Source organism: Eptesicus fuscus, chromosome 1 (assembly GCF_027574615.1).
Source record: "Eptesicus fuscus isolate TK198812 chromosome 1, DD_ASM_mEF_20220401, whole genome shotgun sequence".
Lineage (NCBI taxonomy): Eukaryota > Metazoa > Chordata > Mammalia > Chiroptera > Vespertilionidae > Eptesicus > Eptesicus fuscus.
The window spans coordinates 86,898,913-86,969,596 of NC_072473.1; the positions used below are offsets into that span (position 1 = coordinate 86,898,913).

Sequence of the window (70,684 nt, forward strand, 5' to 3'; positions counted from 1 at the left end):
AATATAAGATGGGAAACCATAAAAATACTAGAGGAATCCATAGGCAGCAATATCTCAGACATGTGTCAAAGCAATTTCTTCACTGATACTGCTCCTAGGGCAATGGAAACTAAAGAGAAAATAAACAAATGGGACTACATCAAAAGAAAAAGCTTTTTTACAGCAAAAGAAACCATCAACAAAACAACAAGAAAGCCCACTGCATGGGAGAACATATTTGCCAATGTTATCACCTATAAGGGTTTAATCTCCAACATTTACAGGGAACTCATACAACTTAACAAAAGGAAGATAAACAACCCAATCAAAAAATGGGCAATGGACCTAAATAGATACTTTTCAAAAGAAGACAGAAGGAAGGCCAAGAGACATATGACAACATGCTCAAAGTCACTAATTATCCAAGAGATGCAAATCAAAATGACAATGCAGTACCATGTCACAGCTGTCAGAATGGCTATCATCAATAAATCGACAGACGACAAGTTCTGGAATGATGTGGAGAAAAAGGAACCCTCGTGCACTGCTGGTGGGAATGCAGACCGGTGCAGCCACTGTGGAGAACAGTATGGAGTTTCCTCAAAAATCTAAAAATGGAACTCCCATTTGACCCAGTAATCCCACTTCTAGGAATATATCCCAAGAAACTTGAAACACCAATCAGAAAGGATATATGGACCCCTATGTTCATTAGCAACACAATTCACCATAGTTAAGATTTGGAAACAGCCTAAATGCCCATCAGCAGATGAGTGGATTAAAGAGCTGTGGTACATCTACACAATGGAATACTATGCTGCGGTAAAAAAGGAGTTCTTACCATTTGCAACAGCATGGATGGAACTGGAAAGCATTATGCTAAGTGAAATAAGCCAGTCAGAGAAAGATAAATACCACATGATCTCATTCATTTGTGGAATATAATGAACAACATAAACTGATGAACAAAAACAGATCCAGAGACAGAGAAACATCGATCAGATCATTAAACCTCAGAGGGAAGGTTGGGGAGGGTGGGGGTAAGGGATAGAGATTAACCAAAGGATTTGTATGCATGCATATAGGCCTAACCAATGGACACAGACAACAGGGGGGTGAGAGCATGAGTGGGAGGGGATGGGGGGTAATGAGGGGATAAGGACACATATGTAATAACTTAATCAATAAAGAAATTTTTAAAAAAAGAAATATGTGATATAAGTCAGCAGTCACTAACCAGTGGTCCAAAAGGTTGGCGACCGATGGTTTAAGGAAACCTTTGGAGCTAAGGTTGCCAACCAGTGGTCCACGGACTGGTAGTCCATGAGGTCTGGAAGGTTGGTGACCGCTGATAAAAATGACAGAGGTTTCAAGATTACAGTACTCAAAGTACTCAATGAGATGTGAGAAAAAAACAGATAAGCAATTCAATGCACTTAAAAAACAAATCAATGAACAAAATGAGTACTTTATCAAAGGTATTGAAACTTTAAAAAAGAACCAATCAGAAATCCTGGAAATGAAGCATACAATTGAGGCGATTAAGAGTAAAGTACTGTACTAGAGAACCAATTTGTCACATATCCAAATCAGCTGCCAGAGTGATTAGAGGGTGAAAAGGAATAACCTGAGAGAGTTCAGAATAAATTTTTGAAAACAAAAGAAAGGAGGAAGGAAGGAAGGAAGGAAGGAAGGAAGGAAGGAAGGAAGGAAGGAAGGAAGGAAGGAAGGAAGGAAGGAAGGAAGGAAGAAGGAAAGGAAAATAGAAGAATAGAGATTCAAGGAATAGCAAATTTGCTAGTCATCACTTCATCATACATACGTCAGAAGTTCTGAATGAAAAGACATTGAGAATGAGATATATCAAGGAAGGACAGAAAACAGCTGGAGACCAGTAGGTAGGGCAAGGTCACAAAAGGAGCTGAGCCATCTACCAGGGGCAGCAAGCTGAGAGTGAGGAGGGAGCTCCCGGCTATGGGAGGGTCCGTTCCCTCGGAAGATAGAGGCCCAAAACCCGGGCTGGGCTCCACAGCCAGGAGCACCAGAGCCGAGACCAGCTGCCCACAAAATATCCAGCCATGAAAGGCTGCAGGACAGCTGGTCGCAGGAGAGCCTGGAGCCTGTAGACACAAGGCTATAGGAAAGAAAGCCACAGTTTTGTTTTTTAGTTTTGTTTTTAAACCCAGAACACAGTTTTCATTTGCAGCTACTCACCCAAGGCTTTGGTGCAGGGAGGGAGATGCGGACTTGAGGTGCCTAAGGAGAGTCTGAGGTGGGCAGCATGTGGGAAGATGTGGAACAGCAGCAGCCAAGAGTATTAGGTCATAGGATCCCAAACCGAACCAGCCATTTTTCCTGAGAGGAGCTAGCCACTCCCAGTAGCCACAGACAGGAAAAAAAAATCCTGCCTTAGTTGACACAGCCTGTCCCACCCTCAGGAGCCCTGCATGCCACACCCTGCATTTTGACCTTTTCAGAAGTAACAAAAGCAGAGACAACTCCTGGTGGGGGTGCATCTTGAGGTCCCCCGTCAAGCCCTGCCAGGCAGGCAGGGGGCGAAACCTCAGGTCCCCCACCCTGGCCCGGCACCACACAGCCTCAGGTCCCTGCTGATCACTCATTACGGCTCATTACAGGAACCCTGCCTCCGCTGTGGGTGAAGCCATCTTGTATTAGAGGAACCCACCATCTTGTAACGACGTTACAGCGTGAGGGTCAATTTGCATATTACCTCTTTATTATTAGGATGCTTATACACAGCTATACATTTTTCACACATTTATGACCAATGGCCAGAAGATGCCAAAATCTCTATTCAAAGTTTTCCTTTAGATGAGTTGATTCTCTTAAAGGAGAATCAAGTCATGCAATTCAAGAATCAATACATGGAATTCAGGCTTATACATTTATTTCTACTTCATTCCATAAGCAGCACAGGCGGTAATCCTAGAGGAAAAGGTGCTTGAACAAAAGTAATGGTGGTGGTATGGTTTACCACTTATTCCAGGTAAAAAAGTTGGAGCAGAAGGAACAACTCTTCTGGGTAGAGGTGGCGCTGGTTGAGGTGGTGGTGGGGATGGCCCTAAATATGCCTGTGGGTGCAGTGGAAGATGTCCTGAAATTTAAAAGGAATCTGAGGGGTCATGTTCCTGTAACATAAGTAAATCTAATGTTTAAATGCTTGTAATAAAATAAATATGCAGCAAATAATTCATAACAGTAGACATTTGTGTTTTCCATAGATTACACACTGCTTATATATCAACATTTAAAAACTTAACAGTACATGAAAAAGACTTGTACAGATATTTGATAAGCATTTTAAACACTACACAATGACTACTTCATTTTTTAAAATATATTTTTATTGATTTCAGAGAGGAAGGGAGAGAAAGAGAGAGAAAGAAACATCAATGCTGAGAATCACTGATAGCTGCCCGCTGCATGCCCCACATTGGGGATCGAGCCTGCAACCTTGGCATGTGCCCTGACTGGGAATCAAACCATGACCTCCTGGTTCAAAGGTCAACACTTAACCATTGAGCCATGCCAGCTGGGCAACAATGACTACTTCTGATAACACTCTAATCCTAGGAGAATTGATAACTTCATAAAAACTATTTCATGATAAACATGTACAGTACAGAGAAGAATTACTCTAAATTCATGCAGTTAGTGTGAAACATGGTAAGATTTTAATGCAGCTCTTATTCAAAATTAGTTTCCTTACTACAGCTACCTCCTCATGAATGCATGTCATTTGTTATGAGCTGAAGACAGAACCTTGAGGAATGCCCCATGGTGGGAGTGGGGGTGAAAAGGGAGAGTACCTGACTTCTCAGGGATATGAAAAGAGAAGCTTAAGGATAGGGAAAAATGAAATTAAAAGAAATGATCAAATATAGTGAAACAGAATGAGGCTAGGAAAAGGCCACTAGATTGGGTCATTTGGAGTTCACTGGTAACTTTTGACCTAAATTTTAGTAGAATGGTGGAAACAGAGCAATTTAAGAAACAAACATCAGTGAACATCTACTATGTTAAGTAATACAATCTTCACTTTCTGCATATTCCTTCTAAACATGAGCTTTCTTGTGAACAGTACTTAATCAGTTGTAAAGTTTAGACACTCTGATGAAGATTTTAAGTATGCACTACAGGCCCGGTACATGAAATTCGTGCATGGGGGTGGGTGTCCCTCAGCCCAGCCTGCACCCTCTCCAATCTAGGACCCCTCAAGGGATGTCCAACTGCCCGTTTAGGCCCGATCCTAAATGGGCAGTCGGACATCCCTCTCACAATCCAGGATTGCTGGCTCCGAACTGCTTGCCTGCCTGCCAGCCTGATCACCCCTAACCACTCTCCTGCCAGCCTGATCAATGCCTAACTGCTCCCCTGCCGGCCCAGTCATCCCCAACTGCCTTCCCCTGACAGCCCGGTCACCTCCAAATGCTCTCCCTTCCATATTACCTCTTTAGTAGATAGGGTTTTTTTCTTTAACATATTGGACAGTGTATCTGCCGTGGTCTTCACAAACCAGTAAAAATGTAAACCCAAACTAAAAGTGTCATAAAATAAACTTAAACAGGAATTTCATGAGACCTTAGAAAGGTGATATGATGTGGTTGTTTCTTCCTTTTTTCCTTCTTTCTTTTTCTTGATGTTTCAACTTTTGTTCTTTCTTTCTTTTTTCCTTTTATTCCTTTTCTGTCCTCTCTTTCTCTTAACTTTTCCGTTGGTAGAATTAGTACTTGAATCTGTCTTGCTTCCAGGAGACAAAGAAGAGGGAAACACACAGTCATCTGAAGAAAAAGATGATCTATGATGGGATCGGTGGTGTTTCTGGTTTTGCTCTTTTCATTTCTTCTGGCCCCAGCATCTTCAGGACTTGTGCGTGGGCACTTCTTATTCATGTCTACAAAACCTCCCTGCCTTGGTGAAAACTGTAGGGGAAAAGGCCTTCCTGGGTGGGCTCAAGCCCTGCCCAAGGTGCTGAGGAACCAGGGTGGGGAGCACTCTGCACCGCCGCTGCAGAGCCAACCTCCGGACCTCGGGGTACTCTCCAGTATGTAACTGCAATGTCCAGGTTTGCCTTCAGAAATTAGTTGTAAGTTACTTCCAAGGTGAAACCCTACCTCAGACATTTCCATGTGGTTTCTAAAGATTTTAAACAAAACCCATTTACCTCCCTAACCTGGTCAGAAGTTTCTACCCAATGGGAGAGGTTTGCTGGGCAGCATCACCCACATATCACCACCCATCTCCAATCACTCGGCTGGCGGCAAGGGACATTCCAAAGCTATAGTGTGTGTGTGTGGGGGGGGGGATATCACTCCATGGGGGTGCAGCCTGACACCCCAGGCTGCTTCTTGGAGGGAATAGCTTTGGGGGGCACGGCTGCCTCCCAGGCCTACAACCCCCAGCTGCAAATGGAAGCTGATCTCAGAGTGGAGGGAGGTGTATAGGCAGCTCCTGGGTCTCGCAGGTCCACAGCCCAGGCTGGGACAGGCAGCAGATGGCACCGGCCCTGCACGGGCACCTCACAGGCCCAAGGCCCAGGCTGCTGTGGGCAGCTGATCGCGCCGGCCGTGCGCAGTTGCCTCCCAGACCCAGGGCCAGGGCCTCCACGGGCAGCTGATCATGCCTGCGTATGTGGGCGCCTCCCAGACCCACAGCCCTGGCCTCCGTGGGCAGCTGATTGTACCAGCCCAGTGCGGGCGCCTCCCAGACCCAGGGCCAGGGCCTCCGAGGGCAGCTGATCGCACAGGCCATGTGCAGGCGCCTCCCAGACCCACGTCCGGGGTTGGGGCGGGCAGCTGATCGTGCCGGCCGTGCACACGTCTCCCAGACCCATGGCCCGGGTTGCGGGTGGGCAGCTGATCTCACCGGCCATGCACGGGTGCCTCCCAGACCCATGGCCCGGGTCACGGAGGGCAGCTGATCGCGGTGGCCCAGTACTGGTGCCTCCCAGACACACGGCCCAGGTTGCGGTGGGCAGCTGATCATGCGGGCACCTCCCAGACCCATGGCCCGGGCCTCTGTGGGCAGCTAATCACGCCAGCCCAGTGCGGGCGCCTCCCAGACCCAGGGCCAGGGCCTCCGCGGGCAGCTGATCATGGCAGCCATGCACAGGTGCCTCCCAGACCCATGGCCAGGTTCAGGGCGAGGTGAGGATCTGGCTGGGGGGGGAAAAGCCACCTCCCAGGCCAACAGGCTGGGCTGCTCGCTGCCTGCTCTCAGCTGTAGCCTTCCCTGGGACTGGGGGACTCCTGCAGGCCTAAGAGGACTGGGCGCCGCCATCTTGTGTCTATGGGCACCGCCATTTTGTCACGGAGTGATGGTTAATTTGCATATTACTCTTTTATTATTACTCTTTTATTAGATAGGATGAGAGCTTTTGTCAAAGGTGCATATATAAAGTTTATAGGTTATTACATGAAAGTAGTTGAGATTCACAGAGGTCTACAGAGGACTTTGGGGAACCATTAAAATGAGGATTTTCGCCGAAACCGGTTTGGCTCAGTGGATAGAGCGTCGGCCTGAGGACTCAAGGGTCCCGGGTTCGATTCTGGTCAAGGGCATGTACCTTGGTTGCGGGCACATCCCCGGTAGGGGGTGTGCAGGAGGCAGCTGATCGATGTTTCTCTCTCATCGATGTTTCTAGCTCTCTATCCCTCTCTCTTCCTCTCTGTAAAAAAATCAATAAAATATATTTAAAAAAAAAATAAATAAAATGAGGATTTTCTTTTTTGAAAGGAAATAATGTAAATTCAATTATTCACATCATAAAGATTTCCTCTCAAAAATGGTTTTGCAGGTGTAATATATTCTGTCACAAAACTTTCAAGAAAGTTTAAGAAACTAATGCCTGAGTCTTTTCCAGACATGAAAATTGTTTATTGTCTTGGAAAATCAAATCTGCAGAGCCATTTAAATGAAAATGACAATTTGCCAGGAAGTCTGCTTCTGTTCACATTTTCCTTCCATCTAACAAAATAATTTTCTACCATAGAACTAGCTGTGATAAGACAATATATACCTACTTTATTACCTGAATTCAACATTGCTGGAATTCTGTTCCAAGCTCTTTGATCTTTTCTCCTTTTTATGCATTTTGGCTTGAGCTTAATATCAAGTTCTGAATTTTTCCTTTTCTTGCAATGATCACCACCATTAATGTACACCTAAAAATATAGTTTTACAAAAGTTTCAAACAGTATTATATATATAAATCTCAGCCCCTCAGTCATGATTATTTTCATGACAATTAAGTATCCATGTGGGAATGAAGCTAGTGGTGGTGGTGATAATGGTTGTAATGAAGAACTATGTCCCCAACCAAAGGCAAACAAACCCATTTTTCACTCCTGAAAAAGAAAAAAAAAATGGGTGAACCAAGCAGTTTTTCTTGGTTTATCATAGACATCTTTACTGTTTTTCTGTTGAAATATATATCTTAAAAATTTGTATAAATTTTAATGTTTCATGCTATATATTTAAGTTTAATGAATTAGAAAATTAGACCTAAAATAAGATGTCCTCCAATAAGTGCACGGATAAATAAACTGGTACTAGTATATCCACACAATGGATTAAAAGAAATCAGTATTAAAAGAAATGAGCTAGCATGTCAAGACATGGGGAAACCTTAAATGCATATTGCCAAGTATAAGAAACTATATAATATTCTGGAAAAGGCAAACCTGTGTAGATAGTTTAAAAGTCAGTGGTTGTGAGGGGTTCAAGGTAAGGGAGAGACATGAATAAGTTAGTAGAGCACAGAAGATTTTTAGGAAAGTAAAACTACTGTATATGATACTATAATGGTAGGCACATGTCATCATATATTTGTTAAACACAGAATTTACAACACAAAGGTTGCTAATGTGAACTAGGACTTCAGTTCATTTAATATATTAAATGAGCTCATTAATTGTAAAAAATATATCATACTAATTCAATATGTTAGTAATAAGAGAAACAGAGTGGGGTGAGGAGTATATCAGAAATTTCTGTACTTATTTCTAAAATGTCTACTAATTTTTTAAAAAGCTGTCAAGCAGTTCAACTTCACTATATTTAACCTTGATAAAAGATTGCACTTCTAGACTACTCAAAGTGATGCACATTAACACAAATGAGAGTCTTTCTACTGCATCATGAATTGTCTGCCATGCAAAAAGAGGTGTTCTGCAAAATCAGACATCAAAATGACATATTTGTCATAAATGCATTGTCCTTGAGATGACTAACCAAAACACTCAAATAAAATGTTAAAAGTGGGACTGTGAGCAGTTAAGATGCAGTGTTAAGGGAACATCTGGATGGTAGACATTCTTCTGTTATGACCGGTTTAACCTCAACTTCAGTCAAGCAGACAGGACTCTAAACAAGTCCAAAAGGCATCTTGGAATGAACACTATCCAGTCCAGCCACAGAAAGATGACATTCATATATTGTTTGACCTTTGTTATCAGTATTTTCAAGTCATTTTAGAATGTTATACACCCATCTGGATGATGCTAATTCTGTTCCTATCTAGAATTGTATTTATTTTATTTTATTTTATTTTATTTTTATTTTATTTTTATAGAAGAAAGGGAGAGAGAGATAGAAACATCAATGAAATAGAATCATTGCTTGGCTGCCTCCTGCATGCCCCACACTAGGGATCAAGCACGCAACCCGGTCATGTGCCCTGCCTGGTTCATAGGTGACACTCAACCCCTGAGCCAGCTGGGCTAGAATTGTCTTTAGAGTTTTCAGAACAACCAAATCTACTTTCACTGTCAATATACACTGAGTAGCCAGATTATTACGATCTCTGAAAGCATAATAATCTGGTCACTCAGTATATATATATATATATTAGATATATATTAGAGGAGGCCCGGTGCATGAATTCATGCATGGGTGGAGTCTGGCCAGCCTGGCCAGGGGGAGGGGGCATGGGCGGTTGGCCGGCCTGCCTGCTAGTCGAACTCCTGGTCGAGGGGACAATTTGCATATTAGCCTTTTATTATATAGGATATACACTGAGTGGCCAGATTATTATGCGTTCAGAGATCGTGATAATCTGGCCACTCAGTGTATATTAATCCACAGAGTAGATTTGACCTTTAGAATTATTAAATGTCATTCATATCCAAGTTTGAAGAAAAGACATGTGAACGATCTGGATAATGATAGTGTTTGGGGTCAAACCTGAAATACTACTTTCTTATTCATTTATTCATCCCTACTTGAGTCCTGGAAAATATCCCACAGCGGCTGATCCAAAACTTTTCTAATCTATTTAAGTGTCCAACACACCCAAAAGCCTTCAGTTGCTAGCTCACTGAAAAGATGGGGATCCTCCAATGTGAGATTGTTCTGACTGACTGTTATCTACACGAAGATTTCTCTACTCCATACTCTTACCTCACTTCCTAAAGTGATCTCCATGTGTTTTGTTTTTGTTTTTTTAAATTTTTTAACTTAGTGCCTATTCAAGCACACTCTCCACAGTTTCCCTCTGAAAATGGTTCATTGGTACATTTGTAGAGAGGCACTTAAAACTTTCTACCTCTAATTTAAATTAGCTAAATAATCTATAACCACATATAGAATCAGAATGACCCAAATCTGAAATGTGTGAACTAGAAGAGTCCATCTCAGAAGACCACTAATCTTATCCTATTAATGATGAAGAGACTGAGATCCAAGAAGTGTAAGTAACTTCCTTAAAGCCACAGCAAATTACTGACAATGCTGAGACTTCTTTTTATGACTTATTTTAACTACTTTATATTGGCAGGGAGCCACTGGAAAAACATATATCCTTTTGTTTTCATTTTAATTTGTGATGAGAAAAAAAATCATCACACACGGAAATTTCTTTGTTATTATTTTTCAGTGTTCCTATTCACAAAAGATATGTTTACAGAAAGCTGTGAAGGATAGTCATCATTTGCTCCATTCTTGTATCTGGTGACAGGGACAGCCCCAGATTAAGTGAATTCGAAGATTCTCAAAGGGAAATTTGAATATGCTCCTTAGAAAAAGAATATTAAATGCATAAAAGTCTATTAATCAAAAAGAATGTAATTTATTTCACCAACAAAACTGACAACTTCATGCAAACATTTTATACTCAAAATATTAGAATTTATTCTAGCAATGGAAAAAGTAAGGAAATCCTGAAGCAACTTCAATGGTACTCTTTAATTTCTGGAATGATAGAAACCTTGATTACCTCCAAGATAAGTCATACTCTAAAGAGACAAAGTATGCAAGCACTTTATCTTGGTATCAGAGGCTGAAAACAGAGCTTTCAGACTTGTGCTTCCCTCTTCCACCACCAGAAGAGAATTATTGTACTAAAGTTTCATAGGAACAAAACAGTTGGTAGAACCTAATGTGATTGCAGTTATGCTTTCATGAAAGAAAATCTAGATATAGTAAAATTCCATGTTTATTTAATATCCATTACATACAGTTTATTGAAACCAGATTTTGTAAAGACAAATAGCATTTCTTTTTTTTCAGTTTTTTTTATTTCAAGAAAAATGATTTTAAATATAATAATGTTACATGCAATAAAGCTTAATATTTCAAGAAAAATGATCTTAAATATAATAATGTTACATGAATAAACATTACTATGTCAAGAAAAATGATTTTAAATATGATATGTTACATGCAATAAACACCAAATATTCAAGAAAAATGATCTTACATATAATAATGTTACATGCAATAAACATTAATATTTCAAGAATAAAAGGATTTTAAGTATAATAATATTACCAAAACTGTACTAACATAGTATGATATCACAAAAGTTGTAGGAAATATTAAAAATCTGCAAGTAACAGGATTACTTCTATTATATTCTAGTATATTTTTTCCACTCTGGCTCTGTTTTTGTTCATCAGTTTATATTGTTCATTATATTCCACAAATGAGTGAGATCGTATGATATTTATCTTTCTCTGACTGGGTTATTTCACTTAGTATGATACTTTTAAAGTATATTTTGTCGCCCCTGGGTCCGGGTGAGGCCATGTGTCCCTGGATCCGGGTGAGGCCTCGCACACCTAGGTCCGGGTGGGGCCACGCACCCCTGGGTCTGGGAGAGGCCACGCGCCCCTGGGTCCGGGTGAGGCCATGTGTCCCTGGATCCGGGTGAGGCCTCGCGCACCTAGGTCCGGGTGAGGCCACGTGCCCCTGGGTCTGGCCGAGACCAAACCAGAGGGAGTCGGACCTACGTTACCACCATTTGTCCACCATTCAGAGCTGAGGGGTCAGTGCTGACATGTACACATAAGGAACTGGTGGACATTGAAATTGGGTCTCTAAAGAACTGTTGGTCCAGAAAGAAACTCACTACAGACTGATTCATTTGCCTGTCAGCATAACTATTATTGCTCGTCTCACATTCAGTTCTTATAAGTATATCTCTAGGGACACATGATCTCGCTCATCTAGGTGAAATGATGAACAACATAGACTGATGAACAAGAACAGAACCAGAAACAAGGAGGCATCGATCGGACTAGCGGGCCTCAGAGGGAGGATAGGGGAGGTTGTGGGGAGGGGGGAGAGATCAACCAAAGGACTTGTGTGCATGCATATGAGCCTATCCAATGGTTAAGTTCAACAGGGGGTTGGGGCATCCGTGGGGAGGGGTGTGGGATGGGAATGGGGGGATGAGGACAAATATGTGACACCTTAATCAATAAAGAAATTTTAAAAATATAAAATAAAATAAAATAAAAAAATAAAAAAAATAAAGTATATTTTGTCGGATATGTGTATTGTTACTCCAGCTTTTTTTCTTTTCTTTTCCATTTGCTTGGAAAATTTTTTTCCATCCCTTCACTTTCATCCTGTGTGTGTCTTTTGTTTTGAGGGGGGTCTCTTGTAGACAGCATATAGTTGGGTCATGTTTTTGTATCCATTCAGCTACCCTATACCTTTTGATTGGAGCACTTAATCCATTTACATTTAGGGTTATTATTGAGAGGTACTTATTTATACCCATTTTAATTCTGTATGGCTAGGTTTCTCTCAGCAATCCCTTACAGCAATCCCTTTAGCATTTCTTGTAATGCTGGCTTGGTGGTGATGAACTCCTGTAGCTTTTTTTTTTTGGTCTGGGAAGCTCTTTATTTGACTGTCTATTTTGAATGATAGCCTTGCTGTATATAGTAATCTTGGTCTCAGATCCTTGCTTTCCATTACCTTGAGTACTTCATGCCACTCCCTTCTGGCCTATAGAGTTTCTGATGAGAAATCAGGTGTCAGCCTTATGGGAACTCTTTTGTAGGTAACAGTTTTCTTTTCTCTTGCTGCCTTTAAGATTCTCTCTTTGTCTTTAATTTTTGGCATTTTAATTATGATGTGTCTGGGCGTGGGTCTGTTTGGGTTCTTCTTGTTTGGGGTTCTCTGTGCCTCCTGAACTTGTATAAATTTTTCCTTTACCAGGTTAGGGAAGTTTTCTACCATTATTTCTTCAAACACCTTCTCTATTCCTTTCTCCCTTTCTGCCTCTTCTGGCACACCTGCTATTCTAATATTTTTACGTTTTACACTGTCCCACAGCTCCCTTAAGCTGTCCTCCTGCTTTTTGAATATTTTTTCTTTTTGGTTTTCTGATGGAGTGATATTTTCAACTCTGTATTATAATTCACTGATTCGATCCTCAGCTTCTCCTCATCTGCTGTGTATTCTTTCCAATGTGTTATTTGTGTTATGTCATTCTTTATCTCAGACTGTTCTTTTTTCATAGTTACTATATCTTTTTTCATACTGTTGAGCAACAAATAGCATTTCTGATGAACATAAACAATACCATATAGTTGACATTTATTTTGTATTTTCACATGAATAAAGATGTCATTATGCAAAAAAGAAAGAAAATCTAGATACAAATAACATTAAGATATTAATAAAGCAATCATGTGTACAGAGGCATTTATGTAAGTCATTCATATGGAAAGAAAAGCCAAACTCAAATTTCAGCCACTGTACATGAAGTAGCACTATCATTTGAATTTTTAATTAGAAAGTTCAAGGAAGCCAAGTGGGTTCACTCTAAGCAGAAAAAGGAGGAGAGACTGCACCATTTTGTTGTTATCAAGAAAAATGACTTTACAATAATATTGCAGTAACTATGTATGGTGCTAGGGGGAACACTTTGTAAAGTATATGATTGCCTAACCACTATGCTGTATACCTGAAACTAACAGAAAATAATATTGAATGTAAAATAATAGTGACTTTAGAGACCATAGCAGATAGAACTAGGTAACTATATCAATTCTATCAGAAACTACCTATAGTAATCATAAGGAGCTGACATACAGCATACCAAGCTAATGTCTTCTAAATGCTGACCTGCTTACCATGTCAACAGGGAGAGTGTGACAACAATATGGTTCATAAGCCAGTACAACTATTGGAGAAAAGTACCTTTGACACTCTCATCAAACTTGTATAACGTTCTAAATCACCTACATGTGTATTACTATTAAAATCACAACAGAATCATGCGTCATAAACGGTATACACTATTGATCTTTGAATATTATTCTGAGCCCCCATTTGATCTAGACCAAAAGAATAATATAAAATTGGCATTTGATAGCTGTGCTTTTCTTCCTGTAAAGAAATGACAAGTGAGGTCATGCTGTCTCCTTCCCAGCGGAGGTTTCAATGAGGAATAAATAAAACCACTTAACTAGAAGGCCCTATAGCAAAGTACCTTTGACAAGGGAAGTTTCACATGATCCTGTAAAGATTCCAATGTGGGATGATAGAAGGTCCTCTCCTCAGTCATCAGGGGGACAAACCAGACCTCCTTGAATGCTTTCCTAGCTCTAGGGTTTGTGAAAATATCAGGCTAGTCTGATAGCTTCAAAAGGCCTCAGGCTACTGAAATAACCCTGTCTGTCTTCCTTTGCTCAATCTTGGGCACTAAGAACATAGCAATGTAATACTTGTTGGAGCCTAATGTACACATGATTTCTACCAAGCCTCCCTGGCACCAGTATAAAGTGGATGCAAACATTGCAGAAAGTCATGCTTGTAAAACTAAAGGTGTACAACACAGAGTACAACTGAGAGATGGAATCCATACCTCTTAGATGTGTGAAGTCAGTTCTAGCAAAATAATGGCCTCTCTGGGCTTTGAGTTTCTGGGACCTGTAAAGGAAATAAAGTATTGTGAATACCTTTGCCACAAATACAAATCAACATCTCTAAGTAAAGATGGTCATTTAAAAAATAAAACAAGCCTGGCTGGTGATGCTCAATGGTTGAGCATCAACCAATGAACCAAGAGGTCACTGGTTTGATTTCTGGTCAGGGCACATGCCCCGGTTGTGGGCTTGATCCCCAGTAGGAGGCGTGCAGGAGGCAGCTGATTCAATGTTTCTCTATCATTGATGTTACTTTCTATTCCTCTCCCTTCCGCTCTCCCTAAAATCAATAAAAACATATTTAAAAGAGAAAACAAGCACCAGTTTTTTCCTAGGTCTGTAAAATAAACCTTTCCAGCCACTGCACATGCTTAGGAGAAATAAGCCTAGGTCTAAAGATGGTCTGGACTTGATCCTGCAGACCCATTGTGATGTAATCAACTGTGACCATGTAGTGACATCACACAGTACATTGCTGGGGTTCTGGCTTGTGGCCAATATACTACTCAGCCTTTCTACTTACTTTAGCTACTGTCCATGAGGTTAATGAAATAAGGAACCTGTTAGTCCTACATCCAGGGATACAGAAATGTTCTCGGAACTCATTGATTCCAGAGATAGATGAGTGTGCTGGCACTGGGTGCCAAGTGGCTGTTGGGTTTTGTACACTGCTGGCGCTCAAGTAGCTATGAACAGCTTACCAAACTAGACATGCCAGGCAAAGACCAATTTCTACACTTAACATGCCAGGCAAAGACCAATTTCTACACATATTCCAAAAAGATCCATTTTACAGAGGCACACAGTATGTGTGGCTAGAGCCTCAATTTATTCAAAGTGGCAAAGGTCTTATACCATATCCTAAGTATGTAAACTATCAAAGTAATTGTAGCCTTAAACCTGACTGATTCCGTACCACCAAAATACAACAATGGCACAGAACCTCTTGCATCAAACAAACCTGGCAGGGAAATGACTATTTCTCAGTGGCTCAAAAATGTAACAGAGCAACAATGTCAGTAAAAAGCACAGGATATTCCCTTTCATTACAACTTTCATCCCCAGATCTCCACAGGGCTATCCCATCCCCTCCCTTCTTTTTGGATTTTATTTCACCTTCTCAGTAAGACCTTTGCTGCACAACACACCTGAAGGTGCAAATCCCCACACCTTCCCCGTGCCCTGTTCCGCCCCCCTTTTGATTTGCTGCATAGCATGTGTCATTACCTATCATGATGTTTGTGTCTTTTTTAAAAAGATGTTTTAATTTTATTTTTAGGGAGACAGGAAGGGAGAGGGATGGAAACATCGGTGAGAGAGAAACATCAACTGGCTGCCTCCTGCACGCCCCCACTGGGGATCGAGGCCACAACCTGGGCATGTGCCCCGGAATCAAACTGGTAACCTCTTGGTCCATGAGTTGACGCTCAACCGCTGAAGCACACCAGCAGGGCAATGTTTGTGTCATATTGATCTTATTTTTTAGCTCCCCCACTGGAATGTGAGCCCATCTGAGCAGGTACTTTTTTTGTCTCTTTCATGGCTGTATTTCCAGCATTAAGAACAGTGTCTGACACATATTCGGTAATCAGCAAATTAATGGAATCACCTTTTTCCACCAGCCATATGTTCATGCCATTTCCAGAGGTCACCATGTTAAGTGTACAGTGTACATCTTCCAGAGTTTTATACCACATATTAACATTTTTGTAAAAGGGATCACTAAAAATAGATATGCTACACTTTAATTAAGCAGTTAAATATTGTTACAATACTTCAAACAAATATCGCCTGACTCCAGCCCTAAGTGGAGACACAACCAAATACAGCTCTGTAAATGTAATTGTAATCAACTCTCTTAGGTAGTATTTTCACCCACAATCTCAGTAACACGCTCAAAATAGATTTACTTTATCAGTTTTGGTTGGCATAGTTGTTTTTGTTCATCTTTTAAGCTCTTTAAAATAGATAATTTTAAACAAAGCAGATAAAACAATATATAAATCTAAGTAAGTATCAATTGTCTTCTTCAATAATAATTAACATTTTCCCAATGATTTATCTTTGTATTTCTTGCTGGCATATTTCATAGCATATGCCAGATATCATATAACTTCATGCATAAATAAATACACAGAAGTTATTTCCTCTGCATTCTCTACTGTACCAGAAATGCTAATAAATAGGGCTTTGAAAAAACATCACCAAAGTACCATCATTACATCTAACAGAAATTACAATTATTCCCTAGTGCCCCATGAAAACATCAATGTCCAATGAATGTGCTTCATCTATAGATGTCTCTTAAATTTGATTTGTTCTTACTAGGATCCAAACACATACCATACACAGAATTGGCTGAAATATTACTTCATCCTTGATAGATCACCCCTTCCCTGAAGTGGCAGGTGGAGTAACAGTAATCATGACATGGCCTGCAGTCCAGAAATACCAGAAGTGGCGGTGATCATGATGTGGCCGGCAGCCTGCAGCCCAGAAATACCAGGAGGTCCAATTCTGTACCTTATATGGACTATACGTTGAATCACCTATCAGCGCCAGCCAAGTACCCTAAGCCCCCATTCTTTCCTCATTCCTCCCCTCTACCAGGGCCACTGCTCTCCCCTTGCGAGACAGCCCAGCAGGTCTTTCTCCTAATAAAGCCTGTAATACCGGGTTTTCGGTTCCTGACTGATCTTTCATTCTGGTGCCGAAATCTGGGAGGGGCACACGGGAACGCGGACAATCCCGGGACCTCATCCCGAGCATTTCAAGGAAGCAGTGGGCTGTGGAAGTTCGACACCAGCTTACTCCCTGACTTTGCTTGGTGGTGTGGTTCTGGGTAGATTGGCCCATCCTGGTCCCCTCTCGAACCCTGACGGACCTGGACACATGGGGATCTTGTCACTTTCTGCCCGCCAGTAGGCTTCAGGGACTTCCCTCCCCACCCCTACCCACTGTTCCCTTGACCTGGAGGGGCATTAGGGCCTCAGAGTTTCCCGTCTACTCGGCTTCTCACACTCAAAAGCCCAGGTGCCTGGCCGGGAATACTCTTTTCTACTCCACGGGAAAAGTGTCTCTGAGGTGACGACCTCAGAACCTTTTCTCAGCTCTCTCTCTCAGGTTGGGTGGGGAAACAAGAGGACACTCTTTGCTCTCTCCTCCAACCTCTGATAGCCCTTCCCTCCAATCATGGGGACCTCTCAATCCAACCCCCCTCGAAACACACCCTTAGGGTGTCTCCTCGCCAATCTCTCACCCTTGGTCTTTCTGGCTACATCAAACCAAAGAAGCTCATTTTTTCTACTCGAATCCTCTCTTGGTCTTCTCAGGCCTCGCCACAAAAGGGCGGCCCTTGTTCCCCTCTTAGTGGGTACGGGAGTCCTCATGGCAGTAGGGACAGGAGCAGGAGGAATTTCCTCCTCTGTTCATTTCTACCACAAATTGTCTGCTGAATTTTCAGAAGATATCTCCATCATTAGCAATTCCCTTGAATCCCTTCAAAGGCAGGTAGACTCCTTAGCAGCGGCAGCCCTACAGAACCGGCGTGCTTTAGATTTCTTGACAGCAGAAAAAGGGGGTACCTATGTCTTTCTTGGGGAAGAATGCTGCTACTTTGTTAGTGAATCAGGAATTGTCAAAGATCACATTAAATCCCTCCGAGACAGGATTGACCAAAGATGACATAACCAGCAAGAAGGGGGGTATGCCATTTTTGGCTCACTTGCCTCATGGCTCCTCTCATTATTAGGCCCACTGGTATCTATGCTTTTAATTTTGCTCTTTGGCCCCTGTCTCATGCGCTGTTTCACTAGCTTCTTACAGAACAAAATGCAGGCGTTTGCCAACCAGAAAGTGAGAGAGATCTATCTGGCCTTGAACTCTGAACAAGGACATCTATATCACCAGAATCTTTGAGACCCCAGGTAAATGCCTCTGACGACACTCCCTATCAGCAGGAAGTAGCTGCGGAAGATGGACCTTTGCCCCCTGACCCTGCCCAGACTCTCAATTTTTTTACTATTACCAAAAGCCTGGAATGATAGATCACCCCTTCACCGAAGTGGCGGGTGGAGTAATGGTAATCATGACATGGCCTGCAGCCCGGAAATACCAGGAGGCCCAATTCTGTACCTTATATGGACTATACATTGAATCACCTATCAGTGCCAGCCAAGTATCCTAAGCCCCCATTCTTTCCTCATTCCTCCCTTCAAAAGGAGCACTCACCTCTGCCGGGGCCACTGCTCTCCCCTTGCGAGACAACCCAGCAGGTCTTTCTCCTAATAAAGCCTGTAATACCTGGTTTTCGGCTCCCGACTGATCTTTCAATCCTCTTTTAATCTATAACTGTTCCTCTCCTATTTTTCTTAGCCATTCCTTTGACAAAAAGACTGGATTATTTGCCCCGTAGAATCATTCACATACTGGATGGCCCCATAGGCATCCTTGTGCTGACCATGTGCCATTAGAAACAGAATGTCCTATAGTGAGATCTATGGACTTGGGTAGATACAGGCTCAATTGCTTTATTGAGAACATGTCATAGTTGATGCTTTGCACTTTTATTGCATCATATCAAAAGCACATGATAGCTGTTGCTCACATTTTTCATGATGTAAAGATAGAACAAATGGTTACAGAATTCTTACCTCGATTCACCCACGCTATAAAATTTCCCACTTGTCTTTTACCTGAATTGTATTGAAGTCATGTGCTGGTTTACATTTTTATTATTGATATGCTACCCACTTATCCTATAAGTCACCATATTAAAGTATACAAGTCACAGTGCAAAATAATATGGAATGTAAACTGTAATAGAAAAAAATAAAATTTTTAAATGAAATGTACAAGTTACTATACTTGTAAATCCATAAAAGTGTGGGCCCATTACCACAGGAAATTGTAGGACATTTTCACCCCCAAAAGAAAGTCCATACTTATTATCAGTCATTCCCCATTCTCCTAATGGGACTGCTCACACACCTGAAGAGTATAAAGACACTTCAAAGTGAACACCTCTGAGCTACAACAGAGGCAATAATAAGCCTTTACTGAGCTCCCCTTATCTGACTAAAGCAGAGCTTTATAAGAGACAGCTGCCAACCCACCTCCCAAATTTGGGAGGCATGCTTAGGAGGGCTTGAGCTCGAATATTACAACATTCCAAAAGAATGTATAAACAGGCTCATTGGATCCTTCCATCCTTTGAAGTCCTAATCCACCAAACCCCTTGTGAAGCTGGGATATGAACCACTATATCTAGCTGTTTAGGGAGCCCTCTATCTGAAAACTCCCATATAATAAATAAACTTTTCTCCTCCTAATTCACTTTAATTAATTTGCAGGACCCTAGCCCCTTGTACCTGAGAAAGAGGTAACATTTTCCTCCCAGCATTCCCCTCTCACTAGCCCCTGGCAAACACTAATTGACTTTCTCTCTGTAGATTTCACTGCTCCAGACATTTCATGTCAATGAAATCTCATGGTGTTCTTTGGTGTCTAGCTTATTGCATGTATCATCATGTTTTCAAGGTTCATCCATGTTTTAGTATATGTCAGTACTTTATTCCATATTTTACCTAAATCAAAGTCCATGGTATGGATATAGCACATTTTGCTTACACATTCATCAGTTGATGGGCATTTGGGTTGTTTTTCCCTTTTGGCTTTTGAATAATGTTGCCATAAACATTCATGTACAAGTTTTTGTTTGAATATTTTCAGTTCTCTGTGCTACATGCCTAGTAGTGGAATTGCTGATCATGTGGTCACATTATGTTTAACTTTTTGTGAAAATGCCAAACTGCTTTTCACATTGTCCATGCACCATAAAATCCTTGCCAGCAGTGTAGGAGGGTTCCAATTTCTCCACATCCTTATCACACTTGTTATTTTGCATTTTTTAATGTTAGCAGTCCCGTGATTTTGATTTCCCAATGACTACGGATTTGAGCATCTTTTTGACGTGCTTATTGGCTAGTTGCAAGGAGAGAGCAATGGATTTGTAGCACAAGCACCCCTGTGTGTGCCACCCTGCTTCACAATGCCTAAGCCATTTAGACCTCGGTGTCCTGGCACAATGAGTAGTTATTACATCTGTGTCAGTCCAGGGAATGGGGACAGAAAAAGGGCTTTGACTTGGATCTCTGCATGGGGAAGTGGCCACTACTCCCTAAAGTGAAGGATAAGAAACACTGGGAGGAATCCAGCAGGGCAGCTGAGATCCAGGGCCAGGGATTGGTCAGGTAATTCCACCTGGAAGGAGGTGGAGACTCTTTCAGGCCCCACTTTAAAGGTAGGGAAGTTGTGGCAGAGCATTAAGCTGTCCCTTCACCTCCTGGGAGTTGAAGGCAGCTGGGTTTTGTGCGATTTCCTGTGTTGACCTGAAATGCAAAAAGGCAGCCTGTCTGTCCAGGAGCCTGGCCCGGACAAAGCACCTCAGGGTCCTCACTGTCCTCCTCCCTCCTGCCCTGAATAGTCCCACCCACCGCTGCCCAAACTGCAAGGGAATGAGTGGCTAAAGAGCCCGAGCCCAAGGCTGGGAGCAGCCCACAGCAGTAGTCTGGGGAAGCCTGGGCTCGTGCAGGTCCTTTGTGGCCAGTAGAGGAGCAGCAGGAAATTCCAAAGTCGGGGGTCAGCAGGCCCGTGGTGCTGCTGTCTTCCTCTCCCTCTCTGCACCACACGCGGCTCCCTCACCTGAACATGATTTTGCGAGAGGAGTGTGTTCTTTTTTTCAATAGGAAGGAAGAAGTAAATAGAGGCACCAGTCCGGCGGGAGAAACCTGCCAGTGGCTCTGACTTCGGGCCCAGCACCTCCCCGCCCCCCACCAGGGCTGCAGGCCCGGGAAAACCAAGGACGGGGCGCGGGCTCCCCAGCAGGTCCTTGGGAAAGAGCACGAGGTGGCGGAGCGCAGGGAGTGCCGCTCTAGGGAACCTGCCTCTCACCTGAGGAGGGAACAGGGAAAGTCTGTTGACCTCGGACAAATGAAAGGTGTAAATTTGCAACATCAACGTCGTCGTCTCAAAGCGTTCTTCTCTTAGCCTCTGCTTTCCTCCTCAGGTGTAAATTTGCAACATCAAGTTTCAATTATAGAAGATAAATAAATTACGTGTTTAAACAATTTTCCCTCCAGCTTTGCGACTGTTGAATGATAAACTTTCCGTTTCGTTGTTCCTTCTATCACATTCACTGCCTTCTTGCCCGCAGGGAACCTGCAAGGGGGACAAATAGGTTCTCCTGAGGAAATGGCAGAGGACTAGAAGTTTCCCCTCCGACTTTCCCAAGCCCACCTCTCCCCGCCCCTTCTCGCACTGAGGACGGTCTGAGGACCTCCCACCCCTCCCGGGGGCGGGGCCAACGCCAAGGGAACCGACCCCCCCCCTCCCCGTATCTGTAGTCCCTCCCCCCCCACCCCAGGAACTGGAGGTCTTGGGGGGAGGGGTGACGGCATCCGCTTTAGGGCGGTGCTGGGTGGGGGTCGCAGTGGAGTCCCGGCGGCCCCGCGCGAGGAGCAGAGCTGGCCAGGTCTTTCCATGCAGCGTGGCCTCAGCCAGGTGGGTCCGCTCCGCCCTCTTCCCTTTTGCCTTTCCCAGCCTTTCCGCGATGCGGCGTGCACGCGGGGTGGACGCAGGTTGGACGTGGGGGTTGGGCATGGACGAGACCTTGCCGGTCCTGCAGCGAGTGGGCAGCCCATTAATCTGGGCCTGTGGTGGTTCGGGGGCCCGGTGGGGGTCCGGAGGTTCAGTGAGGCTGGCTGAGTTCTGGGGCTGTTGCAGAGCCTCCAAGTAGATCCCCTCGGACGTCCCGTCCCGCGCCCTGGGCCTGGAAGCAGTTCCCTGTGGCCCCAGCTCTCGGCGCAGCGGGCAGGAGGATCCGGTTGGCCCGCGGATCCCATCCCCCCCCCCCGCCGCCCCATTTAAGGGGCTGTCCGAGGGTCTCCCTAGTATGTTCGATGGAAAGCGTTGCCCACAGGGACTGGGCTCCCCGGAATATATCCCTAGAGAAGGAACCTTTCCTTGAATAAATTTTTGAACTGAAACATCATAGCTCCATTTCCTTGCATGCATTTAACCACGTGGAAGAACTAGCCCCAAATCTTCAGGGGCTTCCCCACGTGATGGGAGTACTGGTGGATTAACCTTTCATCTATTTACAGTTCGGTGCAATAGGAGGGATCTGAAAGAAGGTTGATTATTAATGAAAGGAATTATGAAGCTTTTTAGAGAAATAATTTCTAGTTATTGAAGATAATAAAAGGTGGTGGTAATAATACAAAAAATATGTATAAGGAAAACCCCAAAAGTTCAGAAGAAAACAATTGTAATTATCAAAGGCGTTAAAGGCGTGGGGGGAGGGGTAGCACACACGTGCCCCCAGGTTTCCAGTTACTAATAGTGAGAAAGAAGTTTGGTCTTATTTCCAAAATTTAGAAACTCAACTTCTGCAGAGAAGATTTGATGGCGTGAGAGAGCAATCGAGATCTAAGGGTCGGGGATTTTCATATAAAGGGCCGCACTTGGTTTACAGTGGGGTTATAATCATTTCATGGGTAAAGCAATCTGGGACCACTTGACACAAGCCAGATCCAAGAGAGGTCAGGAAATGGCAGGTAGGTAATTCAGGCCTCTCAGATGAGCAGGTTTTGGTTGGGAACTCATAATATGTAAGAAATTATACAAGAGTGTGATTTTTTTTTTTGCATTTCCCTTATATGAGTGGCTGGGGAATCTTTTCCTATATTTAAGAGCTGTGTGTGTGTGTGTGTGTGTGTGTGTGTGTATTTTCTGTGAATTGTTAATGTCTTTTTGGTCGCTGCTCTTTCCCTTAAATGATATCAAGAACCTTGCTATATATGAGGAAGACTGGTGATGTGAATTGAAAATATTTTTTTCCATTTATCGTTGTTTTTCTAAGTCCTGTTGTTTTTTTAACATGGTGAACTTTATGTTCATACTAGTAGGGTCCCTAGGCCTGGCCGGCCATCAGGGCTGATCAGGTTCCCCGCCTCCCACCTCCTTGCTTCCTCCTTCCCTGGCTCCCTCAGGCCCTTCCTCCATTGCTGGTCGCCCGCCATGTTCCGCACTGCCCCCTGGTGGTCAGTGCACATCATAGCAAGCGATCAAACTCCTCGTCTCCCTTGGGAACTTCTGAGTGGACAATTTGCATATTAGCCTTTTATTACATAGGATTTACCCATTTTTAATGGCTTTTTGAGTCACATATACAAAAGACTTTATAACCATGGATCTGCCTAGTATTTCTTCTACAAGTTAAATGGTTCTCATCACTGTACATTTTTTTTACTCTTTCAAGCTTTTATTTAATGACAATAATCTGTGATGGATTTTAAACCTTGTTGAAAGCAGCCACATGCATGGACTGCACGAAATCCTCCAAAGCAGTGATTTGCGCCTCTAGCATATCTGTTCCAATTTTATTGTCTTCTATTACACACTGTATCTGAATTTGATTCCATATCACACCTGATCCTGTTTAGAAGCGCCCCAGACCAAGCCGTCTGCTTAAATGGTCCCGTGGAGCTCCCCTAATTTTGCCATGTCTGTGTCTCATCCCAAGGTTACACATCTAATAAGATGGAAGACTTGGCAACAAGTGCAGGTTTTTTTGGATTTCTTTGACTCATGCTGTGCAAGGCGTTCTTCTCTTAGCCTCTGCTTTCCTCCTCCTCATCTCCAAAGAGATCAGTGTCATCTACATCTTTACTATCTGTAGCTGCACTTCATGTGGCATCTTCCACATGAGCAAGGGCCACACTTGCCCAAAGCTTTTCTCACTCCTGGCAGGCTGACCTTCCCTTTTCATAAGACTTGATGTGATGGTTATACCAACGTGGGGGATGGTACGATTCGGCAAGTGGTGGGTCGAGGACTGCTTCAAATACTGCCACATCTGCTGGTAATGCACATACCCCTCTATGAAGCACCTGGTAGTCGCCAGGCATCTGGAAGCCGATGGGTCTTTTCAGGTCTCCAAAACCCATGGTGGCCATTGATGTGGGAGCTGGGTGGCAGCAGAGCAAAGAGCAGTGCAGGCAGTTGGTGCCTAGTGCTGATGGGATGTTCGTTGTACATTTACTTCTATCTATATAGAGTTTCTCCTGGTTTATTGTGAGAGGTGTAGAACTAAGAACATAATGTTGATGGCTACCCCTTTGTCACAAGGGCATGTTTACTCTCACTGATATGGGAGTGTGCCACATTGTATAGGAAATTTTTGTAGATATTCAGATCTATTCTTGGACTTTGTGTTCTGCTGTATAGTGGGGTGAGCAAAAGTAGGTTTACAGTTTTGAGTTTAGTCTTCTATTATTATTAATTTATTAGTAATAATCATAACCTGCATGTAAACCTACTTTTGCCCCCACACACCGTATTTTCATGTAGTAAGACTGGTTTTCTCACAACATGGCTATTTATTCATTGTGATAATTCTGTATATTCCTGCCTGTTTGTTTTTCCCTATGAACAATGGAAAATAGGGTCCCATATTAAACTCGGGTTGGAAGAGGCAAGTCCAGTCTCAAAATGGAGGTAAAACCACTTCCCGGTTGCCCCCAGCCTGACTCCAACCGCTGAGGTACTGGGGAGGGGGGCGGGGAAGTAGGGCCATGATCGATCCTAAGGAACCAGAGCCGTTGAGAAAACTTTATTGGTGGTCTGAGCTTTTTTTTTTAAATTTCTTTATTGATTAAGGTATCACATAATTGTCCTCATCCCCCCATCCCCATCCAAAATCCCTCCCCACATATGTCCCCACCCCCCTGTTGTCCGTGACCACTAGTTAGGCTTATATGCATGCATACAAGTCCTTTGGTTGATCTCTCCCCCTTTCCCCCACCCTCCCCTACCTTCCCTCTGAGGTTTGACAGCCTGATCGATGCTTCCCTGTCTCTGGGTCTGTTTGGTGGTCTAAGCTTTGAAACTACATATGACAGTTTAAGAGAACAATTTGAGAAATGGGGCACACCCACTAATTACGTGGTGATGAGAGACCCCCAAACAAAATGTTCCCGGGGCTTTGGTTTTGTGACTTACTCTTGTGTTGAAGAGGTGGATGCAACATTGTGTGCCTGACCACACAAGGTTGATGGGCTTGTAGTGGAATCAGAGAGAGCTGTTTCTAGAGAGGATTCTGTAAAGCCTGGTGCCCATCTAACAGTGAAGAAAATTGGTGGTGGTATTAAAGAAGATACAGAAGAATATAATTTGAGAGACTACTTTGAAAAGTATGGCAAGATTGAAACCATCGTAGTTATGGAAGACAGGCAGAGTGGGGGGAAAAAGAGGATTTGCTTTTGTAATTTTTGATGATCATGATATAGTTAATAAAATTGTTGTTCAGAAATACCCCAGTATTAATGGGCATAATTGTGAAGTGAAAAGGGCCCTTTAAAATTTTTTTTATTGATTTCAGAGAGGAAGGGAGAGGGAGAGAGAGATAGAAACATGAATGATGAGAGAGAATCATGGATTGGCTGCCTCCTGTACACCCCACAGGGGATCAAGCCCGCAACCAGGACATGTGCCCTGACCAGGAATCGAACCATGACTGCCTGGTTCACAGGTCGATGCTCAACCACTGAGCCACGCCAGCCAGGCAAAAAGGCCCTTTCTAAACAAGAAATGCAGTCTGCTTGATCGCAGAGGCAGTGGAGGTGGATCTAGCAACTTCATGGGTGGTGGAGGAAACTTTGGAGATGGTGGAGATAACTTTGGCCATGGTGGAAACTTTGGTGGAAGAGGAGGCTATGGTGGTGGAGGTGGCAGCAGAGGTAGTTATGGAGGAGATGATTGTGGATATAATGGATTTGGAGGTGATGGTGGCGACTAATGGCAGTGGTGCTGATTATAGTAGAGAAAGCTATGGAAGTGCTGGTGAACCAGGATATGGAAACCAAGGTGCTGGATATGGTGGCAGTGGTGGAGGATATGATGGTTACAATGAAGGGGGAAATTTTGGTGGTAACTATGGTGGTGTTGGGAGCTATAATGATTTTAGAAATTACAGTGGACAACAGCAATCAAATTATGGACCCATGAAGGGGGCAGTTTTGGTGGAAGAAACTCTGGCAGCCCCTGTGGTGGTAGTTATGGATCTGGTGGTAGATATGGTAGCAGAAGGTTCTAAAAACTCAGCAGAAAAGAGCTACAGTTCTTAGTAGGAGAGTGGCAGGTTACTTTGAGACAGTCATCCCAAATGCATTGGAGGAACTATAAAAATCTGCCACAGAAGGAACAATTATCCGTAGTTGGAAAAGTGACTGTAGCTTAAACAGGAAACTAGCCACAGTTTGCAAATAGTGCACATCTTTACTCTTGTTTAAATCTACTTTTCTGTCCTTCGGGAATGTAAAAGTTCTCCTCATGATGGTTTTCATGTGTTTTTCACATTACTCCTGAGCACATAATCTGTGATTAGTGATAATAAAAAAAAAATCCTGTGCATTTTATTTTTAACAGGATATTTATTTGTGGAATTGGCTTGTAAAAATATTGTTAAAGCCCTTGATTGTCAAGAATTTCTCAGTATCAGTCAATGTTATATTTTCCATATTATAATCAACCCTGGGAAAGGTTAAAGCATTTTGAAGCATACCACTCTGAGTGTTGGATATTTGAGAACTGGGTGGATAAAAAGAAGTTGTATATCTCAGAAATATTTCCCCTCTTAAGTGCACTGTTGCAAGCATAGTTCAAATGTCACTAATTATTTTAATGCTTTGTTGGAATGATAGTGAAACCCTTGAGTTGCCCTTTTTAAAATAACTTTTTTTTTTCGTTATTGATTTCAGAGAGGAAGGGAGAGGGAGAGCGAGATGGAAACATCAATGATGAGAGAGAATCATTGATTGTCTGCCTCCTCCACATTCCCTACTGGGGATCGAGCCTGGAACCCAGGCATGTGCCCTTGACCAGAATCGAACCTGGGACCCTTCAATCCGCAGGCCAACACTTTATCCACTGAGCAAAACCAGACAGGGCTAAAAAAACAAACTTCTAAGATTTTAAACTTTTAAAAGTTAATATTAAAGGGGAAAGAGTCTGTCTGTGACTTTATTTATTAAGCCAGCAAGTAGGTCCTGATCCACACAAACACGTGGTCCCTACCCATGGCTGTGAGCCAGGTGGTCTCAATGTGTTCTTTTGCCTGAAGCTAACTCTGGTCCATAATTAAGATAGAAAATACAAACCACCTGCTTGAGCTCCCAGGTGTCTTTCCAAACAGGAAAAACTTGATGTCAACTGGAAGCCAGGGAAGTAGGGGATCAATTGAGCATTATGGACAAGAAGTTTGGACAATACACTTTGATGCAGTGGACTCCAAAAGATAATGGATATCTCAATGAATTCATAATGAAAGGGTATAAACACACTTATTAATATGTAAGTAGAATTAGGCCCAGCTGGCGTGGCTCAGTGGTTGAGCTTCGACCTATGTACCAGGAGGTCACAGTTCAATTCCAGGTCAGGGCATATGTCCGGGTTGTGGGCTCAATCCCCAGGGTGAGGTGTGCAGGAGGCGGCCGATCAATAATTCTCTCTCATCATTGATGTTTCTATCTCTCTCTCCCTCTCCCTTCTTCTCTGAAATTAATTTTTAAAATATATTTAAAAAACAACTGTGGAGCTTATAACCCAGACATTAAAGAGGATTAAAAGAAGAAACTATAATACACTTGCATTATCCTTCCTTTTCATAGGCTGCTAAAATGGATAAACATCTCTGCTGAAACAAAAGGTTGCCAAATGCTGATCATTTTCTTCTTGAAAGCCTTCCATTGATATTATTGGTGCTCTTATGATGCACTGACTAACCTTTCACTAGCAATTAAAAATAAAAAAATGATACAAATGTAAAATGTTTTTAAAAGGGAAAAGCTTGTTCTAACATTGCATAAAGGGTAGGGCTTTTTATACTTATTTGGAGCTATTTATACTTAATAGTCTTGTGTTAAAAGTGAAAGAAATCGTGAACCTTCCCCAATGCTAGTTCCTTTCTGTGTCTCCCGTAGGGAACCCAAACCCCTCCACCTAAGCCAGTGGTCGGCAAACCGCGGCTCGCGAGCCACATGCGGCTCTTTGGCCCCTTGAGTGTGGCTCTTCCACAAAATACCACGGCCTGGGCGAGTCTCTTTTGAAGAAGTGGCGTTAGAAGAAGTTTAAGTTTAAAAAATTTGGCTCTCAAAAGAAATTTCAATCGTTGTACTGTTGATATTTGGCTCTGTTGACTAATGAGTTTGCCGACAACTGACCTAAGCCATCTGTAAAACCTTCATTCTGGCCTCTCAGTGACTTTTGAGCATGCCTCCTTGAGAATGTGGCCCCCCAGCACGGGCTGGGAGTAGCTTGGACTCTGCCCAAGTCAGTGGGTTTCCTGAAGTCTCATACAAACCTCTTCTTTTAAAGATATAGCCACCGTTGGCTGAGGAGCCAATGGGGCAAAGCTACCATCTGTGGGATTATGACTGAATGCCTCTAAGTCAGAATCCACCCCCCCCCCGCCCCACCCCTGGCAGAACGATAGGGCAGTGCCACGGAGCCTCGCTTGACCCCGTTGACCTCGGTTGGCCTCCGTTGACCTGGGATATTTGGTCCCCCACCGTTCTGATTCCGGGTATGGGGAGCAGAGAGCCCTTCGTCCTGGGAACCTAGTGCGTTGAGGCTGGAAAGGGGCCGCCCCCTCACCCTTAAGGCAACCTGCGTTCCTGGGGAACCTGGTACTAAGCCACTCAGTAGATGACCTGCTTCTGGGTCATAGCAGAGCAGCTCCCTTGCTGCAATCTATTGAAAGTCAGCCATCCACACAAGGGTTTGTTTAAAAAAAATAAAAAATCTAGCCACCCATAAGATCAGGTTCACTTCTAGTTGCCTCCATGAAGAGCTATTGGTTTTTGGTCACCAAGGCAGGCTAAACGGACCCACCAGGAATGAGTTTCTGCTCCATGGAGCCCCTCAAACTGGCCAACAAGTTGAGCTGCCACATTGGAGAGGTTGGTCAAGGGTTGGCGTTTTTTCTTCAGCGAAGGGTGTAGGGAAAGGACTTGAGGAGGGCAGGTTAGTGTTTCTGGTGCAATACTGTCATCAAGCAGAACTTGTTTCTGAACCCATGAGTTTTGCACCCTTATTTTGATTCAGAGCCACAAGGCTGTGAACTCAGAGAAGCAGATAAGACTTTTGACCCTCCTTTACTCCACACCTCCTCCCCCAAGCTCCAAAGCTCTGCGAGCCTTGTGCTATGTGTGGCTAAGTTGCAAGGGCCTGGTAACTGGCAGGTCCAGCACAGGAAGCTGAGCCTTGGGAACCTGGTGGCCGCCATGTCTGGGCTGCACTGGCAGAGACAGCCCTGTCAGAAGGAGCCCAGGAGCTACACCCAGGGGCTGTGGGCATTTGGTCCCTTGCACTCAGAGCAAGAGGACACTCGGCACCAGGCAGGCTTTGGGCCCTGGAAGCCTCTTTTGCATTCCATGCTGCCCAGGCACAGGCCATTGGCAGCTTGGGTGGAGGCGGGACCCATGATGTCCTATCTGGCTCTGGGGATCCAGTATAGAGCCCGACTCCCCGGTGGCAGGGGGCGCTTGAAGAGGTTGCTGGAGGTGTGGGTTTTTTGTTTTGTTTTGGTGCGGGGTGGGAGGCGCTTCAGGGCAATGTATCCTTGAGTGGGGGGAGGGGGTGTGTGAGCGGTGTTTTCCTTAGCAGAGTCCAGAAGGCACAGGCCCTAAATGGAAAGAGTCAATGTGGAAGAAGCAGCAGCCCCTTCCTTCCAGGCCTGAGTTGACAAAGCAGTGCCATCTCAAGGAGTTTCACTCCTCTATTCAGACTCAACTCCAGGTGGACCAGTCCCCCAGGTCAGTGCCATGGAAGACTTCAACTTTCTGGACCACCTTCTCCAAGATCCAGTGAGTCTTCAGAGCGTGGAGAAAGAATGACCCTTGCTTTATGTCTCAATCCCATGCTTGCTTCAGAGCTGGTGGTCATTGGACCAGGGTTGAGAGCCCATCAAAAGGGCTCAGTGCTGTTGGATGTGGCCCTGGGCAGCAGGCCCACCCTCTTTTCCCCAGATCTACTAATGATCGGGCGTGCCTGGCAGCTCCATGAAGGAGGCTCACACTCCTGGGCACACAGACCTTACTTGGATCACTGGCCATCCTAATCATCCACTTATGAAGCTCTGGGGCCAGTACTGCCTTTCCTGTACATAAACACACACACACACTCACACACACACACACACTGTCAGAGGTACGTAGGCACAAGTGGGCACATACAAACAGGCAGGCACTCCTACCCCCATCTCTATTTCAGTCTAGGCCAGGCGTCCTCAAACTACGGCCCGTGGGCCACATGCGGGTGTTTTTGCCATTTTGTTTTTTTACTTCAAAATAAGATGTGTGCAGTGTGCATAGGACATAGTTTTTTTTAAACTATAGTCTGGCCCTCCAATGGTCTGAGGGACAGTGAACTGGCCCCTGTTTAAAAAGTTTGAGGACCCCTGGTCTAGGCAGTGCTTCCCACTAGGCTGCTCTCCTCCATTTTGCCCTGTCCCCTTTAGGCCTGAGTAAGTGAGAGGGTCTCAGGGATCAGCATTGCATTTCTTTGGGCAGGTGTCCACTGGTTGTTTCCAAAGTGAGCATTTGTGCTGGGGGGAGATCTATTCTCCGTTCTTAACTTCTTATCAGATACTTTACCTGGTTGGTCAGAGAGTTCCCGCAATGCACATGCGTGTGAGAGAGTGTGTGGTTTTTCTCCTTATAATCCACCCAGGGCTTAACAGGAAGGTTTTCCAAGGGCACCTGATATGATGGTGAGGAGTTGGTCTTAGAATGTGGACAGATTTATGGGAAAGAGCATATAAATCTTATGCAGTCGACCTCCCTGCCGCTCCACCATAAAACACGGGAGTCCTCACAAGCATACACACACCTGGGTGTTTCCCACTTCTAGCCTTCCCATGGGAGCTGTCAAGAGATTGACCCAGGGCAGGCACCAGGACACATGTGTCCTTGGCTGAATCGGGGAGAAGGGGAACGCCTGTGGAAGAAGAGCCAAGTCTTCAGGACCTTCCCTCATTCTGCCATGGGAGTTGAACCTCAGTCTTCAACCTTCTCCTGTGCCTGTGGGCCCCTGCCTTTTGTGTCAGGCTGCTTGAAGCCTCTCTTGTTGCCTTGTGAGCAGGCTCTGGTGAGAATGTGCCCTGCCTGGGGTTCCAGCTAGCAGTGGCTCAGATTCTGTGCCCAAGCTCAGAATGTTTCCTCAGGTTTCATGCAAACCTCCAGTGCTGAATGTGCCATGCCAGCACAGCCAGGTTCTGTGAGCCTGAGAGGAGGCGGTGAAAGATTCAGACAGACAAAAGAATAAAGCTGTGTCTGGGTGGGACATTGGAAAGACAGCGCCACAGCCTGCAAGTCATCTCTTTATCTTATAGCCAGATTCCATGCAGCAAAGGGCATGGTTACAATGTTCTCGTGGGTTTCAAATCTATTCAATTACAAGCACTTGATCAAGCTTTGTTTACTTGCTGCACCTCATGCAGCCCATATCACTCAGCCATGTGGGACCACAGGTTCAGACCATAAGGTCAAGCTTACAACTGTAGCCTTTAGCTATAATTGTGCTGGGACTTGCACATGGCTTTGCCACGAGAGGATCATGCCCTCATTAGTCCCAGGCTTGAACCTGTCCCAACGCTGTAGCCGCTCTCCACAGCTAAAGATATACCCACACATAGGTTCAGGCCCAGTACTGTGTGCCTCAATGAGGATCTGTCACTTTTTGGTCATAAAGGCAGCATAAGAGGACCTACCAGGGAGGAGCTATGCTCCATGGAGCCCTAGAAGTGGGTGTTGTCCCTCCCCCAAAACTGGCCAACAAGGTGAGCCTACACATTGGAGCCACGTTGGTGAAGGGTTGGTGTTTTTTCTTCAGCAAAGGTGGAGGAAGAGGACTTGGAGAGGGCAGGTTGGCATTTCTAGTACAATACTGCCGTCAAGCAGAACCCATTTGCCAATCTCATGAGTCCTGCAATTGGCTTCCAAGGAAGAGGATACCAAACCAGGCAGTGAAGTCAGAGAAGCTGGGAAGAAAAGGGAGGATGCACCCTCCACCACTGCTCCTCAGAGGTCCAGAGATCTGCAGCCACTATGGATGTGTGTATCATGGCCAGGTTGGCTAAAGGGATGTGCATTGAGACAAGGCCCTAGGCCAGTGATGGCGAACCTATGACACGCGAGTCAGCACTGACACGCGTAGCCATTTCTGATGACACGCGGCCGCATGCCGAGGATGAAACATTTGCTGCTCCTGAGGATGAAACATTTGCGACTACAGTCTTGGAGTTAGTTTTTTCCTCAAAGTGACACACTACCCGAGTTATGCTCAGTTTTTTGGCGAAGTTTGACACACCAAGCTCAAAAGGTTGCATCATGGCCAGGTTGGCTAAAGGGATGTGCATTGAGACAAGGCCCTAGGCTTTGCCTGGTGGGTGGGGCACTGGAGACAAGGCTGGGAACCCTTGTGGCTGCATTCTGGAATTCACTGACTGAAGCTGCACTTCACGAGGAAATCAGGCCAGTGGCTGAAGTCATTTGGCTGGTATCCCTTCCCCTTGGAGCAAGAGCAGGTTTAGCCCAGGCTGACCCAAGTCTCTAAAAGCCTCTTTGGCCACTGTACAGCGCAGCCAAAGAAAATGAGGGAGTTCACATACAGGATGCTGCCCTGTTTACTTAGGGATTATACCCATTCTAAGTGTAAAGAGCACAAAGTAATTGGCCCACAGTTGTATGAAACATCTACTTATGAGATAGCATTTGGATCTCTGCATGTGTAGGAGAAATCCGTGCAATAAACTAGCAAGTGATGACTAGGAGCCACTTGAAACAGACCCAAGACAGGACAAGAAACAATAGGTAATTCAGAACCCTCACAGAGAAAGGGCATAATATATGTATAACCTTCTTAAACAGCGCAAGCTTGATTTAGGTGTTCCTTATTACTAAGTGGGGAATCTTTTTCTGTGTTTAGGCTTTATTTGAGTTTCACTATCTATGGACTGTTGATATTTGTTCATGTCTTCTTTGATAGGTTTTCATAGAAAAGATTTGCGTATTCCAGGATTATCAAGGATTCAGTCAATCACTTTTTGTACTAATATGTTACTCTTTATTGCACATTTAATTTTTAAAATTTATTGGGACTAAGAACATACTATAGGAGGTACATATTCTCCAGTATGTCTTAGCCCACAATGCTTTGGGAGGCACCCAAATGGTATATTAACTCTAAATTTTGAGTTTGTTTTTGCCCGTTGAATTCTAACACATACAAAGCATACAGGTAGTCATCCGAACAAAAGGCTATTAATTGTTAATACACAACAGGGGACTTGTGTCTGTTATCTCCTCGCTATACTGAGACTTCTATAGGAGAAGTGAGGGAAACAGACCTCGATCACCTCAACTCTAAGAACCAAGTCCCTCTCCAAATACGGATCCTTGCTCACTGGGGCCCGTTTCTAGGATAAGCATGCAGTGCCCAGACACCTGGGACATGGGTTCCCAGCTGGCCCTGGACACCGAGATCTGGACTTACCCTCTTCACCTAGCACCCTGGCCTCTCTTCTGCTCTCCTCGGGCCCCCTGGGGCAGGTTCCAGGGCTCAGGCGCCCGGGCCCCTGCCCGCCTCCGGGGATTTCAGGCGGTCACTCCTAGGTTGGGCACCCCAGTTGCGTGGTGGCGGGTGGCGGTGCAGTCCACGGACCCGGCGGAGACACTGGCGGTTCCACCCATGGATGGAATGACCTAGGCGAGGGCCATCTTTTCAGCAGCCCCTTCTTGCAAGTTCATTTTGGCAGTGTGTGTTGTGCACTCTACCTGGATCACACACACACACACACACACACACACACACACCCGCGCCCCCCCCCCCCATTCATTCTTGCGGTCGGTCAGTCATTCATCCCGCGCGTCTCTTGGTGCAAGTGTTCATTCTCGCGCGCCTTCGTGCGTTCGTTCGTTCTTGAACACAAACGTAGCAGTCACTACACCCGTGTGCGTCGCGAGTGTGCGGGCGTGTGCAGTCCGTTTCCTGTCTCCGGTCCCGTTCCTGGTGACCCCGGCCATGCCCCTGTAGACAAGAGTTCCTCCCCAGGAACACAACTGCCCCTCACCGGGAGGGCACCCTGCGGCAGCGCGAACCGCAGTTCCGTGTTGCTTCCTCCGGGTGCTTCTGGGGCCGCGTGCAACGAGCAGGCTCCGAGGGCCCACTCCACTGGGCCTGTGTCACAGCGTATGGTTCCGCTGGCCGTGACACACGCGAGCAGAGTGGGCCTCCGGTCCCACCGCCCGATGCCCTCCAACTGTTGGGTGACGGCTAGCCGGGCTGGGGTGGCCTTGTCCCCGCCTCGGTGTAGGAGCCAAGGGCATTTCATCGTTTCACGGGTCCCTTCTCCTCGGACTCCAGGTTCCCCTGGCTCTCCTGCTCTCCTGCCTTCTGTCTTCGGCCCAACTGGCGAGGAGGCGGCCTCCAGACCGGGAGGGACCACAGTGAGAGTGTGCGTGTCCAGCGTCCGCCCAGGCGAAGAGGTTGGTACCGCGTAACGTGGGCCCATCCCGGGACAGATGCCCTCCTCCCCGGACGGACGGACGGTCAGTCCCGTGGAACCGTGTGGGGCCAGAGAGGAGGTGGCTGGTGCCTGTTTACCCGCCGTTCGGACCAGCTGCGGGTGGGTTGAGGGTCTGGGCCCGGGCCTGTTTCAGGCCTCAGCTCCATCAAGCCAGCCTTCGCTGACCTGACCTTTCGAGTGTCCCCACCCTGGTCCAGTTGCAGCAGCGGTCCCGGCCCCACGCGGGAACCTTCCCGGTCAGGGCGGCCGCTCTGTCGAGGAGGGCCAGGCCCTGGAGGCCTTTGGCCTCTCGTTGCGTGAGCGCTGCCCCCCGTACACATTGGCCTCGTCCTGTAGTCTCCCGTTCGCTCCTGGGCCCAGCTCACTGAACCTGGAGCCTCCCCCAGGCTGGGGAGTACTCGGGCACTGCTGATGCAGGACTATGGGGAGGGTGTGCTGCCTGTGGGGGTCAGGCGGGCATGGAGGTGGTGGGGGTTGCGGGTGTGGGGGATGAAGCGGGCGTGTGGCGACCCTTGGCATCCCACCGCTGGCGACCAAGCAGAGGGGCCGGCCCTGCGGTGACTGGCGAGTATGCCCCATTGAGAAGGTGCCCCTTTCCTCCGTCTCCCCCCCACACCAAGTACACACACACTAGCTGTGGGTGGCGTGGCGGACTGTGTCTGCGAGTTCCCCTGAGTCTCGGGCGGGGTGGCGCGGGGTGGGGGGAGGGGAGTACCCGGGCTGATAAGGTTAGAGCTGTGTATACCCTCAGGTCCGCCCAAGGGCGCCTGGATGGGGAGTCGCTGCTTTGGGGTCAGGAACAGGCCTCAGAGGAACCCTACCCAGAGGAGAGAGGCCCTGCAGGCTGGAGCCCCAGACCTGGTGGCACACCCCCCCCCCCCCCCGACCCTCACAGTGGGGTTCCTTTTATTTGGGTGGTGCCCTCCTGCCAACCCATTCATTCGCTGGCCACTCTGAGGTCTTTTGCTTTTACTGAGGCCCTCCGGGTCAGCCTGTCAAGAGACTCAGCTTCGGTGACACGGGTCGGGTGGAGAAATACAGCCCTTCCTTGGGTCGTGTTTCTTTTTAAGGCCTACCCTTTCCCGTGGCGTGCCCTGAATGGATTGTGGACCCATTTCTTCCCGAAGGTGTGGATTGGAAAGGGCGCTCAAGAAAGGCCACTCTCCCTCTTGGGCAGCAGAAGCCTGCGCCAGCCTGGCCTGTTGTGCGGTTGGGACACGGGTTGACAGTTTTTTCCTTCGCGAAGGGCGGAGGGAAGAGCACAGGTTGGCATTTGTGGTGCAATACTGCCATCAAGCGGAATGGCTTTGCGCTCCCGCGAGCCCCGCGTGGTCCCTTCCGGCGGCGGAGAGCGACAAGAGAGTGAGGCCTGGCGCAGGGGGACAGGGGTTGGGATCCCGGGAGGTCCGAGAGCTTGGCGAGGCGCTGGGGGTTCCCAAGGAAGCTGTCGAGGTGGGCTTCGTGAGGACAAGGCGCCCGGCCCCGGCGCCCCGGCCCCCGGCTCACAGGAAGCCAAGGCGCTCTGGGAACCAAGGCGGCCGCCATGACTGGGCGGGACGGAGGAAGCTGCTGCTGCTGCTGCTGCTGCTGCAGCTGGGACAGAGCCCAGGCCGGGGCCTGTGGGCATTTGGCCCGGTGCCCCTTCTCCTCGGGAGGGAGAGAGGAAGGGAGCGCAGGTGCGGCCAGGGCCAGGGCCACTTCCCCACCCTAAGTTGGCCGCCTTAGAGGCGGGACGCTGACATACTCAGGGAGCACACGTGGAACCCCGCCTTCCCGGAGCCACGGGACCCAGCAGCCCAGCGAGCGGGCGCGAGCAGAGCCCAGAAGGCAGCGCCCCTCACCGAGGAGGCCCTCACCCAGACGAAGGAGACAGGGCAGAGGGAGTCCTTCACCCGCGAATCCAAGTGCGGCAGGCATGGCGCCATCCCTAGGGGTCTTCAGGATTCCGACCCAGGCCTGCCCCCAAGCATCCCTGACGCCCCTCCCCGAAGGGAGAGGACCCTCTGGTAAACCTGGGAGCGGAACCGAGCTGAGCGGACAGACGACCGGCCATACATTGGCAGACTTGGGCGTTCTTGGCCACCTTCCATCAAGAGCCCCTGAGCAGCTCTTGGGCGCGGAGAAGGAACGGCCCTGGCTGGCCCTCACCCCTGACTCTCCTGGTCTCCGCTGAAGCAAGACCAAGTGTGAAGATGCTGCCTCCAGCTCAAAGCAGTTGGGTTGGCAGAAAGGAACACGCCCGCCCCTCCTCCCACCCCCACCCCACCCCCATTGTCCACCTGCCCACCACAGAGGCAGCCGGTCTGCCAAAGCCAGGGAGGAGGAGCGTTTCCATCTAGACCCCGAGGGTCCGGAGAGCCCGCTCTGGGGAAGAACTCCTGGGGTGGCTCTTCTGTGGCCCCTGGCGAGCTCTTCCCTGCTGGGGCTCAGCTGGTATCTGGGAGCTGGTCTCCAGGCTCAGCTCCTGGCTGAGCTCACACCCTTTGCTTTCCCGTCTCCAGGAAGGGTGCCGAAACGTGCTCCCTTGCTCCCGGTCCCGTCTTTTCTTAGTAGTGAGTTCCCCCGACCTTTCGCCGAGCGGACTTGGGCCTGGTGCTGGCGGAGCCCTGGAGGCCAGTGTCCTGAGCCGAGCCTTGGCAGGTCCTGACCTACGTGTTCGAATTGGCCTTTAGCCCCAGGGGTTCTTAGTGTCCCCTTCTGGCCAGGGCCAATGGCTGCATCCCCACATCAAGGACCCGCCGGGCGGCACATGGACCCGCTGCCCTGATCTGTGTGTGTGGTTCTGGGGGCGGGAGCTGGGAGGGGGGGTTGCACGGCCAGGTATGTGTGTGTTGGCGCGCCCCTGAGGGGCACGGAGCGCCTAGGCACTGGGCCTTCTGGAGGAGAAGTGAATCGATCACCTGAATCCGGAGAATGCGGTCCCTCTCCACCTAGGGATCCTAGCCCGCTGTGACCTTATCCGAGGGTACGCGCCCAGTGCCCAGTGGGCGTGGGCACTCTCTGTCCCAGGGAACAGGAAGGGCCCGTGCGGGACGCTGAGTGGCCTGGGACGCAGGCTGTCTTTTCGGCGCGAGCCCAAGGATGCCACACACACCTCTTCACTCTAAGCTGCCCCGCACCTGCTGGACTCGGCCTGGTCAGGGACCAGCACCCCCACGCGCGCGCGCGCGCTCCCTCGGGAGTGCGCGCACAAGTGCCAGGGGGAAATGCTCCAAGGGGGCCAGGTAGAGGCTGACCCTCACGCAATTGCCGCCTCCTGCCCTTTCCCCGTCTCCCTGGTGGTCGTTTCCCAGGCCTCCCGAGAGCGCTCCCCGCAGGGAGCGCACGGGTGGACCTGGCTCCCGCAGCCAGCCAGCGCCAGCCTCCTGGGCCACAGGCCCCGGTAGGAGCTGGAGCTGCTGAGCTGAGAACATGGCTGCCTCGAGGCCACGCCCCTCAGCCCAGGGGAGCCGGGGCGCCCAGCTGGGCGAGCGCTGCTGCTTCCAGGGCCCCGTGTCGCTTCCACGGCCACTGTGCAAGTGTGCGGGCCACCTAGTCCCGCCCCACAACGCTCTGTGGTCCCCAGCCCCAGCCCGCCCTCCCGCCCGCCCTCCGCAGCAGAGCCCCAGGCGCAGGGGCCCTAGGCTGCCTGCCCTGCTCGAAAAGGATCCCGCTGGATGGCACTGTGGCTCCACAGATGCCTCAGTCTGCGGGAGCCTGGCCTCTCCCTCCGCCCTTTGTGGATCCAAAAAGGCCCAGGGAGGCACCAGAAGCCTTCCAAGCCGACCCAGCCCCATTGCCTGTCCTGGGGTGTTGGGGAGCCCGCGTCTCTACCTTTGGGGTTCCTGTTGCCAGGAGGAAGGGGCCTGGAGAGGCCACCAAAGCAATTCTCGCATCTGGGATCCCTCTCCACATCCCTCTGGGCGTCCGTGTCCCCCCGCACCCGCCCCCCCCCCCCCCCCGCTGCCCAGCGAGCGGGGACCTTGTCCTCTCTGCGCACTGGCCCACGGCTATCCTCGGGGGTCTTCTTGTCCAACCCACAGGCCGGACCTGGTCCGAGCACTCCGGACACGTGGGACATGGGTTCCCAGCTGGCCCTGGACACCGAGATCTGGACTTGCCCTCTTCACCTGGCACCCTGGCCTCTCTTCTGCTCTCCTCGGGCCCCCTGGGGCAGGTTCCAGGGCTCAGGCGCCCGGGCCCCTGCCCGCCTCCGGGCAGTTCAGGCGGTCACTCCTAGCTTGGGCGCCCCAGTTGCGTTGTGGCGGGTGGCGGTGCGGTCCACGGACCCGGCCGAGACACTGGCGGTTCCACCCATGGATGGAATGACCTAGGCGAGGGCCATCTTTTCAGCAGCCCCTTCTTGCAAGTTCACTTTGGCAGTGTGTGTTGTGCACTCTACCTGGATCACACACACACACACACACACACACACACACACACACACACGCGGCCCCCCCCCCCCCATTCATTCTTGCGGTCGGTCAGTCATTCATCCCGCGCGTCCCTTGGTGCAAGTGTTCATTCTCGCGCGCCTTCGTGCGTTCGTTCGTTCTTGAACACAAACGTAGCAGTCACTACACACGTGTGCGTCGCGAGTGTGCGGGCGTGTGCAGTCCGTTTCCTGTCTCCGGTCCCGTTCCTGGTGACCCCGGCCATGCGCCTGTAGACAAGAGTTCCTCCCCAGGAACACAAATGCCCCTCACCGCGAGGGCACCCTGCGGCAGCGCGAAACGCAGTTGCGTGTTGCTTCCTCCAGGTGCTTTTGGGGCCGCGTGCAACGAGCAGGCTCCGAGGGCCCACTCCACTGGGCCTGTGTCACAGCGTATGGTTCCGCTGGCCGTGACACACGCGAGCAGAGTGGGCCTCCGGTCCCACCGCCCGATGCCCTCCAACTGTTGGGTGACGGCTAGCCGGGCTGGGGTGGCCTTGTCCCCGCCTCGGTGTAGGAGCCAAGGGCATTTCATCGTTTCACGGGTCCCTTCTCCTCGGACTCCAGGTTCCCCTGGCTCTCCTGCTCTCCTGCCTTCTGTCTTCGGCCCAACTGGCGAGGAGGCGGCCTCCAGACCGGGAGGGACCACAGTGAGAGTGTGCGTGTCCAGCGTCCGCCCAGGCGAAGAGGTTGGTACCGCGTAACGTGGGCCCATCCCGGGACAGATGCCCTCCTCCCCGGACGGACGGACGGTCAGTCCCGTGGAACCGTGTGGGGCCAGAGAGGAGGTGGCTGGTGCCTGTTTACCCGCCGTTCGGACCAGCTGCGGGTGGGTTGAGGGTCTGGGCCCGGGCCTGTTTCAGGCCTCAGCTCCATCAAGCCAGCCTTCGCTGACCTGACCTTTCGAGTGTCCCCACCCTGGTCCAGTTGCAGCAGCGGTCCCGGCCCCACGCGGGAACCTTCCCGGTCAGGGCGGCCGCTCTGTCGAGGAGGGCCAGGCCCTGGAGGCCTTTGGCCTCTCGTTGCGTGAGCGCTGCCCCCCCGTACACATTGGCCTCGTCCTGTAGTCTCCCGTTCGCTCCTGGGCCCAGCTCACTGAACCTGGAGCCTCCCCCAGGCTGGGGAGTACTCGGGCACTGCTGATGCAGGACTATGGGGAGGGTGTGCTGCCTGTGGGGGTCAGGCGGGCATGGAGGTGGTGGGGGTTGAGGGTGTGGGGGATGAAGCGGGCGTGTGGCGACCCTTGGCATCCCACCGCTGGCGACCAAGCAGAGGGGCCGGCCCTGCGGTGACTGGCGAGTATGCCCCATTGAGAAGGTGCCCCTTTCCTCCGTCTCCCCCCCACACCAAGTACACACACACTAGCTGTGGGTGGCGTGGCGGACTGTGTCTGCGAGTTCCCCTGAGTCTCGGGCGGGGTGGCGCGGGGTGGGGGGAGGGGGGTACCCGGGCTGATAAGGTTAGAGCTGTGTATACCCTCAGGTCCGCCCAAGGGCGCCTGGATGGGGAGTGGCTGCTTTGGGGTCAGGAACAGGCCTCAGAGGAACCCTACCCAGAGGAGAGAGGCCCTGCAGGCTGGAGCCCCAGACCTGGAGGCACACACCCCCCCCCCCCCCGACCCTCACAGTGGGGTTCCTTTTATTTGGGTGGTGCCCTCCTGCCAACCCATTCATTCGCTGGCCACTCTGAGGTCTTTTGCTTTTACTAAGGCCCTCCGGGTCAGCCTGTCAAGAGACTCAGCTTCGGTGACACGGGTCGGGTGGAGAAATACAGCCCTTCCTTGGGTCGTGTTTCTTTTTAAGGCCTACCCTTTCCCGTGGCGTGCCCTGAATGGATTGTGGACCCATTTCTTCCCGAAGGTGTGGATTGGAAAGGGCTCTCAAGAAAGGCCACTCTCCCTGTTGGGCAGCAGAAGCCTGCGCCAGCCTGGCCTGTTGTGCGGTTGGGACACGGGTTGACAGTTTTTTCCTTCGCGAAGGGCGGAGGGAAGAGCACAGGTTGGCATTTGTGGTGCAATACTGCCATCAAGCGGAATGGCTTTGCGCTCCCGCGAGCCCCTCGCGGTCCCTTCTGGGGGCGGAGAGAGACAAGAGAGTGAGGCCTGGCGCAGGGGGACAGGGGTTGGGATCCCGGGAGGTCCGAGAGCTTGGCGAGGCGCTGGGGGTTCCCAAGGAAGCTGTCGAGGTGGGCTTCGTGAGGACAAGGCGCCCGGCCCCGGCGCCCCGGCCCCCGGCTCACAGGAAGCCAAGGCGCTCTGGGAACCAAGGCGGCCGCCATGACTGGGCGGGACGGAGGAAGCTGCTGCTGCTGCTGCTGCTGCTGCTGCAGCTGGGACAGAGCCCAGGCCGGGGCCTGTGGGCATTTGGCCCGGTGCCCCTTCTCCTCGGGAGGGAGAGAGGAAGGGAGCGCAGGTGCGGCCAGGGCCAGGGCCACTTCCCCACCCTAAGTTGGCCGCCTTAGAGGCGGGACGCTGACATACTCAGGGAGCACACGTGGAACCCCGCCTTCCCGGAGCCACGGGACCCAGCAGCCCAGCGAGCGGGCGCGAGCAGAGCCCAGAAGGCAGCGCCCCTCACCGAGGAGGCCCTCACCCAGACGAAGGAGACAGGGCAGAGGGAGTCCTTCACCCGCGAATCCAAGTGCGGCAGGCATGGCGCCATCCCTAGGGGTCTTCAGGATTCGACCCAGGCCTGCCCCCAAGCATCCCTGACGCCCCTCCCCGAAGGGAGAGGACCCTCTGGTAAACCTGGGAGCGGAACCGAGCTGAGCGGACAGACGACCGGCCATACATTGGCAGACTTGGGCGTTCTTGGCCACCTTCCATCAAGAGCCCCTGAGCAGCTCTTGGGCGCGGAGAAGGAACGGCCCTGGCTGGCCCTCACCCCTGACTCTCCTGGTCTCCGCTGAAGCAAGACCAAGTGTGAAGATGCTGCCTCCAGCTCAAAGCAGTTGGGTTGGCAGAAAGGAACACGCCCGCCCCTCCTCCCACCCCCCACCCCACCCCCATTGTCCACCTGCCCACCACAGAGGCAGCCGGTCTGCCAAAGCCAGGGAGGAGGAGCGTTTCCATCTAGACCCCGAGGGTCCGGAGAGCCCGCTCTGGGGAAGAACTCCTGGGGTGGCTCTTCTGTGGCCCCTGGCGAGCTCTTCCCTGCTGGGGCTCAGCTGGTATCTGGGAGCTGGTCTCCAGGCTCAGCTCCTGGCTGAGCTCACACCCTTTGCTTTCCCGTCTCCAGGAAGGGTGCCGAAACGTGCTCCCTTGCTCCCGGTCCCGTCTTTTCTTAGTAGTGAGTTCCCCCGACCTTTCGCCGAGCGGACTTGGGCCTGGTGCTGGCGGAGCCCTGGAGGCCAGTGTCCTGAGCCGAGCCTTGGCAGGTCCTGACCTACGTGTTCGAATTGGCCTTTAGCCCCAGGGGTTCTTAGTGTCCCCTTCTGGCCAGGGCCAATGGCTGCATCCCCACATCAAGGACCCGCCGGGCGGACATAACATGGACCCGCTGCCCTGATCTGTGTGTGTGGTTCTGGGGGCGGGAGCTGGGAGGGGGGGTTGCACGGCCAGGTATGTGTGTGTTGGCGCGCCCCTGAGGGGCACGGAGCGCCTAGGCACTGGGCCTTCTGGAGGAGAAGTGAATCGATCACCTGAATCCGGAGAATGCGGTCCCTCTCCACCTAGGGATCCTAGCCCGCTGTGACCTTATCCGAGGGTACGCGCCCAGTGCCCAGTGGGCGTGGGCACTCTCTGTCCCAGGGAACAGGAAGGGCCCGTGCGGGACGCTGAGTGGCCTGGGACGCAGGCTGTCTTTTCGGCGCGAGCCCAAGGATGCCACACACACCTCTTCACTCTAAGCTGCCCCGCACCTGCTGGACTCGGCCTGGTCAGGGACCAGCACCCCCACGCGCGCGCGCGCGCTCCCTCGGGAGTGCGCGCACAAGTGCCAGGGGGAAATGCTCCAAGGGGGCCAGGTAGAGGCTGACCCTCACGCAATTGCCGCCTCCTGCCCTTTCCCCGTCTCCCTGGTGGTCGTGTCCCAGGCCTCCCGAGAGCGCTCCCCGCAGGGAGCGCACGGGTGGACCTGGCTCCCGCAGCCAGCCAGCGCCAGCCTCCTGGGCCACAGGCCCCGGTAGGAGCTGGAGCTGCTGAGCTGAGAACATGGCTGCCTCGAGGCCACGCCCCTCAGCCCAGGGGAGCCGGGGCGCCCAGCTGGGCGAGCGCTGCTGCTTCCAGGGCCCCGTGTCGCTTCCTCGGCCACTGTGCAGGTGTGCGGGCCACCCAGACCCGCCTCACAACGCTCTGTGGTCCCCAGCCCCAGCCGGCCCGCCCGCCCGCCCTCCACAGCAGAGCCCCAGGCGCAGGGGCCCTAGGCTGCCTGCCCTGCTCGAAAAGGATCCCGCTGGATGGCACTGTGGCTCCACAGATGCCTCAGTCTGCGGGAGCCTGGCCTCTCCCTCCGCCCTTTGTGGATCCAAAAAGGCCCAGGGAGGCACCAGAAGCCTTCCAAGCCGACCCAGCCCCATTGCCTGTCCTGGGGTGTTGGGGAGCCCGCGTCTCTACCTTTGGGGTTCCTGTTGCCAGGAGAAAGGGGCCTGGAGAGGCCACCAAAGCAATTCTCGCATCTGGGATCCCTCTCCACATCCCTCTGGGCGTCCGTGTCCCCCGGCCCCCCCCCCCCCGCACCCGCTGCCCAGCGAGCGGGGACCTTGTCCTCTCTGCGCACTGGCCCACGGCTTTCTTCGGGGGTCTTCTTGTCCAACCCACAGGCCGGACCTGGTCCGAGCACTCCGGACACGTGGGACATGGGTTCCCAGCTGGCCCTGGACACCGAGATCTGGACTTGCCCTCTTCACCTGGCACCCTGGCCTCTCTTCTGCTCTCCTCGGGCCCCCTGGGGCAGGTTCCAGGGCTCAGGCGCCCGGGCCCCTGCCCGCCTCCGGGCAGTTCAGGCGGTCACTCCTAGCTTGGGCGCCCCAGTTGCGTGGTGGCGGGTGGCGGTGCGGTCCACGGACCCGGCGGAGACACTGGCGGTTCCACCCATGGATGGAATGACCTAGGCGAGGGCCATCTTTTCAGCAGCCCCTTCTTGCAAGTTCATTTTGGCAGTGTGTGTTGTGCACTCTACCTGGATCACACACACACACACACACACACACACACACACACACACACACACCCGCGGCCCCCCCCCCCCCATTTCATTCTTGCAGTCGGTCAGTCATTCATCCCGCGCGTCTCTTGGTGCAAGTGTTCATTCTCGCGCGCCTTCGTGCGTTCGTTCGTTCTTGAACACAAACGTAGCAGTCACTACACCCGTGTGCGTCGCGAGTGTGCGGGCGTGTGCAGTCCGTTTCCTGTCTCCGGTCCCGTTCCTGGTGACCCCGGCCATGCCCCTGTAGACAAGAGTTCCTCCCCAGGAACACAACTGCCCCTCACCGGGAGGGCACCCTGCGGCAGCGCGAACCGCAGTTCCGTGTTGCTTCCTCCGGGTGCTTCTGGGGCCGCGTGCAACGGGCAGGCTCCGAGGGCCCACTCCACTGGGCCTGTGTCACAGCGTATGGTTCCGCTGGCCGTGACACACGCGAGCAGAGTGGGCCTCCGGTCCCACCGCCCGATGCCCTCCAACTGTTGGGTGACGGCTAGCCGGGCTGGGGTGGCCTTGTCCCCGCCTCGGTGTAGGAGCCAAGGGCATTTCATCGTTTCACGGGTCCCTTCTCCTCGGACACCAGGTTCCCCTGGCTCTCCTGCTCTCCTGTCTTCTGTCTTCGGCCCAACTGGCGAGGAGGCGGCCTCCAGACCGGGAGGGACCACAGTGAGAGTGTGCGTGTCCAGCGTCCGCCCAGGCGAAGAGGTTGGTACCGCGTAACGTGGGCCCATCCCGGGACAGATGCCCTCCTCCCCGGACGGACGGACGGTCAGTCCCGTGGAACCGTGTGGGGCCAGAGAGGAGGTGGCTGGTGCCTGTTTACCCGCCGTTCGGACCAGCTGCGGGTGGGTTGAGGGTCTGGGCCCGGGCCTGTTTCAGGCCTCAGCTCCATCAAGCCAGCCTTCGCTGACCTGACCTTTCGAGTGTCCCCACCCTGGTCCAGTTGCAGCAGCGGTCCCGGCCCCACGCGGGAACCTTCCCGGTCAGGGCGGCCGCTCTGTCGAGGAGGGCCAGGCCCTGGAGGCCTTTGGCCTCTCGTTGCGTGAGCGCTGCCCCCCCGTACACATTGGCCTCGTCCTGTAGTCTCCCGTTCGCTCCTGGGCCCAGCTCACTGAACCTGGAGCCTCCCCCAGGCTGGGGAGTACTCGGGCACTGCTGATGCAGGACTATGGGGAGGGTGTGCTGCCTGTGGGGGTCAGGCGGGCATGGAGGTGGTGGGGGTTGAGGGTGTGGGGGATGAAGCGGGCGTGTGGCGACCCTTGGCATCCCACCGCTGGCGACCAAGCAGAGGGGCCGGCCCTGCGGTGACTGGCGAGTATGCCCCATTGAGAAGGTGCCCCTTTCCTCCGTCTCCCCCCCACACCAAGTACACACACACTAGCTGTGGGTGGCGTGGCGGACTGTGTCTGCGAGTTCCCCTGAGTCTCGGGCGGGGTGGCGCGGGGTGGGGGGAGGGGGGTACCCGGGCTGATAAGGTTAGAGCTGTGTATACCCTCAGGTCCGCCCAAGGGCGCCTGGATGGGGAGTGGCTGCTTTGGGGTCAGGAACAGGCCTCAGAGGAACCCTACCCAGAGGAGAGAGGCCCTGCAGGCTGGAGCCCCAGACCTGGAGGCACACCCCCCCCCCCCCCCCGACCCTCACAGTGGGGTTCCTTTTATTTGGGTGGTGCCCTCCTGCCAACCCATTCATTCGCTGGCCACTCTGAGGTCTTTTGCTTTTACTAAGGCCCTCCGGGTCAGCCTGTCAAGAGACTCAGCTTCGGTGACACGGGTCGTGTGGAGAAATACAGCCCTTCCTTGGGTCGTGTTTCTTTTTAAGGCCTACCCTTTCCCGTGGCGTGCCCTGAATGGATTGTGGACCCATTTCTTCCCGAAGGTGTGGATTGGAAAGGGCTCTCAAGAAAGGCCACTCTCCCTGTTGGGCAGCAGAAGCCTGCGCCAGCCTGGCCTGTTGTGCGGTTGGGACACGGGTTGACAGTTTTTTCCTTCGCGAAGGGCGGAGGGAAGAGCACAGGTTGGCATTTGTGGTGCAATACTGCCATCAAGCGGAATGGCTTTGCGCTCCCGCGAGCCCCGCGTGCTCCCTTCCGGGGGCGGAGAGCGACAAGAGAGTGAGGCCTGGCGCAGGGGGACAGGGGTTGGGATCCCGGGAGGTCCGAGAGCTTGGCGAGGCGCTGGGGGTTCCCAAGGAAGCTGTCCAGGTGGGCTTCGTGAGGACAAGGCGCCCGGCCCCGGCGCCCCGGCCCCCGGCTCACAGGAAGCCAAGGCGCTCTGGGAACCAAGGCGGCCGCCATGACTGGGCGGGACGGAGGAAGCTGCTGCTGCTGCTGCTGCTGCTGCTGCTGCTGCTGCAGCTGGGACAGAGCCCAGGCCGGGGCCTGTGGGCATTTGGCCCGGTGCCCCTTCTCCTCGGGAGGGAGAGAGGAAGGGAGCGCAGGTGCGGCCAGGGCCAGGGCCACTTCCCCACCCTAAGTTGGCCGCCTTAGAGGCGGGACACTGACATACTCAGGGAGCACACGTGGAACCCCGCCTTCCCGGAGGCACGGGACCCAGCAGCCCAGCGAGCGGGTGCGAGCAGAGCCCAGAAGGCAGCGCCCCTCACCGAGGAGGCCCTCACCCAGACGAAGGAGACAGGGCAGAGGGAGTCCTTCACCCGCGAATCCAAGTGCGGCAGGCATGGCGCCATCCCTAGGGGTCTTCAGGATTCCGACCCAGGCCTGCCCCCAAGCATCCCTGACGCCCCTCCCCGAAGGGAGAGGACCCTCTGGTAAACCTGGGAGCGGAACCGCGCTGAGCGGACAGACGACCGGCCATACATTGGCAGACTTGGGCGTTCTTGGCCACCTTCCATCAAGAGCCCCTGAGCAGCTCTTGGGCGCGGAGAAGGAACGGCCCTGGCTGGCCCTCACCCCTGACTCTCCTGGTCTCCGCTGAAGCAAGACCAAGTGTGAAGATGCTGCCTCCAGCTCAAAGCAGTTGGGTTGGCAGAAAGGAACACGCCCGCCCCTCCTCTCACTCCCCACCCCACCCCCATTGTCCACCTGCCCACCACAGAGGCAGCCGGTCTGCCAAAGCCAGGGAGGAGGAGCGTTTCCATCTAGACCCCGAGGGTCCGGAGAGCCCGCTCTGGGGAAGAACTCCTGGGGTGGCTCTTCTGTGGCCCCTGGCGAGCTCTTCCCTGCTGGGGCTCAGCTGGTATCTGGGAGCTGGTCTCCAGGCTCAGCTCCTGGCTGAGCTCACACCCTTTGCTTTCCCGTCTCCAGGAAGGGTGCCGAAACGGGCTCCCTTGCTCCCGGTCCCGACTTTTCTTAGTAGTGAGTTCCCCCGACCTTTCGCCGAGCGGACTTGGGCCTGGTGCTGGCGGAGCCCTGGAGGCCAGTGTCCTGAGCCGAGCCTTGGCAGGTCCTGACCTACGTGTTCGAATTGGCCTTCACTCCCAGGGGTTCTTAGTGTCCACTTCTGGCCAGGGCCAATGGCTGCATCCCCACATCAAGGACCCGCCGGGCGGAACATAACATGGACCCGCTGCCCTGATCTGTGTGTGTGGTTCTGGGGGCGGGAGCTGGGAGGGGGGGTTGCACGGCCAGGTATGTGTGTGTTGGCGCGCCCCTGAGGGGCACGGAGCGCCTAGGCACTGGGCCTTCTGGAGGAGAAGTGAATCGATCACCTGAATCCGGAGAATGCGGTCCCTCTCCACCTAGGGATCCTAGCCCGCTGTGACCTTATCCGAGGGTACGCGCCCAGTGCCCAGTGGGCGTGGGCACTCTCTGTCCCAGGGAACAGGAAGGGCCCGTGCGGGACGCTGAGTGGCCTGGGACGCAGGCTGTCTTTTCGGCGCGAGCCCAAGGATGCCACACACACCTCTTCACTCTAAGCTGCCCCGCACCTGCTGGACTCGGCCTGGTCAGGGACCAGCACCCCCACGCGCGCGCGCGCGCTCCCTCGGGACTGCGCGCACAAGTGCCAGGGGGAAATGCTCCAAGGGGGCCAGGTAGAGGCTGACCCTCACGCAATTGCCGCCTCCTGCCCTTTCCCCGTCTCCCTGGTGGTCGTGTCCCAGGCCTCCCGAGAGCGCTCCCCGCAGGGAGCGCACGGGTGGACCTGGCTCCCGCAGCCAGCACCAGCCTCCAGGGCCACAGGCCCAGGTAGGAGCTGGAGCTGCTGAGCTGAGAACATGGCTGCCTCGAGGCCACGCCCCTCAGGCCAGGGGAGCCGTGGCGCCCAGCTGGGCGAGCGCTGCTGCTTCCAGGGCCCGGTGTCGCTTCCTCGGCCACTGTGCAGGTGTGCGGGCCACCCAGACCCGCCTCACAACGCTCTGTGGTCCCCAGCCCCAGCCGGCCCGCCCGCCCGCCCTCCACAGCAGAGCCCCAGGCGCAGGGGCCCTAGGCTGCCTGCCCTGCTCGAAAAGGATCCCGCTGGATGGCACTGTGGCTCCACAGATGCCTCAGTCTGCGGGAGCCTGGCCTCTCCCTCCACCCTTTGTGGATCCAAAAAGGCCCAGGGAGGCACCAGAAGCCTTCCAAGCCGACCCAGCCCCATTGCCTGTCCTGGGGTGTTGGGGAGCCCGCGTCTCTACCTTTGGGGTTCCTGTTGCCAGGAGAAAGGGGCCTGGACAGGCCACCAAAGCAATTCTCGCATCTGGGATCCCTCTCCACATCCCTCTGGGCGTCCGTGTGCCCCCGCCCCCCCCCCCGCCCCCCTTCCCAGCGAGCGGGGACCTTGTCCTCTCTGCGCACTGGCCCACGGCTATCCTCGGGGGTGTTCTTGTCCAACCCACAGGCCGGACCTGGTCCGAGCACTCCGGACACGTGGGACATGGGTTCCCAGCTGGCCCTGGACACCGAGATCTGGACTTGCCCTCTTCACCTTGGCACCCTGGCCTCTCTTCTGCTCTCCTCGGGCCCCCTGGGGCAGGTTCCAGGGCTCAGGCGCCCGGGCCCCTGCCCGCCTACGGGCAGTTCAGGCGGTCACTCCTAGCTTGGGCGCCCCAGTTGCGTTGTGGCGGGTGGCGGTGCGGTCCACGGACGCGGCCGAGACACTAGCGGTTCCACCCATGGATGGAATGACCTAGGCGAGGGCCAACTTTTCAGCAGCCCCTTCTTCTAGTTCACTTTGGCAGTGTGTGTTGTGCACTCTACCTGGATCACACACACACACACACACACACACACACACACACACACACACACATATACCCGCGCGCCCCTCCCCCCCATTTCATTCTTGCAGTCGGTCAGTCATTCATCCCGCGCGTCCCTTGGTGCAAGTGTTCATTCTCGCGCGCCTTCGTGCGTTCGTTCGTTCTTGAACACAAACGTAGCAGTCACTACACCCGTGTGCGTCGCGAGTGTGCGGGCGTGTGCAGTCCGTTTCCTGTCTCCGGTCCCGTTCCTGGTGACCCCGGCCATGCCCCTGTAGACAAGAGTTCCTCCCCAGGAACACAACTGCCCCTCACCGGGAGGGCACCCTGCGGCAGCGCGAACCGCAGTTCCGTGTTGCTTCCTCCGGGTGCTTCTGGGGCCGCGTGCAACGAGCAGGCTCCGAGGGCCCACTCCACTGGGCCTGTGTCACAGCGTATGGTTCCGCTGGCCGTGACACACGCGAGCAGAGTGGGCCTCCGGTCCCACCGCCCGATGCCCTCCAACTGTTGGGTGACGGCTAGCCGGGCTGGGGTGGCCTTGTCCCCGCCTCGGTGTAGGAGCCAAGGGCATTTCATCGTTTCACGGGTCCCTTCTCCTCGGACTCCAGGTTCCCTTGACTCTCCTGCTCTCCTGCCTTCTGTCTTCGGCCCAACTGGCGAGGAGGCGGCCTCCAGACCGGGAGGGACCACAGTGAGAGTGTGCGTGTCCAGCGTCCGCCCAGGCGCCTCCCCCAGGCTGGGGAGTACTCGGGCACTGCTGATGCAGGACTATGGGGAGGGTGTGCTGCCTGTGGGGGTCAGGCGGGCATGGAGGTGGTGGGGGTTGAGGGTGTGGGGGATGAAGCGGGCGTGTGGCGACCCTTGGCATCCCACCGCTGGCGACCAAGCAGAGGGGCCGGCCCTGCGGTGACTGGCGAGTATGCCCCATTGAGAAGGTGCCCCTTTCCTCCGTCTCCCCCCCACACCAAGTACACACACACTAGCTGTGGGTGGCGTGGCGGACTGTGTCTGCGAGTTCCCCTGAGTCTCGGGCGGGGTGGCGCGGGGTGGGGGGAGGGGGGTACCCGGGCTGATAAGGTTAGAGCTGTGTATACCCTCAGGTCCGCCCAAGGGCGCCTGGATGGGGAGTGGCTGCTTTGGGGTCAGGAACAGGCCTCAGAGGAACCCTACCCAGAGGAGAGAGGCCCTGCAGGCTGGAGCCCCAGACCTGGAGGCACACACCCCCCCCCCCCCCCGACCCTCACAGTGGGGTTCCTTTTATTTGGGTGGTGCCCTCCTGCCAACCCATTCATTCGCTGGCCACTCTGAGGTCTTTTGCTTTTACTAAGGCCCTCCGGGTCAGCCTGTCAAGAGACTCAGCTTCGGTGACACGGGTCGTGTGGAGAAATACAGCCCTTCCTTGGGTCGTGTTTCTTTTTAAGGCCTACCCTTTCCCGTGGCGTGCCCTGAATGGATTGTGGACCCATTTCTTCCCGAAGGTGTGGATTGGAAAGGGCTCTCAAGAAAGGCCACTCTCCCTGTTGGGCAGCAGAAGCCTGCGCCAGCCTGGCCTGTTGTGCGGTTGGGACACGGGTTGACAGTTTTTTCCTTCGCGAAGGGCGGAGGGAAGAGCACAGGTTGGCATTTGTGGTGCAATACTGCCATCAAGCGGAATGGCTTTGCGCTCCCGCGAGCCCCGCGCGGTCCCTTCCGGTGGCGGAGAGGGACAAGAGAGTGAGGCCTGGCGCAGGGGGACAGGGGTTGGGATCCCGGGAGGTCCGAGAGCTTGGCGAGGCGCTGGGGGTTCCCAAGGAAGCTGTCCAGGTGGGCTTCGTGAGGACAAGGCGCCCGGCCCCGGCGCCCCGGCCCCCGGCTCACAGGAAGCCAAGGCGCTCTGGGAACCAAGGCGGCCGCCATGACTGGGCGGGACGGAGGAAGCTGCTGCTGCTGCTGCTGCTGCTGCTGCTGCTGCTGCAGCTGGGACAGAGCCCAGGCCGGGGCCTGTGGGCATTTGGCCCGGTGCCCCTTCTCCTCGGGAGGGAGAGAGGAAGGGAGCGCAGGTGCGGCCAGGGCCAGGGCCACTTCCCCACCCTAAGTTGGCCGCCTTAGAGGCGGGACGCTGACATACTCAGGGAGCACACGTGGAACCCCGCCTTCCCGGAGCCACGGGACCCAGCAGCCCAGCGAGCGGGTGCGAGCAGAGCCCAGAAGGCAGCGCCCCTCACCGAGGAGGCCCTCACCCAGACGAAGGAGACAGGGCAGAGGGAGTCCTTCACCCGCGAATCCAAGTGCGGCAGGCATGGCGCCATCCCTAGGGGTCTTCAGGATTCCGACCCAGGCCTGCCCCCAAGCATCCCTGACGCCCCTCCCCGAAGGGAGAGGACCCTCTGGTAAACCTGGGAGCGGAACCGCGCTGAGCGGACAGACGACCGGCCATACATTGGCAGACTTGGGCGTTCTTGGCCACCTTCCATCAAGAGCCCCTGAGCAGCTCTTGGGCGCGGAGAAGGAACGGCCCTGGCTGGCCCTCACCCCTGACTCTCCTGGTCTCCGCTGAAGCAAGACCAAGTGTGAAGATGCTGCCTCCAGCTCAAAGCAGTTGGGTTGGCAGAAAGGAACACGCCCGCCCCTCCTCTCACTCCCCACCCCACCCCCATTGTCCACCTGCCCACCACAGAGGCAGCCGGTCTGCCAAAGCCAGGGAGGAGGAGCGTTTCCATCTAGACCCCGAGGGTCCGGAGAGCCCGCTCTGGGGAAGAACTCCTGGGGTGGCTCTTCTGTGGCCCCTGGCGAGCTCTTCCCTGCTGGGGCTCAGCTGGTATCTGGGAGCTGGTCTCCAGGCTCAGCTCCTGGCTGAGCTCACACCCTTTGCTTTCCCGTCTCCAGGAAGGGTGCCGAAACGTGCTCCCTTGCTCCCGGTCCCGTCTTTTCTTAGTAGTGAGTTCCCCCGACCTTTCGCCGAGCGGACTTGGGCCTGGTGCTGGCGGAGCCCTGGAGGCCAGTGTCCTGAGCCGAGCCTTGGCAGGTCCTGACCTACGTGTTCGAATTGGCCTTCACTCCCAGGGGTTCTTAGTGTCCCCTTCTGGCCAGGGCCAATGGCTGCATCCCCACATCAAGGACCCGCCGGGCGGAACATAACATGGACCCGCTGCCCTGATCTGTGTGTGTGGTTCTGGGGGCGGGAGCTGGGAGGGGGGGTTGCACGGCCAGGTATGTGTGTGTTGGCGCGCCCCTGAGGGGCACGGAGCGCCTAGGCACTGGGCCTTCTGGAGGAGAAGTGAATCGATCACCTGAATCCGGAGAATGCGGTCCCTCTCCACCTAGGGATCCTAGCCCGCTGTGACCTTATCCGAGGGTACGCGCCCAGTGCCCAGTGGGCGTGGGCACTCTCTGTCCCAGGGAACAGGAAGGGCCCGTGCGGGACGCTGAGTGGCCTGGGACGCAGGCTGTCTTTTCGGCGCGAGCCCAAGGATGCCACACACACCTCTTCACTCTAAGCTGCCCCGCACCTGCTGGACTCGGCCTGGTCAGGGACCAGCACCCCCACGCGCGCGCGCGCGCTCCCTCGGGAGTGCGCGCACAAGTGCCAGGGGGAAATGCTCCAAGGGGGCCAGGTAGAGGCTGACCCTCACGCAATTGCCGCCTCCTGCCCTTTCCCCGTCTCCCTGGTGGTCGTGTCCCAGGCCTCCCGAGAGCGCTCCCCGCAGGGAGCGCACGGGTGGACCTGGCTCCCGCAGCCAGCACCAGCCTCCAGGGCCACAGGCCCAGGTAGGAGCTGGAGCTGCTGAGCTGAGAACATGGCTGCCTCGAGGCCACGCCCCTCAGGCCAGGGGAGCCGTGGCGCCCAGCTGGGCGAGCGCTGCTGCTTCCAGGGCCCGGTGTCGCTTCCTCGGCCACTGTGCAGGTGTGCGGGCCACCCAGACCCGCCTCACAACGCTCTGTGGTCCCCAGCCCCAGCCGGCCCGCCCGCCCGCCCTCCACAGCAGAGCCCCAGGCGCAGGGGCCCTAGGCTGCCTGCCCTGCTCGAAAAGGATCCCGCTGGATGGCACTGTGGCTCCACAGATGCCTCAGTCTGCGGGAGCCTGGCCTCTCCCTCCACCCTTTGTGGATCCAAAAAGGCCCAGGGAGGCACCAGAAGCCTTCCAAGCCGACCCAGCCCCATTGCCTGTCCTGGGGTGTTGGGGAGCCCGCGTCTCTACCTTTGGGGTTCCTGTTGCCAGGAGAAAGGGGCCTGGACAGGCCACCAAAGCAATTCTCGCATCTGGGATCCCTCTCCACATCCCTCTGGGCGTCCGTGTGCCCCCCCCCCCCCCCCCCGCCCTCCTTCCCAGCGAGCGGGGACCTTGTCCTCTCTGCGCACTGGCCCACGGCTATCCTCGGGGGTGTTCTTGTCCAACCCACAGGCCGGACCTGGTCCGAGCACTCCGGACACGTGGGACATGGGTTCCCAGCTGGCCCTGGACACCGAGATCTGGACTTGCCCTCTTCACCTTGGCACCCTGGCCTCTCTTCTGCTCTCCTCGGGCCCCCTGGGGCAGGTTCCAGGGCTCAGGCGCCCGGGCCCCTGCCCGCCTACGGGCAGTTCAGGCGGTCACTCCTAGCTTGGGCGCCCCAGTTGCGTTGTGGCGGGTGGCGGTGCGGTCCACGGACGCGGCCGAGACACTAGCGGTTCCACCCATGGATGGAATGACCTAGGCGAGGGCCAACTTTTCAGCAGCCCCTTCTTCTAGTTCACTTTGGCAGTGTGTGTTGTGCACTCTACCTGGATCACACACACACACACACACACACACACACACACACACACACACATACCCGCGCGCCCCTCCCCCCCCATTTCATTCTTGCAGTCGGTCAGTCATTCATCCCGCGCGTCCCTTGGTGCAAGTGTTCATTCTCGCGCGCCTTCGTGCGTTCGTTCGTTCTTGAACACAAACGTAGCAGTCACTACACCCGTGTGCGTCGCGAGTGTGCGGGCGTGTGCAGTCCGTTTCCTGTCTCCGGTCCCGTTCCTGGTGACCCCGGCCATGCCCCTGTAGACAAGAGTTCCTCCCCAGGAACACAACTGCCCCTCACCGGGAGGGCACCCTGCGGCAGCGCGAACCGCAGTTCCGTGTTGCTTCCTCCGGGTGCTTCTGGGGCCGCGTGCAACGAGCAGGCTCCGAGGGCCCACTCCACTGGGCCTGTGTCACAGCGTATGGTTCCGCTGGCCGTGACACACGCGAGCAGAGTGGGCCTCCGGTCCCACCGCCCGATGCCCTCCAACTGTTGGGTGACGGCTAGCCGGGCTGGGGTGGCCTTGTCCCCGCCTCGGTGTAGGAGCCAAGGGCATTTCATCGTTTCACGGGTCCCTTCTCCTCGGACTCCAGGTTCCCTTGACTCTCCTGCTCTCCTGCCTTCTGTCTTCGGCCCAACTGGCGAGGAGGCGGCCTCCAGACCGGGAGGGACCACAGTGAGAGTGTGCGTGTCCAGCGTCCGCCCAGGCGAAGAGGTTGGTACCGCGTAACGTGGGCCCATCCCGGGACAGATGCCCTCCTCCCCGGACGGACGGACGGTCAGTCCCGTGGAACCGTGTGGGGCCAGAGAGGAGGTGGCTGGTGTCTGTTTACCCGCCGTTCGGACCAGCTGCGGGTGGGTTGAGGGTCTGGGCCCGGGCCTGTTTCAGGCCTCAGCTCCATCAAGCCAGCCTTCGCTGACCTGACCTTTCGAGTGTCCCCACCCAGGTCCAGTTGCAGCAGCGGTCCCGGCCCCACGCGGGAACCTTCCCGGTCAGGGCCGCCGCTCTGTCGAGGAGGGCCAGGCCCTGGAGGCCTTTGGCCTCTCGTTGCGTGAGCGCTGCCCCCCCGTACACATTGGCCTCGTCCTGTAGTCTCCCGTTCGCTCCTGGGCCCAGCTCACTGAACCTGGAGCCTCCCCCAGGCTGGGGAGTACTCGGGCACTGCTGATGCAGGACTATGGGGAGGGTGTGCTGCCTGTGGGGGTCAGGCGGGCATGGAGGTGGTGGGGGTTGAGGGTGTGGGGGATGAAGCGGGCGTGTGGCGACCCTTGGCATCCCACCGCTGGCGACCAAGCAGAGGGGCCGGCCCTGCGGTGACTGGCGAGTATGCCCCATTGAGAAGGTGCCCCTTTCCTCCGTCTCCCCCCCACACCAAGTACACACACACTAGCTGTGGGTGGCGTGGCGGACTGTGTCTGCGAGTTCCCCTGAGTCTCGGGCGGGGTGGCGCGGGGTGGGGGGAGGGGGGTACCCGGGCTGATAAGGTTAGAGCTGTGTATACCCTCAGGTCCGCCCAAGGGCGCCTGGATGGGGAGTGGCTGCTTTGGGGTCAGGAACAGGCCTCAGAGGAACCCTACCCAGAGGAGAGAGGCCCTGCAGGCTGGAGCCCCAGACCTGGAGGCACACACCCCCCCCCCCCCCCCGACCCTCACAGTGGGGTTCCTTTTATTTGGGTGGTGCCCTCCTGCCAACCCATTCATTCGCTGGCCACTCTGAGGTCTTTTGCTTTTACTAAGGCCCTCCGGGTCAGCCTGTCAAGAGACTCAGCTTCGGTGACACGGGTCGTGTGGAGAAATACAGCCCTTCCTTGGGTCGTGTTTCTTTTTAAGGCCTACCCTTTCCCGTGGCGTGCCCTGAATGGATTGTGGACCCATTTCTTCCCGAAGGTGTGGATTGGAAAGGGCTCTCAAGAAAGGCCACTCTCCCTGTTGGGCAGCAGAAGCCTGCGCCAGCCTGGCCTGTTGTGCGGTTGGGACACGGGTTGACAGTTTTTTCCTTCGCGAAGGGCGGAGGGAAGAGCACAGGTTGGCATTTGTGGTGCAATACTGCCATCAAGCGGAATGGCTTTGCGCTCCCCTGAGCCCCGCGTGCTCCCTTCCGGGGGCGGAGAGCGACAAGAGAGTGAGGCCTGGCGCAGGGGGACAGGGGTTGGGATCCCGGGAGGTCCGAGAGCTTGGCGAGGCGCTGGGGGTTCCCAAGGAAGCTGTCCAGGTGGGCTTCGTGAGGACAAGGCGCCCGGCCCCGGCGCCCCGGCCCCCGGCTCACAGGAAGCCAAGGCGCTCTGGGAACCAAGGCGGCCGCCATGACTGGGCGGGACGGAGGAAGCTGCTGCTGCTGCTGCTGCTGCTGCTGCTGCTGCTGCTGCAGCTGGGACAGAGCCCAGGCCGGGGCCTGTGGGCATTTGGCCCGGTGCCCCTTCTCCTCGGGAGGGAGAGAGGAAGGGAGCGCAGGTGCGGCCAGGGCCAGGGCCACTTCCCCACCCTAAGTTGGCCGCCTTAGAGGCGGGACACTGACATACTCAGGGAGCACACGTGGAACCCCGCCTTCCCGGAGGCACGGGACCCAGCAGCCCAGCGAGCGGGTGCGAGCAGAGCCCAGAAGGCAGCGCCCCTCACCGAGGAGGCCCTCACCCAGACGAAGGAGACAGGGCAGAGGGAGTCCTTCACCCGCGAATCCAAGTGCGGCAGGCATGGCGCCATCCCTAGGGGTCTTCAGGATTCCGACCCAGGCCTGCCCCCAAGCATCCCTGACGCCCCTCCCCGAAGGGAGAGGACCCTCTGGTAAACCTGGGAGCGGAACCGCGCTGAGCGGACAGACGACCGGCCATACATTGGCAGACTTGGGCGTTCTTGGCCACCTTCCATCAAGAGCCCCTGAGCAGCTCTTGGGCGCGGAGAAGGAACGGCCCTGGCTGGCCCTCACCCCTGACTCTCCTGGTCTCCGCTGAAGCAAGACCAAGTGTGAAGATGCTGCCTCCAGCTCAAAGCAGTTGGGTTGGCAGAAAGGAACACGCCCGCCCCTCCTCTCACTCCCCACCCCACCCCCATTGTCCACCTGCCCACCACAGAGGCAGCCGGTCTGCCAAAGCCAGGGAGGAGGAGCGTTTCCATCTAGACCCCGAGGGTCCGGAGAGCCCGCTCTGGGGAAGAACTCCTGGGGTGGCTCTTCTGTGGCCCCTGGCGAGCTCTTCCCTGCTGGGGCTCAGCTGGTATCTGGGAGCTGGTCTCCAGGCTCAGCTCCTGGCTGAGCTCACACCCTTTGCTTTCCCGTCTCCAGGAAGGGTGCCGAAACGGGCTCCCTTGCTCCCGGTCCCGACTTTTCTTAGTAGTGAGTTCCCCCGACCTTTCGCCGAGCGGACTTGGGCCTGGTGCTGGCGGAGCCCTGGAGGCCAGTGTCCTGAGCCGAGCCTTGGCAGGTCCTGACCTACGTGTTCGAATTGGCCTTCACTCCCAGGGGTTCTTAGTGTCCACTTCTGGCCAGGGCCAATGGCTGCATCCCCACATCAAGGACCCGCCGGGCGGAACATAACATGGACCCGCTGCCCTGATCTGTGTGTGTGGTTCTGGGGGCGGGAGCTGGGAGGGGGGGTTGCACGGCCAGGTATGTGTGTGTTGGCGCGCCCCTGAGGGGCACGGAGCGCCTAGGCACTGGGCCTTCTGGAGGAGAAGTGAATCGATCACCTGAATCCGGAGAATGCGGTCCCTCTCCACCTAGGGATCCTAGCCCGCTGTGACCTTATCCGAGGGTACGCGCCCAGTGCCCAGTGGGCGTGGGCACTCTCTGTCCCAGGGAACAGGAAGGGCCCGTGCGGGACGCTGAGTGGCCTGGGACGCAGGCTGTCTTTTCGGCGCGAGCCCAAGGATGCCACACACACCTCTTCACTCTAAGCTGCCCCGCACCTGCTGGACTCGGCCTGGTCAGGGACCAGCACCCCCACGCGCGCGCGCGCGCTCCCTCGGGACTGCGCGCACAAGTGCCAGGGGGAAATGCTCCAAGGGGGCCAGGTAGAGGCTGACCCTCACGCAATTGCCGCCTCCTGCCCTTTCCCCGTCTCCCTGGTGGTCGTGTCCCAGGCCTCCCGAGAGCGCTCCCCGCAGGGAGCGCACGGGTGGACCTGGCTCCCGCAGCCAGCACCAGCCTCCAGGGCCACAGGCCCAGGTAGGAGCTGGAGCTGCTGAGCTGAGAACATGGCTGCCTCGAGGCCACGCCCCTCAGGCCAGGGGAGCCGTGGCGCCCAGCTGGGCGAGCGCTGCTGCTTCCAGGGCCCGGTGTCGCTTCCTCGGCCACTGTGCAGGTGTGCGGGCCACCCAGACCCGCCTCACAACGCTCTGTGGTCCCCAGCCCCAGCCGGCCCGCCCGCCCGCCCTCCACAGCAGAGCCCCAGGCGCAGGGGCCCTAGGCTGCCTGCCCTGCTCGAAAAGGATCCCGCTGGATGGCACTGTGGCTCCACAGATGCCTCAGTCTGCGGGAGCCTGGCCTCTCCCTCCACCCTTTGTGGATCCAAAAAGGCCCAGGGAGGCACCAGAAGCCTTCCAAGCCGACCCAGCCCCATTGCCTGTCCTGGGGTGTTGGGGAGCCCGCGTCTCTACCTTTGGGGTTCCTGTTGCCAGGAGAAAGGGGCCTGGACAGGCCACCAAAGCAATTCTCGCATCTGGGATCCCTCTCCACATCCCTCTGGGCGTCCGTGTGCCCCCGCCCCCCCCCCCGCCCCCCTTCCCAGCGAGCGGGGACCTTGTCCTCTCTGCGCACTGGCCCACGGCTATCCTCGGGGGTGTTCTTGTCCAACCCACAGGCCGGACCTGGTCCGAGCACTCCGGACACGTGGGACATGGGTTCCCAGCTGGCCCTGGACACCGAGATCTGGACTTGCCCTCTTCACCTTGGCACCCTGGCCTCTCTTCTGCTCTCCTCGGGCCCCCTGGGGCAGGTTCCAGGGCTCAGGCGCCCGGGCCCCTGCCCGCCTACGGGCAGTTCAGGCGGTCACTCCTAGCTTGGGCGCCCCAGTTGCGTTGTGGCGGGTGGCGGTGCGGTCCACGGACGCGGCCGAGACACTAGCGGTTCCACCCATGGATGGAATGACCTAGGCGAGGGCCAACTTTTCAGCAGCCCCTTCTTCTAGTTCACTTTGGCAGTGTGTGTTGTGCACTCTACCTGGATCACACACACACACACACACACACACACACACACACACACACACATATACCCGCGCGCCCCTCCCCCCCATTTCATTCTTGCAGTCGGTCAGTCATTCATCCCGCGCGTCCCTTGGTGCAAGTGTTCATTCTCGCGCGCCTTCGTGCGTTCGTTCGTTCTTGAACACAAACGTAGCAGTCACTACACCCGTGTGCGTCGCGAGTGTGCGGGCGTGTGCAGTCCGTTTCCTGTCTCCGGTCCCGTTCCTGGTGACCCCGGCCATGCCCCTGTAGACAAGAGTTCCTCCCCAGGAACACAACTGCCCCTCACCGGGAGGGCACCCTGCGGCAGCGCGAACCGCAGTTCCGTGTTGCTTCCTCCGGGTGCTTCTGGGGCCGCGTGCAACGAGCAGGCTCCGAGGGCCCACTCCACTGGGCCTGTGTCACAGCGTATGGTTCCGCTGGCCGTGACACACGCGAGCAGAGTGGGCCTCCGGTCCCACCGCCCGATGCCCTCCAACTGTTGGGTGACGGCTAGCCGGGCTGGGGTGGCCTTGTCCCCGCCTCGGTGTAGGAGCCAAGGGCATTTCATCGTTTCACGGGTCCCTTCTCCTCGGACTCCAGGTTCCCTTGACTCTCCTGCTCTCCTGCCTTCTGTCTTCGGCCCAACTGGCGAGGAGGCGGCCTCCAGACCGGGAGGGACCACAGTGAGAGTGTGCGTGTCCAGCGTCCGCCCAGGCGAAGAGGTTGGTACCGCGTAACGTGGGCCCATCCCGGGACAGATGCCCTCCTCCCCGGACGGACGGACGGTCAGTCCCGTGGAACCGTGTGGGGCCAGAGAGGAGGTGGCTGGTGTCTGTTTACCCGCCGTTCGGACCAGCTGCGGGTGGGTTGAGGGTCTGGGCCCGGGCCTGTTTCAGGCCTCAGCTCCATCAAGCCAGCCTTCGCTGACCTGACCTTTCGAGTGTCCCCACCCAGGTCCAGTTGCAGCAGCGGTCCCGGCCCCACGCGGGAACCTTCCCGGTCAGGGCCGCCGCTCTGTCGAGGAGGGCCAGGCCCTGGAGGCCTTTGGCCTCTCGTTGCGTGAGCGCTGCCCCCCGTACACATTGGCCTCGTCCTGTAGTCTCCCGTTCGCTCCTGGGCCCAGCTCACTGAACCTGGAGCCTCCCCCAGGCTGGGGAGTACTCGGGCACTGCTGATGCAGGACTATGGGGAGGGTGTGCTGCCTGTGGGGGTCAGGCGGGCATGGAGGTGGTGGGGGTTGAGGGTGTGGGGGATGAAGCGGGCGTGTGGCGACCCTTGGCATCCCACCGCTGGCGACCAAGCAGAGGGGCCGGCCCTGCGGTGACTGGCGAGTATGCCCCATTGAGAAGGTGCCCCTTTCCTCCGTCTCCCCCCCACACCAAGTACACACACACTAGCTGTGGGTGGCGTGGCGGACTGTGTCTGCGAGTTCCCCTGAGTCTCGGGCGGGGTGGCGCGGGGTGGGGGGAGGGGGGTACCCGGGCTGATAAGGTTAGAGCTGTGTATACCCTCAGGTCCGCCCAAGGGCGCCTGGATGGGGAGTGGCTGCTTTGGGGTCAGGAACAGGCCTCAGAGGAACCCTACCCAGAGGAGAGAGGCCCTGCAGGCTGGAGCCCCAGACCTGGAGGCACACACCCCCCCCCCCCCCCCGACCCTCACAGTGGGGTTCCTTTTATTTGGGTGGTGCCCTCCTGCCAACCCATTCATTCGCTGGCCACTCTGAGGTCTTTTGCTTTTACTAAGGCCCTCCGGGTCAGCCTGTCAAGAGACTCAGCTTCGGTGACACGGGTCGTGTGGAGAAATACAGCCCTTCCTTGGGTCGTGTTTCTTTTTAAGGCCTACCCTTTCCCGTGGCGTGCCCTGAATGGATTGTGGACCCATTTCTTCCCGAAGGTGTGGATTGGAAAGGGCTCTCAAGAAAGGCCACTCTCCCTGTTGGGCAGCAGAAGCCTGCGCCAGCCTGGCCTGTTGTGCGGTTGGGACACGGGTTGACAGTTTTTTCCTTCGCGAAGGGCGGAGGGAAGAGCACAGGTTGGCATTTGTGGTGCAATACTGCCATCAAGCGGAATGGCTTTGCGCTCCCCTGAGCCCCGCGTGCTCCCTTCCGGGGGCGGAGAGCGACAAGAGAGTGAGGCCTGGCGCAGGGGGACAGGGGTTGGGATCCCGGGAGGTCCGAGAGCTTGGCGAGGCGCTGGGGGTTCCCAAGGAAGCTGTCCAGGTGGGCTTCGTGAGGACAAGGCGCCCGGCCCCGGCGCCCCGGCCCCCGGCTCACAGGAAGCCAAGGCGCTCTGGGAACCAAGGCGGCCGCCATGACTGGGCGGGACGGAGGAAGCTGCTGCTGCTGCTGCTGCTGCTGCTGCTGCTGCTGCAGCTGGGACAGAGCCCAGGCCGGGGCCTGTGGGCATTTGGCCCGGTGCCCCTTCTCCTCGGGAGGGAGAGAGGAAGGGAGCGCAGGTGCGGCCAGGGCCAGGGCCACTTCCCCACCCTAAGTTGGCCGCCTTAGAGGCGGGACGCTGACATACTCAGGGAGCACACGTGGAACCCCGCCTTCCCGGAGGCACGGGACCCAGCAGCCCAGCGAGCGGGTGCGAGCAGAGCCCAGAAGGCAGCGCCCCTCACCGAGGAGGCCCTCACCCAGACGAAGGAGACAGGGCAGAGGGAGTCCTTCACCCGCGAATCCAAGTGCGGCAGGCATGGCGCCATCCCTAGGGGTCTTCAGGATTCCGACCCAGGCCTGCCCCCAAGCATCCCTGACGCCCCTCCCCGAAGGGAGAGGACCCTCTGGTAAACCTGGGAGCGGAACCGCGCTGAGCGGACAGACGACCGGCCATACATTGGCAGACTTGGGCGTTCTTGGCCACCTTCCATCAAGAGCCCCTGAGCAGCTCTTGGGCGCGGAGAAGGAACGGCCCTGGCTGGCCCTCACCCCTGACTCTCCTGGTCTCCGCTGAAGCAAGACCAAGTGTGAAGATGCTGCCTCCAGCTCAAAGCAGTTGGGTTGGCAGAAAGGAACACGCCCGCCCCTCCTCTCACTCCCCACCCCACCCCCATTGTCCACCTGCCCACCACAGAGGCAGCCGGTCTGCCAAAGCCAGGGAGGAGGAGCGTTTCCATCTAGACCCCGAGGGTCCGGAGAGCCCGCTCTGGGGAAGAACTCCTGGGGTGGCTCTTCTGTGGCCCCTGGCGAGCTCTTCCCTGCTGGGGCTCAGCTGGTATCTGGGAGCTGGTCTCCAGGCTCAGCTCCTGGCTGAGCTCACACCCTTTGCTTTCCCGTCTCCAGGAAGGGTGCCGAAACGGGCTCCCTTGCTCCCGGTCCCGACTTTTCTTAGTAGTGAGTTCCCCCGACCTTTCGCCGAGCGGACTTGGGCCTGGTGCTGGCGGAGCCCTGGAGGCCAGTGTCCTGAGCCGAGCCTTGGCAGGTCCTGACCTACGTGTTCGAATTGGCCTTCACTCCCAGGGGTTCTTAGTGTCCACTTCTGGCCAGGGCCAATGGCTGCATCCCCACATCAAGGACCCGCCGGGCGGAACATAACATGGACCCGCTGCCCTGATCTGTGTGTGTGGTTCTGGGGGCGGGAGCTGGGAGGGGGGGTTGCACGGCCAGGTATGTGTGTGTTGGCGCGCCCCTGAGGGGCACGGAGCGCCTAGGCACTGGGCCTTCTGGAGGAGAAGTGAATCGATCACCTGAATCCGGAGAATGCGGTCCCTCTCCACCTAGGGATCCTAGCCCGCTGTGACCTTATCCGAGGGTACGCGCCCAGTGCCCAGTGGGCGTGGGCACTCTCTGTCCCAGGGAACAGGAAGGGCCCGTGCGGGACGCTGAGTGGCCTGGGACGCAGGCTGTCTTTTCGGCGCGAGCCCAAGGATGCCACACACACCTCTTCACTCTAAGCTGCCCCGCACCTGCTGGACTCGGCCTGGTCAGGGACCAGCACCCCCACGCGCGCGCGCGCGCTCCCTCGGGACTGCGCGCACAAGTGCCAGGGGGAAATGCTCCAAGGGGGCCAGGTAGAGGCTGACCCTCACGCAATTGCCGCCTCCTGCCCTTTCCCCGTCTCCCTGGTGGTCGTGTCCCAGGCCTCCCGAGAGCGCTCCCCGCAGGGAGCGCACGGGTGGACCTGGCTCCCGCAGCCAGCACCAGCCTCCAGGGCCACAGGCCCAGGTAGGAGCTGGAGCTGCTGAGCTGAGAACATGGCTGCCTCGAGGCCACGCCCCTCAGGCCAGGGGAGCCGTGGCGCCCAGCTGGGCGAGCGCTGCTGCTTCCAGGGCCCGGTGTCGCTTCCTCGGCCACTGTGCAGGTGTGCGGGCCACCCAGACCCGCCTCACAACGCTCTGTGGTCCCCAGCCCCAGCCGGCCCGCCCGCCCGCCCTCCACAGCAGAGCCCCAGGCGCAGGGGCCCTAGGCTGCCTGCCCTGCTCGAAAAGGATCCCGCTGGATGGCACTGTGGCTCCACAGATGCCTCAGTCTGCGGGAGCCTGGCCTCTCCCTCCACCCTTTGTGGATCCAAAAAGGCCCAGGGAGGCACCAGAAGCCTTCCAAGCCGACCCAGCCCCATTGCCTGTCCTGGGGTGTTGGGGAGCCCGCGTCTCTACCTTTGGGGTTCCTGTTGCCAGGAGAAAGGGGCCTGGACAGGCCACCAAAGCAATTCTCGCATCTGGGATCCCTCTCCACATCCCTCTGGGCGTCCGTGTGCCCCCGCCCCCCCCCCGCCCTCCTTCCCAGCGAGCGGGGACCTTGTCCTCTCTGCGCACTGGCCCACGGCTATCCTCGGGGGTGTTCTTGTCCAACCCACAGGCCGGACCTGGTCCGAGCACTCCGGACACGTGGGACATGGGTTCCCAGCTGGCCCTGGACACCGAGATCTGGACTTGCCCTCTTCACCTTGGCACCCTGGCCTCTCTTCTGCTCTCCTCGGGCCCCCTGGGGCAGGTTCCAGGGCTCAGGCGCCCGGGCCCCTGCCCGCCTACGGGCAGTTCAGGCGGTCACTCCTAGCTTGGGCGCCCCAGTTGCGTTGTGGCGGGTGGCGGTGCGGTCCACGGACGCGGCCGAGACACTAGCGGTTCCACCCATGGATGGAATGACCTAGGCGAGGGCCAACTTTTCAGCAGCCCCTTCTTCTAGTTCACTTTGGCAGTGTGTGTTGTGCACTCTACCTGGATCACACACACACACACACACACACACACACACACACACACACACACATATACCCGCGCGCCCCTCCCCCCCATTTCATTCTTGCAGTCGGTCAGTCATTCATCCCGCGCGTCCCTTGGTGCAAGTGTTCATTCTCGCGCGCCTTCGTGCGTTCGTTCGTTCTTGAACACAAACGTAGCAGTCACTACACCCGTGTGCGTCGCGAGTGTGCGGGCGTGTGCAGTCCGTTTCCTGTCTCCGGTCCCGTTCCTGGTGACCCCGGCCATGCCCCTGTAGACAAGAGTTCCTCCCCAGGAACACAACTGCCCCTCACCGGGAGGGCACCCTGCGGCAGCGCGAACCGCAGTTCCGTGTTGCTTCCTCCGGGTGCTTCTGGGGCCGCGTGCAACGAGCAGGCTCCGAGGGCCCACTCCACTGGGCCTGTGTCACAGCGTATGGTTCCGCTGGCCGTGACACACGCGAGCAGAGTGGGCCTCCGGTCCCACCGCCCGATGCCCTCCAACTGTTGGGTGACGGCTAGCCGGGCTGGGGTGGCCTTGTCCCCGCCTCGGTGTAGGAGCCAAGGGCATTTCATCGTTTCACGGGTCCCTTCTCCTCGGACTCCAGGTTCCCTTGACTCTCCTGCTCTCCTGCCTTCTGTCTTCGGCCCAACTGGCGAGGAGGCGGCCTCCAGACCGGGAGGGACCACAGTGAGAGTGTGCGTGTCCAGCGTCCGCCCAGGCGAAGAGGTTGGTACCGCGTAACGTGGGCCCATCCCGGGACAGATGCCCTCCTCCCCGGACGGACGGACGGTCAGTCCCGTGGAACCGTGTGGGGCCAGAGAGGAGGTGGCTGGTGTCTGTTTACCCGCCGTTCGGACCAGCTGCGGGTGGGTTGAGGGTCTGGGCCCGGGCCTGTTTCAGGCCTCAGCTCCATCAAGCCAGCCTTCGCTGACCTGACCTTTCGAGTGTCCCCACCCAGGTCCAGTTGCAGCAGCGGTCCCGGCCCCACGCGGGAACCTTCCCGGTCAGGGCCGCCGCTCTGTCGAGGAGGGCCAGGCCCTGGAGGCCTTTGGCCTCTCGTTGCGTGAGCGCTGCCCCCCGTACACATTGGCCTCGTCCTGTAGTCTCCCGTTCGCTCCTGGGCCCAGCTCACTGAACCTGGAGCCTCCCCCAGGCTGGGGAGTACTCGGGCACTGCTGATGCAGGACTATGGGGAGGGTGTGCTGCCTGTGGGGGTCAGGCGGGCATGGAGGTGGTGGGGGTTGAGGGTGTGGGGGATGAAGCGGGCGTGTGGCGACCCTTGGCATCCCACCGCTGGCGACCAAGCAGAGGGGCCGGCCCTGCGGTGACTGGCGAGTATGCCCCATTGAGAAGGTGCCCCTTTCCTCCGTCTCCCCCCCACACCAAGTACACACACACTAGCTGTGGGTGGCGTGGCGGACTGTGTCTGCGAGTTCCCCTGAGTCTCGGGCGGGGTGGCGCGGGGTGGGGGGAGGGGGGTAACCGGGCTGATAAGGTTAGAGCTGCGTATACCCTCAGGTCCGCCCAAGGGCGCCTGGATGGGGAGTGGCTGCTTTGGGGTCAGGAACAGGCCTCAGAGGAACCCTACCCAGAGGAGAGAGGCCCTGCAGGCTGGAGCCCCAGACCTGGAGGCACACACCCCCCCCCCCTCCGACCCTCACAGTGGGGTTCCTTTTATTTGGGTGGTGCCCTCCTGCCAACCCATTCATTCGCTGGCCACTCTGAGGTCTTTTGCTTTTACTAAGGCCCTCCGGGTCAGCCTGTCAAGAGACTCAGCTTCGGTGACACGGGTCGTGTGGAGAAATACAGCCCTTCCTTGGGTCGTGTTTCTTTTTAAGGCCTACCCTTTCCCGTGGCGTGCCCTGAATGGATTGTGGACCCATTTCTTCCCGAAGGTGTGGATTGGAAAGGGCTCTCAAGAAAGGCCACTCTCCCTGTTGGGCAGCAGAAGCCTGCGCCAGCCTGGCCTGTTGTGCGGTTGGGACACGGGTTGACAGTTTTTTCCTTCGCGAAGGGCGGAGGGAAGAGCACAGGTTGGCATTTGTGGTGCAATACTGCCATCAAGCGGAATGGCTTTGCGCTCCCCTGAGCCCCGCGTGCTCCCTTCCGGGGGCGGAGAGCGACAAGAGAGTGAGGCCTGGCGCAGGGGGACAGGGGTTGGGATCCCGGGAGGTCCGAGAGCTTGGCGAGGCGCTGGGGGTTCCCAAGGAAGCTGTCCAGGTGGGCTTCGTGAGGACAAGGCGCCCGGCCCCGGCGCCCCGGCCCCCGGCTCACAGGAAGCCAAGGCGCTCTGGGAACCAAGGCGGCCGCCATGACTGGGCGGGACGGAGGAAGCTGCTGCTGCTGCTGCTGCTGCTGCTGCTGCTGCTGCTGCAGCTGGGACAGAGCCCAGGCCGGGGCCTGTGGGCATTTGGCCCGGTGCCCCTTCTCCTCGGGAGGGAGAGAGGAAGGGAGCGCAGGTGCGGCCAGGGCCAGGGCCACTTCCCCACCCTAAGTTGGCCGCCTTAGAGGCGGGACGCTGACATACTCAGGGAGCACACGTGGAACCCCGCCTTCCCGGAGGCACGGGACCCAGCAGCCCAGCGAGCGGGTGCGAGCAGAGCCCAGAAGGCAGCGCCCCTCACCGAGGAGGCCCTCACCCAGACGAAGGAGACAGGGCAGAGGGAGTCCTTCACCCGCGAATCCAAGTGCGGCAGGCATGGCGCCATCCCTAGGGGTCTTCAGGATTCCGACCCAGGCCTGCCCCCAAGCATCCCTGACGCCCCTCCCCGAAGGGAGAGGACCCTCTGGTAAACCTGGGAGCGGAACCGCGCTGAGCGGACAGACGACCGGCCATACATTGGCAGACTTGGGCGTTCTTGGCCACCTTCCATCAAGAGCCCCTGAGCAGCTCTTGGGCGCGGAGAAGGAACGGCCCTGGCTGGCCCTCACCCCTGACTCTCCTGGTCTCCGCTGAAGCAAGACCAAGTGTGAAGATGCTGCCTCCAGCTCAAAGCAGTTGGGTTGGCAGAAAGGAACACGCCCGCCCCTCCTCTCACTCCCCACCCCACCCCCATTGTCCACCTGCCCACCACAGAGGCAGCCGGTCTGCCAAAGCCAGGGAGGAGGAGCGTTTCCATCTAGACCCCGAGGGTCCGGAGAGCCCGCTCTGGGGAAGAACTCCTGGGGTGGCTCTTCTGTGGCCCCTGGCGAGCTCTTCCCTGCTGGGGCTCAGCTGGTATCTGGGAGCTGGTCTCCAGGCTCAGCTCCTGGCTGAGCTCACACCCTTTGCTTTCCCGTCTCCAGGAAGGGTGCCGAAACGGGCTCCCTTGCTCCCGGTCCCGACTTTTCTTAGTAGTGAGTTCCCCCGACCTTTCGCCGAGCGGACTTGGGCCTGGTGCTGGCGGAGCCCTGGAGGCCAGTGTCCTGAGCCGAGCCTTGGCAGGTCCTGACCTACGTGTTCGAATTGGCCTTCACTCCCAGGGGTTCTTAGTGTCCACTTCTGGCCAGGGCCAATGGCTGCATCCCCACATCAAGGACCCGCCGGGCGGAACATAACATGGACCCGCTGCCCTGATCTGTGTGTGTGGTTCTGGGGGCGGGAGCTGGGAGGGGGGGTTGCACGGCCAGGTATGTGTGTGTTGGCGCGCCCCTGAGGGGCACGGAGCGCCTAGGCACTGGGCCTTCTGGAGGAGAAGTGAATCGATCACCTGAATCCGGAGAATGCGGTCCCTCTCCACCTAGGGATCCTAGCCCGCTGTGACCTTATCCGAGGGTACGCGCCCAGTGCCCAGTGGGCGTGGGCACTCTCTGTCCCAGGGAACAGGAAGGGCCCGTGCGGGACGCTGAGTGGCCTGGGACGCAGGCTGTCTTTTCGGCGCGAGCCCAAGGATGCCACACACACCTCTTCACTCTAAGCTGCCCCGCACCTGCTGGACTCGGCCTGGTCAGGGACCAGCACCCCCACGCGCGCGCGCGCGCTCCCTCGGGACTGCGCGCACAAGTGCCAGGGGGAAATGCTCCAAGGGGGCCAGGTAGAGGCTGACCCTCACGCAATTGCCGCCTCCTGCCCTTTCCCCGTCTCCCTGGTGGTCGTGTCCCAGGCCTCCCGAGAGCGCTCCCCGCAGGGAGCGCACGGGTGGACCTGGCTCCCGCAGCCAGCACCAGCCTCCAGGGCCACAGGCCCAGGTAGGAGCTGGAGCTGCTGAGCTGAGAACATGGCTGCCTCGAGGCCACGCCCCTCAGGCCAGGGGAGCCGTGGCGCCCAGCTGGGCGAGCGCTGCTGCTTCCAGGGCCCGGTGTCGCTTCCTCGGCCACTGTGCAGGTGTGCGGGCCACCCAGACCCGCCTCACAACGCTCTGTGGTCCCCAGCCCCAGCCGGCCCGCCCGCCCGCCCTCCACAGCAGAGCCCCAGGCGCAGGGGCCCTAGGCTGCCTGCCCTGCTCGAAAAGGATCCCGCTGGATGGCACTGTGGCTCCACAGATGCCTCAGTCTGCGGGAGCCTGGCCTCTCCCTCCACCCTTTGTGGATCCAAAAAGGCCCAGGGAGGCACCAGAAGCCTTCCAAGCCGACCCAGCCCCATTGCCTGTCCTGGGGTGTTGGGGAGCCCGCGTCTCTACCTTTGGGGTTCCTGTTGCCAGGAGAAAGGGGCCTGGACAGGCCACCAAAGCAATTCTCGCATCTGGGATCCCTCTCCACATCCCTCTGGGCGTCCGTGTGCCCCCGCCCCCCCCCCCGCCCCCCTTCCCAGCGAGCGGGGACCTTGTCCTCTCTGCGCACTGGCCCACGGCTATCCTCGGGGGTGTTCTTGTCCAACCCACAGGCCGGACCTGGTCCGAGCACTCCGGACACGTGGGACATGGGTTCCCAGCTGGCCCTGGACACCGAGATCTGGACTTGCCCTCTTCACCTTGGCACCCTGGCCTCTCTTCTGCTCTCCTCGGGCCCCCTGGGGCAGGTTCCAGGGCTCAGGCGCCCGGGCCCCTGCCCGCCTACGGGCAGTTCAGGCGGTCACTCCTAGCTTGGGCGCCCCAGTTGCGTTGTGGCGGGTGGCGGTGCGGTCCACGGACGCGGCCGAGACACTAGCGGTTCCACCCATGGATGGAATGACCTAGGCGAGGGCCAACTTTTCAGCAGCCCCTTCTTCTAGTTCACTTTGGCAGTGTGTGTTGTGCACTCTACCTGGATCACACACACACACACACACACACACACACACACACACACACACACACATATACCCGCGCGCCCCTCCCCCCCATTTCATTCTTGCAGTCGGTCAGTCATTCATCCCGCGCGTCCCTTGGTGCAAGTGTTCATTCTCGCGCGCCTTCGTGCGTTCGTTCGTTCTTGAACACAAACGTAGCAGTCACTACACCCGTGTGCGTCGCGAGTGTGCGGGCGTGTGCAGTCCGTTTCCTGTCTCCGGTCCCGTTCCTGGTGACCCCGGCCATGCCCCTGTAGACAAGAGTTCCTCCCCAGGAACACAACTGCCCCTCACCGGGAGGGCACCCTGCGGCAGCGCGAACCGCAGTTCCGTGTTGCTTCCTCCGGGTGCTTCTGGGGCCGCGTGCAACGAGCAGGCTCCGAGGGCCCACTCCACTGGGCCTGTGTCACAGCGTATGGTTCCGCTGGCCGTGACACACGCGAGCAGAGTGGGCCTCCGGTCCCACCGCCCGATGCCCTCCAACTGTTGGGTGACGGCTAGCCGGGCTGGGGTGGCCTTGTCCCCGCCTCGGTGTAGGAGCCAAGGGCATTTCATCGTTTCACGGGTCCCTTCTCCTCGGACTCCAGGTTCCCTTGACTCTCCTGCTCTCCTGCCTTCTGTCTTCGGCCCAACTGGCGAGGAGGCGGCCTCCAGACCGGGAGGGACCACAGTGAGAGTGTGCGTGTCCAGCGTCCGCCCAGGCGAAGAGGTTGGTACCGCGTAACGTGGGCCCATCCCGGGACAGATGCCCTCCTCCCCGGACGGACGGACGGTCAGTCCCGTGGAACCGTGTGGGGCCAGAGAGGAGGTGGCTGGTGTCTGTTTACCCGCCGTTCGGACCAGCTGCGGGTGGGTTGAGGGTCTGGGCCCGGGCCTGTTTCAGGCCTCAGCTCCATCAAGCCAGCCTTCGCTGACCTGACCTTTCGAGTG

The 70,684-nt window shown here is 55.4% G+C and overlaps 2 pseudogenes; one reads left to right on the forward strand and one right to left on the reverse strand.

Annotated features, from left to right (window-relative positions):
- Positions 1 to 23,514: 23,514 nt before the first annotated feature.
- Positions 23,515 to 24,169, reverse strand: LOC103299281 (elongation factor 1-beta-like; annotated as a pseudogene).
- Positions 24,170 to 24,713: 544 nt separating this feature from the next.
- LOC103299272 (heterogeneous nuclear ribonucleoprotein A3-like) lies at positions 24,714 to 26,316 on the forward strand (annotated as a pseudogene).
- The last annotated feature ends 44,368 nt before the right edge of the window (positions 26,317 to 70,684 follow it).